At 38.0% G+C, this 72089-nt stretch overlaps 2 protein-coding genes across 3 annotated transcripts; one reads left to right on the top strand and one right to left on the bottom strand.

Annotated features, from left to right (window-relative positions):
* Positions 1–48008: 48008 nt before the first annotated feature.
* On the bottom strand, positions 48009–48916 carry LOC133303457 (uncharacterized). The gene is made up of 2 exons (XM_061503369.1): positions 48542–48916; positions 48009–48440 (listed from the first exon to the last, which is right to left on the bottom strand). Exons 1-2 carry the CDS (start codon positions 48914–48916, stop codon positions 48009–48011), a joined length of 807 nt encoding a protein of 268 aa, XP_061359353.1.
* Positions 48917–55838: 6922 nt separating this feature from the next.
* LOC133303423 (chlorophyll a-b binding protein 6, chloroplastic) lies at positions 55839–57810 on the top strand. 2 transcript variants are annotated; one of them, XM_061503343.1, is made up of 5 exons: positions 55839–56131; positions 56280–56382; positions 56998–57156; positions 57253–57286; positions 57566–57810. In XM_061503343.1, exons 1-5 carry the CDS (start codon positions 55941–55943, stop codon positions 57700–57702), a joined length of 624 nt encoding a protein of 207 aa, XP_061359327.1. In that variant the 5' UTR covers positions 55839–55940; the 3' UTR covers positions 57703–57810. The 2 variants fall into 2 exon arrangements, with proteins under 2 accessions (XP_061359327.1, XP_061359322.1); XM_061503338.1 differs by having other exon boundaries at positions 55842–56131; positions 56998–57286.
* The last annotated feature ends 14279 nt before the right edge of the window (positions 57811–72089 follow it).

Here is a 72089-nt window from a genome sequence, read left to right as displayed (position 1 = left end):
TTTCCTTGACTTTGTAGGGGCCTTCCCAGTTCGCGGCGAGCTTTCCATCTCTGGCATTCTTGTTGCCGATGTCCGCTCTCCTTAGCACCAAGTCGCTGCTTTGAAATGACCGTAGTTTGACCTTCTTATTGAATCTAGCAGTTACTAGGCGCATTTCCATCATATTCTTGTATCTGGCAATCTCGTTGCATTCATCTAGTAGGTTGAGTTCCACAAGGAGTGCCTCCTTGTTTTGACCTTCCGTTCCTTGTAACCTTTGCACCCTCCTCCAGGATGGTTCACCGATTTCCACCGGAATCATGGCCTCGCATCCATATGTCAGCTTGAAGGGGGTTTCTTCTGTGGCAGATTGGGCGCTCGTCCTGTAACCCCACAAGATGAGGTGTAATTGTTGCACCTAATTTCCTTTGGCTTCGAAGAGCCTTTTCTTGAGCCCGTTGATGGTCACCTTGTTGGCAGACTCGGCTTGTCCGTTAGTCTGAGGGTGTTCAACTGATGCAAACCGATGTGTGATTTTTAAGTCGGTAATTAACTCTTGGAACTTTTTATCAGCAAACTGTGTTTCGTTATCCGTGATGATCTCGGCAGGAAGTCCAAATCGGCTGATCAGGTTTCTTTCAAAGAATCTCCGTATCTTTGCCGAGGTAATGGTGGTGAGGGGTTCAGCCTCGATCCACTTGGTGAAGTAGTCAACAGCCACTATCAACCACTTGAGTTTTCCTTCAGCTGCAGTAAAAGGTCCCAGTAGGTCCATTCCCCATTTGAAGAATGGCCATGGTGCCGTGATAGTTTGTGTAACACCCCGTGTATACTCGGAATATTAACATTACATCGTATTAAGCGGTGCTTAATTAAAAATGCGGAATATTCTTTTTCTTTTCAATTATGACGTCATCATCAATTACCAACTCGATTACTTAATCAATTTCATAAAATATCGCCTGTATGTAAATCGCAATAAGACATCTACTGAAATACCTCAATATATAGATAAAGTGTGTATCTAAATCACAGCATTACATCAAGTAATCCGGACAATATCCTGATACATTATTACAACTCCAAAAGACTCAAGACATAATCAAGACATAACAATACTATGTGTCATGGACAATCCCCATGCTCACCAAATAAACATAGTAAGCAGCCAGTCTCAACGTAAAACTCCATAAACATAACTGAAGCTATAAGTATAAACAGCATGCAAATCCAGCATCCAATCATGGCAGCATAAAATAACAACAATCTAACTCAGCTCCGGCCTCCTGCCGCCTGAGGTCTCAACATTACCTGACCCTGAAATAAGCATTCCCCAAACGTGGGGTGAGATCTCTAAACAAGAAATCTCAGTAAGACAATGGGTCCTCAAGGATCTTCCACCCCAAGCTCACTTACATGTGCAATATAAGTTCTAAAAGCATTTATATCATTATCAGTTCCAAAACTATGTAGTGCAACAGATATCTATGGCATGTGTGTAATCACTATCTACTGGCCAGAGAAATGTAGGAATACGTCTATTCCCTACATGTAGTACAAGGAACACCGCTTGCACCTCACCCACAGCCTCACCCTCTTGTATGTTCCACATACTCAGGCTTACCGTATAGGTGGAACACCTCCATGCATATCAACAAGGCACTAACATACAATAACTCAACAACATTTCCAAAACATCAAAAGCATGTAACACAACATGCATATACCATATCCCCATGGGACATGGTGGAACCACAACATGGCTAAACCGAGGACACGAAAGCTTACCTGTACCCGTATGCCCCTCCGACTCGAACTCGGTATCACAAGGGTTCACACCACAAATAGAATCCAATGCACTCACAGATCTGGTTCAATGACCATCATAGTATCAATATACATATTCTAAAATTCCAAGGCAATCGAATATTATTTCTTTTCCAATTCGAACCTGGAGATCCTTTCTAAGACATATCATTTAACTTATTTAATTTAAGATAATTATTGTCTTATAAATATATATAACTAACGATTCCATATAACAATATATATATATATATATATATATATATATATATATATTAGTCTTATGCATATATTGTTATATTAGTTTTAAAAGGTCACGCTGCTTTTAAAAGGTCACGTAGTCTTATATATATATATATTGTTATATATATATATATATATATATATATATATATATAACTACGTGACCTTTTAAAGAAAACAACGCCTCTGACTCCCTGGGTTCATATAAACGCACGACTCCCTGGAGAACGAAAGCTAAAAGACATTGCTTTAATATGTATATATGTGTAACGAAACCACATCAAAAGCAAATTTGATATATATATATATATATATATAAAAAGCACTTCGACCAGCGTGAAAGCCCTACATTGGGTAAACAGTGACCAAATTCAAAGTGTTGAAATTTCATATGGAGTCACGCAAATCGATGCACCCAAATCATAAAAAGACAAAACAAAAAACCATCTACAGTGGAAGAGCGCACAATATACGAATGTTTTCTTAAAATTAACATGGGTTCTGAATCAATAGTAACATATAACAAATATTATACTCAAAATTATGGATTTACAAAGAGATAATTAAGTTTACCTTGGTTCTTTTTAGAACAGAAAAATGAAAACTTGAGAGGTTTATAAAGCACCCAAATCTTCAACAAAGGGTTCTCCTTCAACACAACTAAAGCTTTAATGGATGGGTGGTGTTTCAATGGAAGAGAGGAAGAAAAAAAATAGAAACTTTAGAGAAGAAGGCTATGACTCTAAGAAACTCTAAAGAGAAGCCACACTCAGCCGCTGAGTTTCTTTCTAAAAACACACCTAGGGTTTTGTGCCCAACTATTGTATTTATAGGCCACTTAAGGGTTAAAATACACAGTAGTAGCTTTAATTGCTACGCTTAGCATTTTAATCCCAAACTCTGGATTCATAACCTACTCAATTTTACAAGAATTTTCATATTTTTATTATATTTTTCTGAGCACCTTTCCCATACGCGTTTTTCATAGCCAGTATCAGTTTCTGGCATCATTTCTCATTATTTTGACTTGAAAGTCGTTTTACAAGTCCTATATATTATTGTAGTAATTATCATGCACTTACATTAATTTTCCGGGATACTTTTTCGGTACGCATTTATACCGACTAGCAGAACCGGTATTTGCACTTTTCTTCTGAAAAGCGACTTTCAGCATTCTTAATCACTTACCATAATTATTAAAGCTTCTTAATAATTATTAGGGTCAATTATGGAATCATTTCCTATTTTCACATAATTAATTAATTAAATACCTTAATTAACGATGCAGGTTCTTACATTCACCCCACCTTTTTAGGATTTTGACCTCAAAATCAGAAACATACCTGGTCGAAACTCGGGGTACTGCCGGAGAAGCTCGTCCTCACGCTCCCAAGTACACTCCTCAGGAGTTCTTCCGGTCCATTGCACCTTGACCATTGGAATGATCTTGCTCCTCAGCTGCTTCTCGCCACGATCGAGAATTCTGAGTGGTCCGACGGGAGTTTTCAGGTTCTCCCGAACCTCCACATCATCTGGTTGCACCACGTGCGAAGGATCTGCTATGTACTTCCGAAGCTGAGACACGTGAAACACGTCGTGGATGTTAGCCAGGTTCGGAGGCAAGGCAAGCCGGTAGGCAACAGGTCCTACTCTACCAAGGATCTGGTATGGCCCAATATATCGCGGGCTCAGTTTCCTCACTCCGAGTGCCCGACCAACACCGGTGACAGGTTAAAGTCTCACAAACACGTGCTCACCCTCACTGAACTCTAGCGGACGATGCTTGACATCATAGTAGCTCTTCTGGCGATTCTGTGCCTGCTTCAACTTTTCACGGATCATCTGGATCTGCAAGGTGGTATCTTGGACAAAGTCTAAGCCAAAAAGCTCCTTGTCCCCAACCTCAGACCAACAAGTAGGAGTCCGACACCTCCTACCATACAGTGCTTCGTAGGGCGCCATGCCCAGGCTAGCATGAAAGCTGTTGTTGTAAGAAAACTCAACCAACGGAAGGTACCTATCCCATGCCGAGCCCTGCTCCAACGTGCAAGCTCGCAACATGTCCTCCAAGGTCTGGATGGTCCTCTCAGTCTGTCCATCAGTCTGAGGGTGATAGGCGGTACTCAATCTCAACTGCGTACCAAAAGCCTCCTGCAGCGCCTCCCAGAACCGAGATGTGAACTTCGGGTCCCTATCACTAATGATACTCTCGGGCACCCCGTGAAGCCTCACAATCTCGCGAACATAAAGCTTGGCCAACTGCTCTGTAGTGAAGCTCACCTTCACTGGAAGAAAATGGGCAGACTTCGTCAGTCTGTCCACAATGACCCAAATAGAGTCACAACCCGCCTGAGTCTTCGGCAATCCCACCACGAAGTCCATGGAAATACCTTCCCACTTCCACTGTGGTACTTCAAGAGGTTGAAGTTCACCAGACGGTCTCTGATGCTCAATCTTCACCTTCTGGAAAACCAAACACTTGGACATAAAGATAGCAACATCTTTCTTCATGCCCGGCCACCAGAAGTTCTTCTTCAAGTCTTGATACATCTTAGTAGCACCCGGGTGGATAGAAAACTGACCCTTATGGCCTTCTGCCATAACCTCCTCTGTCAACGGACCTCGAGGAACTACAATCCTCTGCTGAAACAAAAGCAATCCATCATCATTCCAAGACACACCGTCTTGGTTCTTCACATAATCCAGACACTCTCTCTGAACTTGTGCCTCTTTAATTTTTTCTAGCAGCTCGTTCACAACATCTGTTGCTTCCAACTCGAGAAGTACACTCTCACACGGAGCGGTCACTGCCAAGTTTCGGAACTTCTTAACCACATCGAAGTTACCAAGTAACAAACTGGATGAACTACTGGATTTCCGACTCAAAGCATCAGCTACCACATTGGCCTTGCCAGGATGATACCTTAGCTCGAAGTCGTAGTCCTTTATGAACTCCATCCATCTCCTCTGCCTCATGTTCAACTCCTTCTGGTCGAACAGGTACTTCAAACTCTTGTGGTCACTGAACACCACAAACCTCAAACCAAAAAGATAATGCCTCCAAATCTTGAAAGCAAACACAATAGCAGCCAACTCCAAGTCATGAGTAGGGTAGTTCTCCTCATGAGGTTTCAACTGCCTCGAAGCATAGGCAATCACTTTGCCCAACTGCATCAACACACAACCTAGCCCCTTCCCGGAGGCGTCGGTGTAAAGCTCAATCTCAAGCGCAGGATCAGGAAGGACCAGTACAGGAGCAGTAGTCAGTCTCTCCTTCAACTCCTGAAAACAGACCTCACACTCGTGAGTCCACACAAATGGAGTCTCCTTCCGAGTAAGGCGAGTCAATGGCAAAACCATGGTGGAGAATCCCTTGATGAACCTCCGATAGTAACCTGCCAAACCCAGAAAGCTCCTCACTTCCGTAACTGTCTTGGGTCTCTCCCAATCCAGTACGGCCTCAATCTTGTTCGGATCCACTGCAACTCCCTCAGCAGAAATAACATGCCCAAGAAACTTCACAGACTTGAGCCAAAACTCACACTTTGAAGGCTTTGCATACAGCTTCTTCTCCTTCAGCACTTGCAGAACAGTTCTCAAATGCTCCACATGCTCCTCCTCCGTCTTGGAGTAAATCAAAATATCGTCAATGAAGACGATCACAAACTGATCCAGGTACGGCTGGAAAATCCGGTTCATGTAATCCATGAACACAGCAGGTGCATTGGTGAGTCCAAACGGGATCACCAAATACTCAAAGTGACCGTATCTCGAACGAAACGCGGTCTTAGGGACATCCTCCGGCTTCACCCGAATCTGATGGTATCCGGACCGGAGATCAATCTTGGAATACACACAAGCACCCCTGAGCTGATCCAACAGATCATCAATCCGAGGAAGGGGATACTTGTTCTTGATCGTCACCTTGTTCAGTTGCCTGTAGTCGGTACACAATCGCATTGTCCCGTCCTTCTTCTTCACAAAGATGACAGGTGCTCCCCAAGGAGACACACTCGGTCGGATGAAATCTTTCGCTGAAAGATCCTCAATATGCTTCTTCAGCTCTGCCAACTCCGGTGGCGACATCCGGTATGGAGCTAAAGAGATCGGCCCCACACCAGGCAACAGATCTATGGAGAACTCTATCTCCCTCTGTGGCGGAAACTCAGGAATATCCTCAGGAAACACCTCGAGGAATTCCCTCACCACAGGAATGCCGGTGATGTCCTCCTGTGTACCACTCACCAAACCTCCCAACATGACATAACCAAATGCCCCGGCTCTCAAGGCTCTCCTAGCCTGCAGCAACGAAATGTACGGCGAGGAACTGGCTGTGGAATCACACGGAGACAACACAACACGCTTGGCACAACAGTCAATCATCACACAATTTCTGGACAGCCAATCCATGCCCAGAATAACCTCCAAGTTGGCCATCGGCAATCCTATCAGATCCACTGAGAACTCACGGCCATCCCACTGAAACGCCACATCGCGATGAACAGTGGTAGCATCACATCTTTCTCCGGTGGCGGTAGTCACCCGCATCGGTGGAGAAAGCACATCACTGGGCAACTCAAGCCCCACAACAATCAGGGTAGCAACAAAAGAATGCGTAGCCCCAGAGTCAAACAACACATCAACAGCTGATGAACCAATCGTAACAGTACCTCTGACAAGGTTCGGAGCTCGGTCCGACTGCTGACGATCCAGGGTATAAACTCGCCCCGTGGAATGTGGCACATCTGATGCCACGGTAGGTGGAAGGGGAATCATTCGTAGTGGAACTGCCTGAACTGCAGCAGCTCTCGCTGTCGACAACGGAAACTCTCTGGAATAGTGGCCCTCCTTGCCACACTGGAAACATATCAACTTGCCGGTAGAACACGGCCCAAAATGAGTCTTCTCGCATCCCGAACACCTGGGAGCAGGAGATCTCGCTGCACTCCCCTGAGCAGAAGTCCTCTTGAACTGACTCGGCGCCTGCCGAGCTGCCAACTGTTTACCCTTTCCCTTGTTCCCAAACTTCCTGTCTTGCCAAGAAGTGGAACTACCAGCTGCAACCTTCGTCGCCTCAGCAACCTTGGCCTTCTTGGCCTTACTCGAGCTGTAGTAATCTTCAATATCACGACACTGCTGAACCAGTGTCCCAAAATCCCTAGAAGCAGAACCAGCTAGGTAACCAGCAATATCCTCACTAAGTCCCCTGCGAAACTTAGCAGCCAGAAATGTAGGAGTAGGCCTCGCCATCCTGAAGTGTGCAAACTTCACCAACTGGTTGAACTTGGCCAGGTACTCGTCCACAGACAACGAGCCCTGAACCAATCTGTCAAACTCTCCCTGCTGCCTCTCCTAAGCGTCATATGGAAAGTACTGACCCAAGAAGAAATCCTCAAACATAGGCCAAGTCATCACATGACCCTGCATCTCGTAGACATGAGAAAGGTTTGTCCACCACTCATGGGCATCGCCCTCCAGCATGTAAGTAGCGAACATCAACTTCTGCGGATCTGTGCACTGCATGACCCGAAATATCTTGTCCAACGCCTGCAACCAACGTGCCGCAGCAACAGGATCAAAGGATCCATCAAAGGCAGGTGGCTTATGCTTACGGAAAGCATTCAGCCGGCGATCGATCTCATCACGATCCTCAACAAAAACAGGGACGGTCTGCATGGCCCCCGTAAGATGATTGCCATCTCCCATCTGACTCTGAGAGTCATCCTGCAGACTGGGTGGAGGTGGTGGTGGTGGCGGCGGTGGAGGTGGTGGCGGTGGAGCATGACCAACATCAGGGCCATTCCTTATCTCCTCCAACATGACTCTAAACATCGTCATGTTCGCCAGACGGTTGGCCTCCAACACGTCCTCAGTGGCCTTCCTGTTCGCCTCTCTGACGGCGTCCAGCATGGCCTGGTTTGCTATTCTCATGGCCTCCTGGTCAGCTAGTCGGGCCGCCTGCATCTCAGCTAATGCAGCCAGGACAGGATCGGGCCGATCCTCCGAAGTCTCGCGGTTTCTCCCGGGTCTTACCATGACTCTGCACAAGTTACACAAATTATGAGTTGATCAGGCCCACGCAATGTGGTCACATATGCATTATCATAATAATACTCGACGGAGCAAACACACAAAACAGACACAACCAAACATCCTAATCATTGCAATACATACAGGCTTTTCCCTTGAACCGTTGCTCTGATACCATAAAATGTAACAGCCCTAAACCCTGTAGCATGATATTGTCCGCTTTGCCCTCGGGCTCACGGTTTTGTTTCTTGGGACACCCCACAAAAGGCCTCACACTAGAAGAGGTACCCACACCCTTATAAGGCATGCTTCGTTCCCCTCTCCAACCGATGTGGGACATTACATCTTTTATGGTATCAGAGCCTGGCCCTGGACCGGTGTGTACAGCGGGGACGCTGTATTCCCAGTGGGGGAGGATGTAATGTCCCACATCGGTTGGAGAGGGGAACGAAGCATGCCTTATAAGGGTGTGGATACCTCTTCTAGTGTGAGGCCTTTTGTGGGGTGTCCCAAGAAACAAAACCGTGAGCCCGAGGGCAAAGCGGACAATATCATGCTACAGGGTTTAGGGCTGTTACAGTTTGCAGCTCTTCAGGGGGTACGCGAAGGATTAACGCGTGCTTCTGACATTGTTCGCACCTTTTGACGTGGTCCTTCGCATCTGCCTCCATGGTGGGCCAGTAGTATCCTGCCCTTAATGCCTTCCTGGCTACAGCTTTTCCTCCCATGTGATGTCCGTTTATGCCCTCATGGATCTCGGCCAGCACGTATTCGACTTCATTCTTATTTAGGCATTTCAGCACGGGTTTGTAGAAGCCCTTTTTGTAGAGTTTCCCTTCTACTATGGTAAAATAGGCCGAGTTCCTCACGAGTTTTCTGGCTTCTTGTGTTTCATCTGGCATGACTCTTTTTTCCAGGTAGGCCACGATTGGCCTTCTCCAATCCTCGGTCTCGGTTATCACCATGACGCATGTCGGCTCCAGGATGCTCTGTTGTATTACAATACGATGGTTTACTGAGCCTTTTGAGCTGGCGAGTTTAGATAGGATGTCGGCCCTATTATTCTTGTTCCGAGGTATGTACTGGATTACCACCTCGTCAAACTCGACTAATAGCTCCTTGACCAGTTGGAGGTACTTCATCATAAGAGGACCCTTGGCTTGGTATTTTCCCTCAACCTGTGAAGTAACTAGCTGTGAGTCACTCATGATTTTTATCTTCCTTGCTCCGTGCTCTTTTGCTTGCACGATCCCGGTAATGAACGCCTCGTATTCAGCTTGGTTTTTGAGGTCGAAAATGCTAGGTGAAGTAAATGTTCAATGGACACTCCTTCAGGGCTTTCAACGATCACCCCGGCTCCGCTCCCCTTAGAGTTTGAGGATCCGTCGACATAAATTGTCCAGAGATCTTTATTCCCCTCTCCCTTTTTCATTAGATGGGGTTAGCTCCAGGATGAAGTCGGCCAACCCTTGCGACTTGATTGCCTGCCGAGGTTCATATGATATATCGAACTCGGAGAGCTCGACGGCCCAGTTGATCATCCTTCCTGCTAGATCCGGCTTGTGAAGTACTTGCCTGATGGGCTGGTTTGTTCGCACAATGACTCGGTGACCTTGGAAATAAGGTCGGAGCCTCCTTGCCGTGATAAGCAGGGCGAATGCAACTTTTTCGAGCTTCTGGTAACGAAGTTCTGGTCCTTGCAATGTCCGACTTACAAAATAGATCGGCTGTTGTGATTTGTCGGTCTCTCGTACTAAAGCGGCACTGATGGCCTCTTCGCCCACAGACAGGTATAAGATCAAGGTTTCTACGGGCTCCGGTTTGGACAACACGGGAGGGGTGGCTAGGAAATTCTTTATATTTTCGAATGCCTTCTTGCATTCTTCCCCCCATCCGAACTCTACCTCTTTTTTAAGTACTTGAAAAATGGCAAGGCTTTCTCTGCCGATTTGGGCAGAAATCTAGTTAAGGCCGCAAGGCGACCTGTGAGCTGTTGGATTTCTTTCTTGCTTTCTGGCTACTTCATTTCGAGGACGGCCTTGCATTTGTCGGGGTTGACTTCTATCCCTCGGTTAGTAAGCATGAAGCCTAGGAATTTTCCAGCTGGTACCCCAAAGGCACATTTCGCCGGGTTCAGCCTGATCTTGTGAGCTCTTAGTTGCTCAAAAGTTTCTCTGAGGTCGGCGATATGTTCCGATATGTGCATTGACTTGACGATCATGTCGTCGATGTACACCTCCAGGTTTCTTCCAATTTGCGCATGAAAAACGCGGTTCATCATCCTTTGATAGGTCGCCCCAGCATTTTTGAGGCCAAAGGGCATGACGCTGTAGCAAAAGTTTCCTTTTTCTGAGATGTAGGCGGTTTTCTCGTGGTCGTTTGGGTCTAACGGGATTTGATTGTACCCAAAGTACGCGTCCATGAATGAAAATAGCTGAATCCTGATGAATTATCAACTAACTGGTCAATGCTTGGCATTGGGTACGAGTCCTTTGGGCAGACCTTATTGAGGTCGGTGTAATCCACACAGATCCTCCACTTCCCGCTTGGTTTCTTCACCATCACCACGTTGGATAACCACGTGGTGTACTGTATCTCCTTCATGAATCCGGCTTCTAACAGCTCGTCGACGTGCTCACTTAAAGCTTGACGCTGGTCAGATCCTATCTTCCTCTTCTTTTGGGACACTGGCTGTGATCTGGGGTACATGGAAAGCTTATGGAAACAAAAATTTGGGCATATTCCTGGGATCTCCGAGGCTTTACATGCGAATACGTCAGAGTTTTCCTTTAAGAAGGAAACCAACTCCTTTTTGAAATCGACTTCCAGGTTTTTTCCCACCTTGGTGTGCCCTTTACTATCCTCCCCAACATTGACATCTTCCAATTCCCCTTGGGGTTCTGGACGAGGTGTTTGGAGCTCCTCCCTCAAGTTGAGTTCGATCAAGTTTACCTCACTTCCGCATGCCTTTAGCGATTGGTCCTTAGCTCCTCCGCTTTTAAGCCGAGGAGGGGATGATGGACCTCCGTGATGGACCCGTAGGGTCTCGTAGTAGCACTCCCTGGTTTCTTTCTGATCGCCTCTTATGGTGATAATCTCGTTATTCACCCCTGGCATTTTCAATGCCTGATGCTTGGTGGAGATCAACATATCCCAATCATGGATTGTAGGCCTGCCAATGATCACGTTGTAGGACGACGAAGTATCCACCACGACGAACCGAACCCTTCCAGCTCAGAACGAGTCCTTCGTGCCTAAGGTCAACTTTAAATCAATATAGCCTTTTGGAGGGGACGAAGCTCCGTTAAACCCGACCAGCTCGGTCACGCACCGTTTCAAGTCCTTTTTGTCTAGGTTCATCCTTTGGAACGCGTCCCAGAGAATTATGTCTGCTGAGCTTCCATGATCGATAAAGATTCTTTTAACCCGGCAGTTGACTAGCACTCCAGTGATTACCAGGCCATCGGTGTGTCCAGGTACGACCATTGCCAGTTCCTCCTGGGCGAAGAACAATCTTGGGGGAGCAGGATTACAGGCTTTCCCTTTAAGGTCGGCCTGTCTCTTACCGACATGACCTCCTTCAGGTACTTTCTTCTTGCATTAGCCGTGTCTCCTCCTCCACCCAGAGCTCCGCTTATCACATTGCATTCAAATTCAGCTTCCGGGAAAGCGTCATCTTTATCTTCGACCTCTTTTCCTTTGGTAGGGAGGTCTTGTCTTTGATCCTTTCTATCCTCTCTCTTCGGGCTTCGACTTCGGCTCCGGCTTCTTTGCCTTTGCTTATTATTCTTCTTGCCCTGGGTTCGGATGATATATTGCTTCAACTTCCCTTCTCTGACGTGCTTTTCAATTGCATCTCGGAGGTCCCAGCAGTCATCCGTAATGTGACCGTTTTGATCATGGAAGGCGCAGTATTTGTTTCTGTCTAACCCGAACTTGGCTTTGAGGGGTCAAGGTCTCTCGACATTGCGCATCTCGGTCTGAGCCACCTCTTTCCATATCCTGGATCTGGACATGTTCAAAGGTGTATAATCGTCATACTTCCTCCTTGGTGATCGATCTTCCGACCTCTTTTCACGAGTGTCCTTTGCTTTTTTGGATCCCTTCTGGTCCCGGTCTTTGTTGTTTTTCTTACTCGGGCTCCGACGTGTCGGGCTTCGTCCTCGAGATTCAACGTAGACCTTTTGCATGTCTTCCACGTCAATGTATTTATCCGACCTTTGCCGGAACTCTTCCATATCGTTCACTGGGTTCTTATAGATGGACCTCACAAGTGGGGAGTCTCCATCTAATCCCGAAATGATTAAGTGGAGGTGCACTGCTTCAGTTAAGCCCCGAACCTTGAGGGCGGCATCCTTGAACCTGTCGAGGTATTTCCTCAGCGATTCATTCTCCTTCTGCCGGATTCAGTCGGAAAGTCCTGGCTAGGTCCTGAAACGAGTCGATTGAGTTCCTCGAGAGCCTGGTTATCCAGGTCATCGCCTGACCAGTTAATGTCGTCGCGAAGATTCTGTTCTTAATAGGTCCAGTGATCCCGTTGAACAACATCTTGGTCTTGAAAGCCTCTAAATGAGCTTTTGGATCCTGACTTCCGTCGTACGGAGGTATCCTGGTGCTCTTGAGTCTCGGCGGTATGGCCAAGTTCATGAGCCTCTCAGTGAATGGGCTATCATTAGCCTCTTCATCATCCATATAATTCTCGTCCTGGTTGTCGCTCTGACCTCCACCATTCCGGTTGTTGCCGAGGTTAGGGTTCTGCACATTCTGTGCATTTCCTTCGACTGTAGCCGCGTTCTGCTGTTGCGGCCTACCATCACCAGCATGGCCGTTCCTACTAGGTCGACCTTCAGTGTTTTGATGCCGGAGGTCTTCGGCATTCTGATGTTGGACGGCTTCGGCGTTCTGATGCTGAGGTCCGCCGTTTACGACCTGCCCGGCTCCCCTAGGTCGGCCTTCCGCGTTCAGGTTTCTCAGCTCGGCCTCGAATGTCGCCATCCTTTAGGCATCCATTCGTTGCTGAGTCAGGAATCTGTTTCCGATCTCTTGCAACCTTTGAAGGATTGCACCCATGGCCATCATGGTCACGTTCGGTGGCTCGTTGTGTGGTGGGCGGACTGTAGCCGCTGTCGCGTTGGGCTGGGGTCTGGGAGTCTGATTCTGATGGCCGATCCCTTCGAACTGCACGTCTACCAGCACGGGTGCTGCAGTCGCCTGGAGCTGCTCCGTCGCGGACTGGTGTGGCGGTATTTGGACGTTGCTGGACGTCGAACGAGTGTTCGTCATCGTGGAATGGAAGTCGAAATTTATCGATCCCCACAGACAGCGCCAATGTAAAGTCCTGGATAGACCGTATTGCTATACCGTATGGTATGCGCTCAGAGATAGTGTATATCAAGTGTATACTAGGCTTAGAGCCGAGATCCCAATCACTGCGCACAAGCAATAGGCTTATAGCCAAGGGGTGAGTGTGTGCACAGTGAGGGCAATATTCGTAAATAGGTCAAAAGTGTTTACCTGGGGTGTTTAGACTCTTATTTATAGGTTTACCTTCCTGGGCTTGGGCCCTTTGAGCTCCCCTAGTTGCAATAGGATTCAACTCCCTTTCTGTTTGGATGACATCTTTATCCTGTGCCCTTTTGGATGTTTAGAGTTGTTGAGATGCTGATGACTCTATCTCTTGCTAGATACCCTAGCAGGTAGTTGGGATATGATATTCATATCCATAACATGATGTAATAGGAGAATAGGAGAATTTGCAGGGGCATTAATATCTTCTGCATTTAGAAAATGCAAGGAAATACTCTAGAACAGCTAACGGCGTTTTGGGTAATTGTGATCGAATAAAGGTCATATGGACTAGAATTGTGTTATTCTTGAATGACTATTTCACTACAAGAGCATCACGATTAGTATGGGATATTTGACCTGATGGTCAATATTTTTAAACTCGAATCGGTTATTTACTTAGTTAAGGTATTAGGTTTATAGGTTAAATTAAAATTATATAAAAGAATATAATAAATATAATAATAACAATATTATGGCTAAGAAATGGTGTTGCCTTGGTGGTAAATTTAATGTGTATTTAACTTCCATTGAAGGGTTTGATTCGGGATCCGATTCCAGGTTGAATGGATAGGATCAGCCGATCCGGTTCGAGTTTAAGAATAATATTAATAATGTCTATGAAGGAGACATCCGTGAGTGGTGGCAATCGCTATGTATAATTAGGAAATTTGAAACCAACGAATGTGGTGTATGTGTACACTAACAGAGTAAGGGAAAATATGATTTATCTTACAATATATAAGATGCATAATTTCCAAGAGATTGTGGAGACAGTTATCTGGGTCCGAAAGAGAGTATATAGAATACTATATGGATCATGGATGCCCTCTCTTTTTTATTCCCCCTTATCTGATTCATGTATGCACTGAGTTTTGTCGGCTCCACTAGGTTGATAATTCTGGAGAAAAAGGTCCCGCCAAGCTATGATTCCTCAATAACAACTAATGTTTTATTGCAAGCGCACCTTGTGTTGTTGATGGATTGTGTTCCACCATGGAGTTTTTCAAAATCATATACGGTCCCTTGAGTTTAGCATACTTAATCTGTTTACATTTGTCAAACATGTTAAAACAATGCCAAAATTTATCATTAGCATCATGTCTCCCGGATTTAATTTTAATCCACTACATTATTAATTATATAAAACAATGACCATATGAGAAATCAAATGTTTTAGTACAACATATAAAAAAGTTCACAAAAGGCATTTTTCATCCGTTATAAAACTTTCCTTCGAGGTTTAATATTTATTAAAAAATGTTTTTATATTTGTTGTAGAATTTTTTTTATGTCATATTTACATAGAAATGAGTGGGTCCTTAAATTTTTTCTTCATCTCTTTTCACATTATAACTGGATCTACTCACTTCTATATAAATATAGCATAAAAAAGATTTTCTGCGATAAAAATAAAAATAATCAACCCAATTTTTATTTGATTTTAGTCTCTAGTCTTTTTGAAATTTAGGTAATTCATCTCAACAACGGTTTCCATTGAAAGTGTAAAAAAAATACTTGCTTACGTGGCATCTTATTTGCACATCAGTGGACAATTGATGTATACCACATTTTACTTTCTTTTTTATTATTGGATGGGACCAATATTGTAGAACGTTATGTGCACTCGGTTTGTTAAGTTCATAATGGTATTAAGCGCAGTTAATTAATTATCAAATAAATGCGGAAGCTAATTATATTAATTTTATAATTGATATCATAAATAGATGTATAAACTTTTTCCTTTTTCGTTGTACATTGCCATTTATCTAATTAAATCTAATAACCATTTACAACATGTCATTTAGCTACTAATCATTTTAAGTCATCCACTACGTATGTTTCTAGGCGTCACATCCTAGTCCATATTTTACTTGTTGTCCAATTATCAAAGTTACATTCATACTTAACTTAGCTTATAATATTCAGAAAACCTTTAACTAAGTTATTTAATTTCATACATCTTTCTCAATTTATTTTATGGTTAATTCCTTATAAATTATAACAAGTGTTTCCTAGGTAACCTTTCGGTACATGTCCATATGCTCCACAAATTACATACAATATCAAATAGACCTTTATTTATATATCATACAAAACCTAAGTCATTTCAAGACTTTAAATAATAATTCCATAAATCATAGTTCATATGTCGCAACATCAAATGACTAAAATAATACAATTGCTCACAAGCTATATGCTTATACGCATCTTCCAACAAGAGTAAACAAACAATATATACATGATGGTATAGACAATTCCTATGCTCACATCAAATATAAAAATACATAAAATAATAATTAATGTTCATGTCTCATGTGAATATCAAATACAACAATGCATGTCTCGTGTCATGCTAGAATCTCTACGCATGCTTCTTGCCTTGAGAAACATCAATATCAATAGTCTTAGTACCTGAAAAATGTTCCCTAAACGGAGTGAGATTTTGACAAATCTCAGTAAAATGAGGTTCTCAAAGGATCACTCCGCCCTAAGTTCACTTACAAATATAATAAGTACAACAAAATAATAAAATGCATAATGCTGGATATATAGCATATAACATGTGCAATATCCACCGGCCTGAGACAAGTATGTATTACGCACGTCTGCAACATAATAAAAATATATAAGAATTCCCCCCATACCCTACACCCAAGGATGCCGCCTGCATGTAGGACACACTATCACATCCGCATATATATATATATATATATATATATATATATATATATATCAACACATTATGCCACAAATCATTTCCAAAGATATAAGATATATCAGTGCATAAATTATTTTCCAAAAACATACCATGCACATAAACTAACCTCCCATAGAGTTTGGTAGAACAAACAGGGATTCACCCTAAGAACCGAAAGCTCACATTTATCGACAATATACTCCAATGAACTCTCAGCATCCAAAGGACCACAATCATAGACCCTCACAAAATCACAATATATTTAAGGGCATAAAAATGATTGATTAACATATTCTAGTTTATCAAATATAATGACACATTATCTCTCTTCTGTTACTAATACATAAGGCTTTTTCCAAAACCATAAGTATTGGTTACTTAAGTTATGACTTAAACATATTTTACAAAGGTCCAAACTGGTCTCCTTAGGGTCCTAAATTATATAACTTCACATATTTGAAATATATTATTAAAGATTTAATTGAGGATTAGAGGGCTTATTTAGTGAAAATTCTGAAATTCGGGTGAAAATACACTCAAAGGGCAAAATGGTAATTTGACAAATACAGTAACCCTAAAATTATGAAATGGTATAATTAGACATTATTTGGTGAAAATAATATTGGATTTGGATTCAAAACAAAATTTGGAGTGTATAGGTAATTTTCAAGAAAATTGATGAATAATAATTTTTACCAGATGAAATATCATTGCATAATTTTACCAGGAAACTCAAATGAGATTATTGTCTTAGGATTGAATTATGTAATAATATCTAAGTCTTTGAATTCTAAGAGAAGTTTCAAGAAGGATAATTATGTAAATTGAATATTAGATATTTTATAACTTTACGAAAAAGTCAAATTTGGTGGCTTAACATAGAAAATATCTTCTAAGTCTTGAAATTAGATATTTAGGCTTGTCTTCCTTTTCCTTCTCCATGTCTTGGCCGAAACCTCCATGGTAGGTGAGTGTAACATCCTGAGCGCTGACAAGGGTAGGGAGTGATCGGCAGTGCGCAAGGGCACAAACAAGGAGCTACTTCTGGCAGGCTTCCAGCGGCGGGGTACATGAATGAACCGAATCAACACCCGAAAGAGAGGGATTCCAGAGACTGTGTTGGTATGGGATTGTACAATTGAGGATAGCTTATAAGAATTAATTGGTACTACCTATACTAATAAGATACATCCACTTTTCGGTAGCCCGGAACGGAAGAGCTCCATAATTAAGCGTGCATAACTTGCAGTAATTCTGGAATAGGTGGCCTCCTAGGAAGTTTTCGTGGGAAGTGTGCGAGGTAAGACAAAACACGCTGAAAAGTCTTGTGTTAGTGTGTGGTGTAACACCCCGTGTGCACCCGGTGTATTATCATCAAAATGGTATTACGCGCAATGTAAAAACCTGCACCGTTAATTTAGAAATTTAATTAATTAATTATGAGATTAATGAGATAATTCCATAATTGACCCTAATAATTATGAGAAGGCTTAAATAATTAGAATAAGTGATTAATAATGTGGAAAGCCACTTTTCTGACGAAAAATGCAGATACCGGTTCTGTCTCACGGTATAAATATGTACCGATGAAGTATCCCGAATTTTTTTGAAAAGTGTGTATATATTACTAGAATAATATCCAGGACTTGTACAACAAGTTTCAAGTCAAAATAATGAGATTTGGTGTCAGAACTGATACTGTAACACCCCGTATATATCCGGTATGTTATCATATCATCGTATTAAGCTGCAGTTAATTAAAAATGCGGAATATATTTTTCTTTTCAATTATGATGTCATTAATCATTACCAACTTGCTTACATAATCAAGTAATAAAACATTGTCTGTATGTAAATTGCAAAAGACAGCTAACTGAAATACCTCATTAATTAAACAACATAAATATGTCTCTAGTCACGAAACTACAACACGTAGACCGGACAACCCTAATAGTTTATACAACACAGTTAAACTAAAACATAACAGAAACCAAAGTGGCATGGACAAACCCCATGCTCACCCAAGTAAGGCACAATGTCAAACAACAGTCTCAACAGCAACAACAAAATAAAAGAAAGCTAAAAACATAACATCAGCAGATCTATCCAGCATCCAACCATGTCAGCATATAAACAGTAATATCATCAACTAAGCTCTGGCATTCTGCCACTTACCTGATCCTGAAATAAGCGCCCCAAATGTGGGGTGAGATCTCTAAACAAGAAATCTTAGTAAGACAATGGGTCCTCAAGGATCTTCCACCCCAAGCTCACTTACATGTGCAATATAAGTTCAAAAAGCATTAACTCAATATAAGTTCCAAAACTATGCAGTGCAACAGATATTCATGCCATGTGTGTATAACTACTCTACTGGCCAGAGAAATGCAAGAATACGTCTATTACCCACACGTAGTACATGGAACACCGCTTGCACCTCACCCACAACCTCACCATCTTGTATGTACCACATACTCAGGCTTACCGTATAGGTGGAACACCACATGCATATCATAAAGGCACTCGCATATAACAGCCCAACAGCTTTTCACAAATCAGTATATCATGAAAACAACATCATGCATATAACCATCCCCCCATGGGATATGGTGGAACCAACAATGGCTAAACCAAGGACACAAAAGCTTACATTGCAAGCTAACAATCCAAGCCAAGAGTCCACGCTAGCTCAAGGTAACCAAACAGCACAATCACAGTCTGTTTAAACCAGAATTATCATAAATCCTCATGCTCTATAATTTCATGTCAAAAGGAATACGTTTTCTTTCTCATTTCCGCTTACTGCAGGCTTTTCTCAAAGCCTTAAGCATTAAACTGCGTTTACTATTTTTAAAACTTTAATTGCAGCTCTTTACCAAAAATTCTAAGATTTTAAAATGTTAAACTAGACATATCCAGCTTTACAACGACATATTATATGCCTCAATCGTAGTTGTATAACTCCGATTAAGTTTTACGCAAAGTGACTGTTGTAACCGGAATTTCCAGCAATCAAAATGCGATTTCAAAATGACACAGTGATCAAACCACTAATCCAATGGCTACGAAATTTTACATAGTTTTATCTCTATGTGTTAGCTTCATATAGGTCCAAACGGGACTCGATTTGGAGCTCTGTAGCTCAAGATATTGAATTTTTACCGAAACAGGTTCGTTGCTCTCCCAATATCCGGATATCCATATGCGGATATGCATATCTGGATATGCATATCCGGATATTTCGCGACAAAATGCAATTTTCCATTTTCGCGAAGATATGCCTTCAAGGTTCCATTTTTAACACTTAAACACGTTAAAGCATGCATCTTTAAGTCCATTTAGGTTCATATACCAGTTGGTTACTTAAACAACTCATTAAACATGCCAAGACACCTCTTTTAAACAATAAAAACTCATGATCAAAGGTTCAACAACATACCCAAGCTTCAGACTTAGAAAAGAAAGGCTCTTGGAGCTCACTTGAAACTCCCAAAGGTTCTAACTTTGAAGTGTACGAAAATGGCACACCACCAAGCTTCTTCCTTACCAAAAATGGCTTCTTGAAGCCTCCAATGGCAAGAACAAAGGCTAACACCAAAGGATACACCAACTCAGCCCCTCAAACCAGACTCAAACAGTCACCCATGCTCAGAATACAAAGCTTTTCACTCACCCAAGTCTCAACCACACTCAACAAGGTATTTAGATGAAGAAAGTAGAAGGAAATGGCTTCAAACTCACGCAAAAGAAGCACCAAGGCAATGGAACAGTGTTTAGAGCAAATGGTCAGCCTCCATTCGCGTAGGAGTCATAAGGTGTCTAGGGTTTTGTGCCCAACTTATGTATATATAGCCACTTAAGTCATAAACGCACAGTATTAGCAATAATAGCTACGCTTAGCATTTTAATCCCAAACTCGGAATTCTGAACCTACTCAATTTCACAAGATTTATCATATTTTATTATATTTTTCAGAGCACCTTTTCGGTACGCGCTTTTCCATAGCCAGTACCAGTTCTAGCACCAGTTCTCATTATATTAACTTGAAACTTGTTTTATAAGTCTATATATTATTCTAGGAATTATCATGCACTTATTATAATTTTTTGGGATACTTCATCGGTACACATTTATACAGAGTAGCAGAACCGGTATCTGTACTTTTCGTGAGAAAAGCGACTTTCAGCATTATTACTCACTTACCATAATTATTTAAGCCTCATAATAATTGTTAGGGTCAATTATGGAATTATTTCCTACTTACTCATAATAAATTAATTAATTTCCTTAATTAACGGTGCGGGTTCTTACATTCACCCCACATTTTTAGGATTTTGTCCTCAAAATCAGAAACGTACATGTCTCGAAGCGCAGGACACTGCCGGAGAAGCTCATCCTCTCGCTCTCAGAATTACCCTTCCGGAATTCGTCCTGTTCATCGTATTGTGACCACCGTAATGATCTTGCTCCTCAGCTGCTTCTCGCCACGATCGAGAAATCTTGAGTGGTCCGACGGGAGTTCTCAAGTTCTCCCGAACCTCCACATCGTCCCATTGCACCACGTGCGAAGGATTCGCTACAACCTTGCGAAGTTGAGACACGTGAAACGCCTCTTGGGTGCTGTCCAAGTTCGGAGGCAAGGAACCCGGTAGGCAACAGGTCCTACTCTACCACGTAACTGGTATGGCCCAAAGAATCGCGGGCTCCGTTTCCTCACTCTGAGTGCCCAAACAACACCGGCGACAGTCAAAGTTTCACAAATACGTGCTCACCCTTACTAAACTCCAGTGGACGATGCTTGACATTGTAGTACTCTTCTGGCGATTCTGCGCTTGCCTCAGCTTCTCTCTGATCATCTGAATCTGCTGGGTGGTAAATTGGACAAAGTCCAAGCCAAACAACTCTTTATCTCCAACCTCAGACCAACAGGTAGGAGTTCTACACCTCCTACCAAACAGCGCCTCACAGGGTTCCATACCCAGGCTAGCAAGGAAAAACACAATTTCACAAAACTCAATCGATGCCAGGTACCTATCCCATGCTGAGCCATGCCCCAAAGTGCAAACTCTCAGCATGTCCTCCAAGATCTGGATGGTCCGCTCAGTCTGTCCAACAGTATGAGGGTGATGGGCTGTACACAGTCTCAACTGAGTTCCAAAAGCTCTCCGCAGTGCCTCCCAGAACCGAGATGTGAACTCCGGGTCCCTATCGCAGAAGATAATCTCGGGCATCCTGTAAAGCTTCACGATCTCCCGAACACACAGTTAGGCCAACTGCTCTGAAGAAAAGCTCACCTTTACCAGAAAAAAGTGGGCAGACTTTGACAATCTGTCCACGATGACCCAAAAGAGTCACAGCCAGCCTGAGTCTTGAAGTCCATGAAAATGCTCTCTGTAAGAACCTGCACCGTTAATTAAGTAAATTAATTAATTAAATATGAGAATTAGGAAATAATTCCATAATTGACCCTAATAATTATTATGAGGCTCTAATAATTATAGTAAGTGAATAATAATGCTGAAAGTCGCTTTTCGGACGAAAAGCACAGATACCGGTTCCGCTAGTCGGTATAATTGCGTACCGATAAAGTATCCCGGAAAATTATAACAAGTGCATGATAATTCCTAGAATAATATATAGGACTTGTAAAACGAGTTTCAAGTTAAAATAATGAGAACTGGTGCCAGAAACTAATACTGGCTATGAAAAGCGTGTACCAGAAAGGTGCTCCAAAAAATATAAGAAAAATATGAAAATTCTTGTAAAATTGAGTAGGTTAAGAATCCTAAGTTTGGGATTAAAATGCTAAGCGTAGCAATTAAAGTTAATACTGGGTGTTAAATGCTTAAGTGACTATATATAGGCTTATTGAGGCACAAAACCCTAGACACTCAGATTTCCTACGTGAGTTATTGAGGGTGCCTGACCAGAATACTGTTCCATTGGTCTTCTCCCCCATTTATTGAGCCAAGTTTTCACCTTTGCTCCATTTCTTCATCTCTAAACACCATTACCTTGGGTGGGTTGGTCTTGTGAGGTTGTGAGTGACTCCTTTGCTGAGTTGTAGCCCCTGGTTGAGGGTGAGGAGGTGCTGTTTGAGAGTTGGCTTGTGGGAGCTTGGGGTTGGTATTTTGAGTTTCAAAGTGCCACCTTTGTGAAGAAAAGAGTCTTCTTGTTGTGCATTTACGTGGCCCTTGGTTGCTGCACAGTGGAGTGGTGTAAGGAGCTCATTTTCCCTGCCATTTTCTGTTTTGAGAAGCTTGGTATGCATACTCAACCTTTGATCATGAGTTTTTGGTTAAAAATGGAACCTTGATGCATGTAATGAGCTTAAGATGATAACCTAACGTTGGGTAATGCTTAACACACTTAGAAATGCATGTTTAAGCTTCTGTAATTGGTAAAAGTTGGACCTTTGGTTTGGATTTTCGCAAAATGCAGAATCTGGGTTCTGTCGCGAAATATCCAGATATTTTGTTGTGAATATCCGGATATGGGTATCCAGATATTGATATCCGGATATGGGGATCTTAATATCCGGATATGGATATCCGGATATTAGAAGAGAGATATCCAGATATTGATATCTGGATATGCCCCCGACAAATATCCGGATATTCTGAGATTGCGAAGAACAGTAGCTGCATTGTTCATACAGTAGGCTATTGGGGGTTTGTGAACCCTAGATTGATGAAGTTGAACTTCTGTTTTAATTGAACTAAGTTAGAATCAAGTGATTAAGGGCTTGTGGCTTTGTGTGAGCCTTAAGACATAAACCGTAAAAGGAAAACGCAGTCTTTATGTTTATGCGTATGAGCTGTGTTTATTGATATAATTATTGGTCCAAACAGGTTGTGATTGTACTGTTTGTGGACGTTGAGCTGTGAGGACTCTTAGCTGGGATAACTAGCTTGCAAGGTAAGCTTTGTCCTCGGTTTAGCCATGTTGTGGTTCCACCATGTCCCATGGGGGTATGGTTATATGCATGTTGTGTTACATGCTTTTGATGTTTTGGAAATGTTGTTGAGTTGTTATATGCTAGTGCCTTTATGACATGCATGTGGTGTTCCACCTATACGGTAAGCTTGAGTATGTAGTACATACGATATGGTGAGGCTGTGGCTGAGGTGCAAGCGGTGTTCCTTGTACTATCTGTAGGTAATAGGAGTATTCCTGCATTTCTCTGGCCAGTAGAATAGTATTGACACACATGTCATGAATATCTGTTGCACTGCATAGTTTTGGAACTTATACGAATATACTGCTTTTAGAACTTATATTGCACATGTAAGTGAGCTTGGGGTGGAAGATCCTTTTGGACCCCTTGTCTTACTGAGATTTCTGGTTTAGAGATCTCACCCCACGTATGGGAAAATGCTTATTTCAGGTTCAGGTAATGCGGGGGTAGAGACCTCTACTGGCAGGAGGCCAGAGCTTAGCTGATAGATGTTACATGTTTATGCTGCTTATGCTGATATGCTGTTATGATTGGATGTTGGATCTTATTTACTGTCTTACGCTTTTAGCTTCAGTTTATGGATTCCTCTGTTGAGACTCTGTGGTTATGCTGTTGATTTGGTGAGCATGGGGATTGTCCATGCCACATAGACTTGATTATGTCTTGTTTTATGTTGGAGTTGTATTAATGTATCAGGATTATTGTCCGGACTACGTGTAGTGGATCCGTGACATAGATACTCACTTTATCTATATTATGAGGTATTTCAGTTAGATGTCTTTTTGCAATTTACATACAGGCGATATTTTATGAAATTGATTAAGTAATCAACTTGGTTAAGTATAATGACGTCATAATTGAAAAGAAAAAGATATTCCGCATTTTTAAGTAAGCGCAGCTTAATACGATGATATGTTAACAAACCGGGTATACACGGGGTGTTACACTCTCTCATTTCCATTTCGAAATCTCAAGAGGTTGAAGCTTACCAGACGGCTTCTGGTGTTCTATCTTCACCTTCTGGCAAATCAAACACTTGGACACATACACAGCTATGTCCTTCTTCATTCTTGGCCACCAGAAATTTCTCTTCAAGTTTTGGTACATCTTAGTCGCATCAGGGTGGACAGTGAACTGGCCCTTATAGGTCTCTGCCATAACCTCTTCGGTCAAAGGACCTCGAGGAACCAACAATCCTCTTCTGAAACAACAGAAGTCCATCCTCATTCCAAGACACACCGTCCTGGTTCTTCACGTAGTCCAGGCACTCTCTCTGTACTTGCGCCTCTTGGATCTTCTCCGTGGGCTCATTCTTGACTCTCACAGTCTCCACCTCGAGAAGTGCACCCCCAACAAGGAGGTCACAGACAAAACTCGAAGTTTCACAATGACATCAAAAACGTCATTCAATTCTCTGGGATCACAAGTCACTCTCTCAATAGAGGTGACCTAACCCCACAACTCAAGAATCCACACAAAACTCGAGTGAGTTTGGTCTGATTCCATGACTCTAACATCGACAAGTCCCACAATTTGATAAATCATTATTTTCAAAATAATTTCATATTCCTTTCACCATGAGAATTCATAATCAAGTTCATTTCAACTCATACATGTTAGTTAGCATGCTAATTCACAGAGTAACGTACCTTAGTTCACGTACACCTGCAAAATTTTAAATCTTAATAACATAATAGTTCGAATACTATAAACACAGTATACCTCAATCTCCATGGCATCTGCAAAATCGAAACTCAATTAAAGGTGAAATGACATTGATACATTACAGCAATCTATCGTACTCATTTCATGCTTAACACTATCCATGATGTTAATATGCGAACAAGTTATGAAGTATATCCATAATCAACATAACAACCTAGAGTCATGGAGACCACTTAAGTCACCAGTACTACTTGTACATGCGCAAGCCTCGCATATACAAGATCACGCGTGGCCTTTCCCACAAATTTCAAGTGTTATACACTCAGTTTCTCTGAAGAGAATTTCACATTCTCACACAGAGCACCATCACGCTTAAGTAATGGCGTAAGGCATCTTGCCTCAAAAACAACATGACCAGTGCTTCCCAAGGGGACATGCTCGGTCGGATTAAGTCTTTCACCGAAAGACCCTCAGAACGCTACTTCAACTCAACCAACTCTGGTGGCGACATCCGGTATGGAGCTAATAACAAGCCCCACACCAGGCAGCGATTCAATAGAGAACTCTATCTCCCTCTGAGCGGAAACTCAGGAAACTCCTTCGGAAATACTCCGAGGAATTCCCTCACCACAGGAATGCCAGTGATATCCTTCTGTGTCCCACTCACCAAACATCCCAATGTGACATAACCAATGTCCCTACTCACAAGGCTCTCCTAGCCCGTAGCAAAAAAAAGGCGAGGAACTGGCTGTGGAATCACACGGAGACATCACCACTCGCTGGGCACAACAATCAATCATAACACAGTACTTGGACAACCAATCCATGCCAAGGATGATCTCCAAAATAGCCATCGGCAATCCCACTGAAACACGACATCTCGATGTACAGTGGTAGCATCACACTTTTCTCCGGTGGCGGTAGTCACCCGCAACTGTGGAGAAAGCACAACAATGGGCAACTCATGCCCCAAAGCAATCGGGGTTGCAATAAAAGAATGTGTAGCCCCGGAATCAAACAAAACATCAACAGATGAAACACCAAAAGCCACAATACCTCTGACAAGGTTCCGAGCTCTATCCGACTGTTGGCGATCCAACGTGTACACACGTCCAGTAGCAGGTGGCACTGCAGGTGCCGAAGTAGATGCCAAGGGAACCATCTGCAAAGGAACTTCCTGAACAACTGCAGCTCTCGCCGTCGACGACAGACAGTCTCTAGAAAAGTGGCCCTCCTGGCCACAGCAAAAGCAGATCAACTGACCGGTAGCACAACGTCCTGCATGCTCCTTTCCGCACCCCGAACATCTCGGAGTAGAAGGAGGCCTCGCAAAACTTTCCTGCTGTGTAGAAGTCGTCCTCTTGAACTGACCAGGCGCCTGCCTAGTCGCAAACTGTTTTCCTTTTCCTTTTGGACCGAACTTTCTGTCTCGCCAGGAAGTGGAAGTGGAACTACCAGTCCCCTTCGTCTCCTCAATCTTGACCTTCTTAGCCTTACTCGAGTTGCAGAAATTCTCGATGTCCCGGCACTGCTGCACCAGTGTCCCAAAGTCTCTCGAAGCAGAACCAGCGAGGTAACCAGCAATATCCTCACTAAGTCCCCTGCGGAACTTAGCTGCCAAGAAGATCGGAGTAGGCACTGCCATCCGAAAATGTGCAAACTTCACAAGCTCATTAAACTTGGCCAGGTACTCGTCAACCGACAACGATCCCTGCACCAACCTGTCGAACTCCCCCTGCTTCCTCTCTTGAGTATCATAAGGGAAGTACCGACCCAAAAAATAGTCCTCGAAGAAGGGCCATGTCATCACATGACCCTGCATCTTAAAAGCATGAGAGATGTTCGTCCACCACTCGACCTGTTGAACTCCCCCTGCGGGTCTGTGCACTGCATGACCTAGAAGATCTTGTCTAACGCCTGTAGCCATCTCGCTGCAGCAATAGGATCATAAGACCCATCAAAGGAAGGTGGATTATGCTTTCGGAAAGCATTCAGCCGACAGTCGATCACGTCACGGTCCTTAGCAGGCTCAAAGTAGGGTTCCAACACCCCGGTGACATGAGTAGCACTACAAACTTGATTCAGGCTCTCATCCTGAACACTAGGTGGAGGCGGCGGCGGGGCGGTGGAGGTGGTGGCGGAGGGAACTGACCAACAGCAGGACCAGCCTTCAACTCCTCCAACATAACCCACATCATGGTCATGTTCGCCAGCCGATTCGCCTCAAGAGCATCCTCCGTAGCCTTCTGGTTCGCCTCTCTAGCAGCGTCCATCATTTCCACGTTGGCCAATCTAGTGGCCTCCTGCATCTCAGCCAATGCAGTCAGGATTGGGTTGGGTTGACCCTCAACAGTCTCGCGGGTTCTCCTGGGTATTACCATGACTCTGCACAAGTTACACAAATCATGAGTTGATCAGGCCCATGTAGTGTGATCACATATGCATCATCATAATAACACTCAACAGAGCAAACACACAAGACAAACACAACCAAACATCCTAGTTATTGCAATACATACAGGCTTTTCCCTCGAACCATTGCTCTGATACCACTTGTTTTGTCCGGCCGCTTCAAGAATCAATGACTATCCCCACATACTAACACGAGACTTTTTAGTGTTTTTTTCCTCACTCGCACACTTCCTGGGAAAACTTCCCAGGAGGTCACCCATCCCAGAATTGCTCCAAGTCAAGCATGCTTAACTATGGAGCTCTTCCGTTCCGGGCTACCGAAAAGAAGATGCATCTTGTTAGTATAGGTAGTACCAATTAATTCTTATAAGCTATCACAAACTGTGCAGTCTCACACCTGCACAGTCTTTGGAATCCCTCTCTTTCGGGTGTCGATTCGATCCATTCAAGCATGTAACCCCCCGCTGGAAGCCTGTCAGGAGCCGCTCCTTGTTCGTGCCTCTTTGCACTGGCGATCACTCCCCGCCCTCGTCAGCGCTCGAGATGTAACATGCCCACCAGCTTCCGCCTGGTTCGTCCTCGAACCACACCGTACTGGAAGAGAGGCCCTGCTCTGATACCATAAAATGTAACACCCCGTATATGTCCGGTATGTTATCATATCATCGTATTAAGCTGCTCTTAATTAAAAATGCAGAATATCTTCTTCTTTTCAATTATGATGTCATTAATCATTACCAACTTGCTTACTTAATCATTTAATAAAACATTGCCTGTATGTAAATTGCAAAAGACAGCTAACTGAAATACCTCATTAATTAAACAACATAAATATGTCTCTAGTCACGAAACTATAACACGTAGACCGGACAACCCTGATAGTTTATACAACTCAGTTAAACTAAAACATAACAGAAACCAAATTGGCATGGACAAACCCCATGCTCACCCAAGTAAGGCACAATGCCCAACCACAGTCTCAACAACAGCAACAAAATAAAAGCAAGCTAAAAACATAACATCAGCAGATATATCCAGCATCCAACCATGTCAGCATATAAACAGTAATATCATCAACTAAGCTCTGGCCTCCTACCGCCAGAGGCATCAGCCCTCAAGTTACCTGATCCTGAAATAAGCGCCCCAAGCGTGGGGTGAGATCTCTAAACAAGAAATCTCAGTAAGACAATAGGTCCTCAAGGATTTTCCATCCCAAGCTCACTTACATGTGCAGTATAAGTTCAAAAAGCATTAACTTAATATAAGTTCCTAAACTATGCAGTGCAACAGATATTCATGCCATGTGTGTATAACTACTCTACTAGCCAGAGAAATGCAAGAATACGTCTATTACCCACACGTAGTACAAGGAACACCGCTTGCACCTCACCCACAACCTCACCATCTTGTATGTACCACATACTCAGGCTTACTGTATAGGTGGAACACCACATGCATATCATAAAGGCACTCGCATATAACAACCCAACAATATTTCACAAATCAGTATATCATGAAAACAACATCATGCATATAACCATCCCCCCATGGGACATGGTGGAACCAACAATAGCTAAACCGAGGACACGAAAGCTTACATTGCAAGCTAACAATCCAAGCCAAGAGTCCACGCTTGCTCAAGGTCACCAAACAGCACAATCACAGTCTGTTTATACCATAATTATCATCAATCCTCATGCTCTATAATTTCATTTCAAAAGGAATACGTTTTCTTTCTCATTTCCGCTTACTGCAGGATTTTCTAAGATTTTAATATGTTAAACTAGACATCTCTAGTTTTACAACGACATATTATACGCCTCAATCGGAGTTGTATAACTCCGATTAAGTTTTACGCAAAGTGACTACTGTAACCGAAATTTCCAACAATCAAAACTCGATTTCAAAACGACACAGTGATCAAACCACTCATCCAATGGCTACGAAATTTTATAGAGTTGTATCCCTATGTGTTAGCTTCACATAGGTCCAAACGGAACTCGATTTGGAGCTCTATAGCTCAAGATATTGAATTTTTACCAAAACAGGTTCGTTGTTGTCCCAATAATCCGGATATCCATATTCGGATATGCATATCTGGATATTTCGCTACAGAATGCAGTTTTGCATTTTCGCGAAGATATCCCTTCAAGGTTCCATTTTTAACACTCAAACACGTTAAAGCATGCATCTTTAAGTCCATTTAGGTTCATATACCAGTTGGTTACTTAAACAACTCATTAAACATGCGAAGACACCTGTTTTAAAAAATAAAAACTCATGATCAAAGGTTCAACAACATACCCAAGCTTCAAACTCAGAAAAGAAAGGCTCTTGGAGCTCACTTGAAACTCCCAAAGGTTCTGACTTTGAAGTGTACGAAAATGGCACACCACCAAGCTTATTCCTCACCAAAAATGGCTTCTTGAAGCCTCCAATGGCAAGAACAAAGGCTAACACCAAAGGATACACCAACTCAGCCCCTCAAAATAGACTCAAACAGTCACCCAAGCTCAGAATACAAAGCTTTTCACTCACTTAAGTCTCAACCACACTCAACAAGGTGTTTATATGAAGAAAGTAGAAGGAAATGTCTTCAAACTCACACAAAAGAAGCACCAAGGCAATGGAACAGTGTTTAGAGCAAATGGTCAGCCTCCATTTGCGTAGGAGTCATAAGTTGTCTAGGGTTTTGTGCCCAACTTATGTATATATAGCCACTTAAGTCATAAACGCACAGTATTAGCAATAATAGTTACGCTTAGCATTTTAATCCCAAACTCAGAATTCTGAACCTACTCAATTTTACAAGATTTATCATATTTTTATTATATTTTTTGGAGCACATTTCTGGTACGCGCTTTTCCATAGCCAGTACCAGTTCTGGCACTAGTTCTCATTATATTAACTTGAAACTTGTTTAACAAGTTCTATATATTATTCTAGGAATTATTATGCACTTATTATGATTTTCTGGGATACTTCATCAGTACGCAATTTATACCGAGTAGCAGAATCGGTATCTGTACTTTTCGTCAGAAAAATGACTTTCAGCATTATTACTCACTTACCATAATTATTTAAGCCTCATAATAATTATTAGGGTCAATTATAGATATATTTCCTACTTACTCATGATAAATTAATTAATTTCCTTAATTAACGGTGCAGGTTCTTACAGATACCGGCTACGTAAAAGCGCGTACCGATAAAGTGCTGCGAAAAATAAAATAAAAATATGAAAAATCTTAGAAAAATGGCTAGGTTTAGAATCCAAAGTTTGGGATTAAAATGCTAAGCGTAGCTATTAGTGTTTATACTGTGCGATTAAAACTTGAGTGGACTATATAAGGATGTGGCACAAGTTTCTAGGACAGAAACTTAGCATCTCTACGTGAGAATTTCTGAAGTTTTGTAGTAGCCACCCTTGCCACCCTCTTCCTCTCCACTTTGTGAGCCAAGAGGTCACCTTTCCTCTTGGTTTCTTCACCAAATCTCTTAGTGTGAGTGTGCATTGGACTTGAGAGAGTGTAAGGTGCTTCTTTTTCTGAGTATGGTCTCTGTTTGGTGAGGTTCTTGAGGCTGACTTCTTGGTGGGAGTTATGGGAGCCATTGTGATGGCATTTTGAGCTTCAAGAAGCTACCATTGTTGATAAAAGACCAAGCTTGCAAGGCAAATTCGTAGCCTTGTGGAGTCAGTATTGTGTGACTCATTGGTGAGCTCCAAGAGCACCTTTTTTCGGAGTTTGAGCCTTTGGATAAGCTTCACCACCTTTGATCATGAGTTTTATTGGGTAAAAGTGGAGTCTTGGCATATAAAATGAGTTAAATAGGTAACCAACATGAACATAAACCTAAAAGTGTATAAAAATGCATGCTTGAACGTTGAAATGGATTAAAAGTTGAACCTTGGGAGTGATATCTAGCGAAATGCAGAAACTGCATTCTGTCGCAAAATATCCAGATATGATATCCGGATATGGGGTTGGACATATTCGGATATGAGTATCCGGATATGGCCCCAACAAATATCCGGATATTCTGGGAATTTCGAGAGTTTGACTGTTCTGTTCGGACATAATGGTATTTTTGGGTTTGTGGACCCATGATTGGTTAAGTCGAATCTCTATAATAATTAACTAAGTCAGAATCAAAGTGATTAAGGGCTTATGGCTTTGTGAGAAGCCTAAAGACATTAAACGAAGAACAAAACATTGTTGTTATGTCTTGAACTACTAAATGATGAATGTTGATATGATTGCTGGTCTTAAACAGATTGTGATTTTACTGTTTGTGGACTTTGAGCTAGTGGGGACTTTGGCTTGGATTGATTGCTTAAGAGGTAAGCTTTCGTGTCCTCAGTTTTGCCATTGTTGGTTCCCCCATACCTCATGCAGGGATGGTTTATATGCATGATGTGTTTTCATGTATTGATATTTGAAATGCTATTGAGCTGTTAAGTGCAAATGCCTTATGATATGTATGTGTTGTTCCACCTAGACGGTAAGCCTGAGTATGTGGCATCATACAATATGGTGATTATGTGGGTGGGTGCAAGTGGCGTCTTGCACTGATTGTAGGTTGCAGACGTATATAATTCCTGCATGTTCTCTGGCCAGTAGAATATTTAACACACATGACATGATTATCTGCTGCATTGCACTGATTTTGGAACTTATGTTATATTGTTGTTTTTGAACTTATATTGCACATGCAAGTGAGCTTGGGGTGGAGAGATCCTTGAGGAACCCTTGTCTTACTGAGATTTCTGTTTAGAGATCTCACCCCACGTTTGGGGCACATTTTCAGGTTCAGATAACTCAGGGGTTGATACCTCGGGCGGCAAGAGGCCGGAGCTGAGTTGAGATTTATGCTTTTATGATGATATGCTTGGATGCTGACATGTTCTATATTTATTATCATGTTAGTGGATTTGAGACTCTGTTGGGCTTTGTTGCCTTATTTGGTGAGCATGGGGGTTGTCCATGCCACATTGATTTGACTACGTTGATTTAGACTCGAGTTGTATAATGTATCAGGATCATGGTCCGGACTACGTGTTGTAGTTCCGTGATTAGATACACATTCATTTATATTATGAGGTTATTCAGTGTATATAGTTTTTATTGCAATTTACATACATACAATGTTTTGAAAAAATATTAATTAATCAACTTGGCTAATAATCATGACATCATAATTGAAAAAAAAAAGTTATTTCCGCATTTTAATTAAGCAGCGCTTAATACGATGATATGATAACAAACTGGATATACACGGGGTGTTACATGCAACATATTTAATCGAATAAATGTAGAAGCTAAACTCATTAAAGCGTGGACAAACTTTTTCAACTCATTATTAATTGAAATCATCACTTGCATGCAAGTTAATTACATATTATACATGATTCGTTCCATTTTCTTACTTATAATTTACATATAAGTTTACTTACCTATTTCATAATCTAAATCTTACAAGAGAACATCATGAAGTTTAATGCCTTCTCTTTACCATTAGTTGATCCATTATATCTACTTCATTCTCCGTACATACGAATGCCAAATTAAGGCTTTACCACTCTTTTTAACATGCATCATTTATCTAAATAAATTCTTTTAACCTTTCCATTTCTATTTGACTTAACCATTATTAAGCTGTTAATTATGGTCACTCACTCAACTTACCACAAACACGTAGGGATTTATTATGACCACTCCCCTAAGGTCTCCTTAGTCTTGTTTTATTACATAATCTTCATAGGATATAAGTTACACCGTTAAAATCTTGAAACAGAATTGCAAATGCAATTGCCCAGGGGAGTATTCGAATACTTCCCAAAAAGTATTCGAATACTTATTCGATTACTTCCTGGACAGAGGCCATATCAGCCCTGTTGTGCTGCAACACAATGGGGTTTTTAACCCCTTACCACTTCCATACAATTCACCTATGGGACTTTCATTTATATATATACCTGACCTAAGTCATTTAAAGAATTTAATTACTAATTCCATGAAACAGAGTTCATATGACATAATATCAAATGGCTCAAGCAATATAATTATTTAAAAGACATAAACCTATACATATCTTCCAACAAGAGCAAACAAACTCAACGAGAATATAGTGATATAGACAACCCCTATGCTCACATCAAATAAAGCATAAATAAATACTGTCAATATTAAGCATGCCTCCGCTACAAAATATTTCGTAAACATAATGCATGCATATCATGCTAACAACTCGACTCCGGCCTTTTGCCTCGAGATGCACTAACATCAACAATCTCAGTACCTGAAACATGTGCCCCATAATGGGTGAGATTTCTATTCTAATAGAAATCTCAGTGAGACAAGGGGTCCTTAAGGACTATTCCGCCCTAAGCTCACTTATAAGTATATAATAAGTTCAAAACACTAAATACAATGCATGGTCATGTTAAAGCAATATAATCGAGATAATATATCTAAATTCTCATAAAATCATGTACCACAATTCATATCTCATGTGATGTATGCAAGTGCGGTTTAACTGGCCAGGGAATAGGATAGGGTTTATGCACGTCTGCTACCTACCAAACATGAGGGATGCTGCCTCATGCCTTACACACCACGGTTGCTTCCTGATCATACAAGTACTAACATCACATACATACATTACATCAACAGGTATATCCACTTATTTGAGGCATATATCAATGCATATATCATTTTCATAAAAGATACCATGCATATAAACCACCCTCTCATGGAGGTCGATGGAATAAGCAACAGATCAATCCGAGGACCAGAAGCTTACATGTCACAACCAAGTCCTCTAATAATAACTCGGTGTCCGAGAGGTCACCACGCGGTATCCAACAATATCACAACCTATTGTAACAAGTACATCTCATCAATAAATATATACAAACACATAATGTTTAGAGGGACTCTATTTCTTTTTTGTTTCTTACGCTTAATGCTTCTTTCAAAGCCAAAAGTGTGGTATACTTAAATTATGACTTAATCCAAATTTTACCAATGACCACCTTGACCTCCTTAAGGTTCAAAGGAATGGGTTCCATTACCCGGTTTGGCATTAAACTACCTTTACCATTTTTAAAACCAGTGTTGCATGTAACAGCCCGTTGTACACCGGTATTGTTAACATTGATTATGATATTACATGCAGCTACAATCACATCAGTTCTTTTAAAAATGCGAGTAAACTTTTTTCTTTTCATTACGTAAGCATTAAGAAATAATAAAAACGTAATGATAAAAGTTTTGATCATAACTGAAACTTAAACGAGAAATAATTAAAGTAATTTCCTAACTATCATATATTGCTTATCTTCAGTTACTAAGGGGTTCCCATAAACCCAATTAGCATAATTCTCACTTTTACGGTTTTTACGTAATTGAACATGGTTCAGCCTTTTGGACACTGCAAAAAATACGCATGCTACGAACATCTCAACGTTTAGTATGTTATTCTAGACCCAATTAACTTTCTAACAAGGTATCACAAGCTCCATAAAGTTCTCATTTGCTTCGGTTATCGCCGTTTGAAGTTGGACAAGTAAAGCTGCCAGCCAACCCCAAACAGGACACAAAACATACCTCACCATTTCTGCGATTCTAAACAAACCACTCCACCAATTGCTCTCAAATGTTTATACAGTAAACTAGACACCTTAAGCTTAAATTAACATATCATGGGCCTAATTTGACCAAGAATTTAAGGAGACATAAATTTCTCAAAATTGCCACCCGATAGCCCCTAAGTGCAGGGCATTCTGGACAGTCCTCACTCAAACGACTTTACAAGTCTGCTCACAGCTCCAATGGCTACCAAATTTGAGACAACATAGTTGACTTCGCAAGCTTCAAAATGATGTATGGCACGTTCCTATTGGACCTCTATGTAGGGAGATATGCTCTCTCAAAGTTGACCCAAAAACTACCATTTTATTTAAATTTCGACGGCATCTTCTTTGTTTATTCAACATATCTCACTTTATCAAAAGTTTGTTATTATCATCAAATGGTACCTAATACATATGGGTGGCACTCAAGGACCAACAACGCCTTGGTGCTCTTACAACCCATTACAATTTGTATCAATTTCCTCAAGTTACAATTCAATACTTGCAGTGTCAAAACTTAAACTTATTTCAATCACATTATTCCATTTGCATGATTTCTTCACATTAAATATAAATCATATCCTAGAATAGGCCTATTGCCCTTTCATCACATACATGCTTTAAATGTTACACAAGGTGCATAATAATAATATTACAATTCTCCAAATACTTAACATAAATACAAATAAATCCTTCAATATACAACATGAGAAATCCTCAAAATAAAACATGATAAATCATCAACTAGACTTAGGAAAAATATGGCATGAACAAATATGAAAATATGCATAATCCTAAACCCATATACAATATTCATGCCCTAAGTCTAGCCTATGCCGAAAGTGGCCTCAAAATGCAAAACAATCTCTATGTCCAAGTGCTCATCTCATGGGCCTCTTACCCACAACTCCAACCCCACTGCAACTACCTGAAATAAAGCCCCAAGCATGGAGTAACCCAGAGGTTCTGGAGATTACTCCGCCCAATGGCTCACTTAGATGTAAATCAATAATGAACCACAACAATCAAAACGGGATAAAGCAAGGGATTTAGTGAAGTAGGGATGCATAGGGAGTAAAAATACAATGAAGCTGGAATGGTCGAAGCCAAAACCACGCAACATCCGGCCTATTAGCCTCGGCATATAGCCTACAAGTTCTCATCCAGGGAAGTGTTCCCAGAACATCAACCAAGGCTCCCACCACCAATACACCCGAGACATTCCTAGAGTGCTCCTCTACGGATAACGACTCCATGACCCTAGGTCAACCCTCCCGGTAACCTATCCAGTGGAAGACCGTAACGCCCGAAGGCAACTATCTACTGGCCAGAGACACGGTTCATTATATGTACCCAATATACATACACATATGCATGAACATGTTATAACACATCATCAACATACACCTCTAACCACTACCCCCAAGGGCATGGTGGAGCTTAAATGAGGATTAATCCCAGTACTAAAGGATTACCTTGATGAAGCTCTCTCTAGGTAACTCCAATGCAAGATACAACCGAGCTTGGTCCAATCAGAAATGCCTACACACAGGTCATTCCCATTTCAATTAGAACCATACAACATCGTACACTTGGTTATTCAAGCATTCATGAATTTTTACAAAAACACTTACCATAATCCTTTTGGTCAAGGACCAAAGGCAATCCACCAAGCTCATCGTTCAAAGTTCACATCCGTGGGAGGCAACCTACAATGGTCACACAAGGATCATCAATACAATGGTGGAACCAAGTCGAAACACAAAGTCCCACACACACACACACATGGTTCGACCATTTGGCCCCAAAATACTAGACCATGTCGTTAATTTTATTAAAAGGTTCCAATAGCTTCCTAAGCTTACCACAACATCAATTCAAGTCCTTAATTCCATTCAATTACCATCCAACACCATTTCCCCCAATTTTTCTCTTTTAGGCCAATTTCAACACTTAGACATATCCAATGGTTCCACTTCCAATCCACATGCATCAAACCAATATACAACCTATTTAAACATAGTTCACAACCACACAACACCAATTACATGGTTTTTTACATCATCCATCCTTATCTCTCCTTGAATGGTCGAATTGTTTGTGTCCATATACCTAGGGTATTCAATCCAATTTCACACTTTCACACATCATACAATCCTATAATTAACTCATACAATTACTCCATAACTCAATTACATAATCCCATAACATTTCCATTTCACAAAGTCATGCATACCAATCATAAAATTGCCTAAGTTACCAAACTTTTCACCAATAATTTTTATGAGTTTAATCATCATAAAACATCATTCTAAGACACTTTTTTCTAATACACATTTTTAATTTGAGGTCCCCAACAACATCAATCCATACATGCAAGCCCTAGGTTCATGAAAATCAATCCATCAAATTAACCAATGAAAAGTGTGGAAACTTACCCACAATCAAGTCCTAGGACTCCTCCACACAATACCCAAGCAATGGAGGATCAAACAACTCCAAGAACATCAACTCTCCTCACCAAAACCGTGGCCATGGGTCACCTTTTTCTCTCAATCTAGTGAGTTTCATGGGTTGGGAGTACCATGGTTGGGTTTATAATGCAATTTACTTGAAGATTGGTGTGGAACTTTGTGGATTTTAATGGATGGAAATAGAAGAACAAAGCTTCACAAAATCCTCCCCTTTTCTTGATGAAGCCGCGGTTTGAGAAAGAGTGTGTGTGGAGAAGATGATGAATAATGCATGTGCACATGTGTCTTAAGCTCGCTTAAGTGGGTTGGGTCTCACCGCCACCTTACGCGATTCAAATTAATTCAAATCTCCCGCTTAATCCATTAAACGTCTATTAATTCATAGACTATTTAGAAACTCCAATTTTTAACATTCACCAAAGTCCTTTAATTTTCCTAGATCAGATGAATCCGGAGTTTTCTGGTCATTCGGTGAAATCACAGTTTTAAGCTGTTATGTGCACTGTGGGCATGCTTCCCCAAAAACCCTAATTTCAATCAACTTTCATCAAAAATCATAATTCCTAGTCCTATGTACCATTTATAACTTATTTCCAAACCTAGAGCTCAAAATTCATTCGGCACGCTTTATGGTGCAACTGTACCGCTGTATTTTTACCCGATAAAAACATTATTCATCAAATTTCCAGAAACTTGCCTAACCACTCAATTTTTCATTCTTAATCCATTTCCAGGGTTAATTTTTCCATTTGAGACCTTCTACTCACATTTTACTTCCTAGGGTTACGTGTTTGGCAATTACCTGTTTTACCCTTCTAGAACTCAAGACTCTAAGTTGTACCTATGGTACAGTGATGAAATGTTAACTATTGATGGATGTTCATGCTTGGTTCTTGAAAGAATGAAGAACCCTAGAGAGGAGAGTAATTTTCGGCCATGATGGGTGTTGGTGGCTGACTTAGGTTAGTAAGGAATGAGGAAGAGTGTGTTTTTAAAAGAAAGTTAGGGTTTTTAGAGTAGTGCCACTCATTACACTTAGAACACTCGGTATTAGTTCTATTACTTCCATTCATTATTTTTCTACCAAATTTCATATTATTAACCTACCCATTTTTCTAGGAATTATTATATTTTTACATTAATTTTTTGAGATACTTTGTCAGTACGCACTTTCTATTGTTAAATAAGCGATATTAGTTCTGACATCACTGCTTATTATTTTTACCCCAAACTTGATATCCTTAACCTAGATATTTTTCTATGAATATTTATATTTATATTATTATTTTTTTGGAATACTTCACTGGAACAAATTTATATCGCGAAGCAAAATCAGTATATGCACTTTTCATCTGAAAATTGACTAAAACATTATTCTACCTTCTAGATAATTATTTTACCATAATTATGCATAATCTTTTTTAATCCATGCTCCAGCATAGATAATGTTATTTAATTAATTATTTAGCGATGCAGGTTCATACATGTGGGGATAGTCCTTGATCCTTGGAGTGACCGGGGGTTACAAGTGGTATCAGAGCAGGCTTTTATTCCAGTACGGTGTGGTTCGAGGACGAACCAGGAGGAAGCTGGTGGGCATGTAACATCCCAGGCGCTAACAAGGGCAGAAAGTGATCGCCAGTGCGCAAGGGCACAGAGAAGGAGCGGCTCCTAGCAGGCTTTCAGCGGCGGGGTACATGAATGAATCGAATCAACACCCGAAAGAAAGGGATTCCAGAGACTGTGTCAGTATGGGAAGGTATAATTTAGGATATCTTATAAGAATTAATTGGTACTACCTATACTAACAAGATACATCTACTTTTCGGTAGCCCAGAACGGAAGAACTCCATAGTTAAGAGTACTTGACTTGCAGTAATTCTTGGATGGGTGACCTCTTGGAAAGTTTTCTCGGGAAGTGTGCGAGTGCAGACAAAGCACGCTGAAAAATTTCGTGTTAGTGTGTTGGGATAGTCATTGATCCTTGGAGTGACTGGGCATTAAAGTGAGCTTGGATTTGTATCTTTTTATTTTAACATCAAATCAAGAAAGTTTGAACAAGAAAAATGCTTAGAATCCTTTGGTGATCAAAACCCCTAAAAGAAATCCTTGAGAAAGTGAGTGTGTGAAAAGAAAACTCACCTTGAAGGTGGCGGTTTTCATGGTGTCATGAAGCTTGGAGAAATATTTTAATCCATTGGAAGCTTGAAATTCATTCCTTCGGCCATTGTGAAGACTTTTGTGGTGAGAAAACCTTACTTTGATGTTGTTTTGTGGTGATTTAATATCTAGGTTTTCATGAAACATGTAAGCTTGAATATTGATGTTCAAGTGATTTCTGGACTTAGATGTAGTTGGAAAGAATGATAAGGATTAAAAATAATCGGTGGAAATGTGTTCAAAATGTCATTTTGACAACCTTTGTGATTTTTGAAAATTTGAAGACATAATGGATGTGTATGTTGGTGAGTATGGTTAGAGAGGTTTTATGGCTATGTCTCTATGGAATTTATTGTTTGTATGGATAAATAAACGGTAGAAATCTAATAAAAATTTAAGGTGAAAGATTGATGATTTGTGAAGGAAGTTGTTGATGGATGGTAAAATTGAATTGGTGGTTGTTTGAATCATAAATGATGAGGTTTAAGAAGAGTTTTAAGCTTGTGAATTATTGAAAATTACCTTGGCCCTCCTTATGTACACATTCAGCCATATTGAGAAAATTAGGGGGAAATGTTATAAATTGTGTTGTGGCTTGATGAAAGGTGCGTGAATGTGTTGGTGATTTGGTTGATAAGGTTATTGAAGTGATATAATTGGTTTGTTGAAATTAAAGCACCATGGGAGGCATTTTTGTCTTGTTGGCTATGAGATATATGTGTGTCGGGGTTATTGTTTTGTAATTTGCTCGTTTTTATCAAGCATGTGTGTTGATCATAGGTGTATGATCATTATAGGTTGCCTACCTCGGATCCAATTGTAGAGGATTGAACTTGGAACGTTTTACAGGTAAATTTCTGTGTGTCTTGGGGTTAGTCTCTTTATGTGCTCCACCATGTCCTTTTGGAATGGTTGGAATTTGTGACATGTGATAATATTTAATAAAGTATGTTCATGCATATGATATGTTGTGTGAAATATGCATGTTATTTCTGAAGCCTGATTGCCTGTGAAGCCTGATTGCTTGTTCTTTGATCAGTTGAAATTAGGGGGACTTCCGCTGGATAGGACTCTTTGTGGGGATTCCAATTAGTGTAAAACCTCGTAGTGTTCCGGTTGTTAACATACATGATATTATAGCATACACAGCGGAAGACGTTATTTTCTTAAATATGAAATCGTCTTATAAAAATATGAGTTAACTTTTTCCAAAATATGTTCTAAAAACATTTCCAAAATCGTTCACATGAGATATTGCATAAGCATAATTCTAAAACATACATATACTAACTAATCCCTTTAGCCATTATTAGTGGCCATTGACTAACTGGATATGAAAACAAGTGTTATTTCTGCTAGAGTCTCACAAACAGCATAACAGCTATTTAACGAATATTTGGGAGAAAAGAATCTCACTCAATAACATAATCCTGATAGACACAGTTTATATAATCAATCATCTCACAAGTCCACATGGACTGTGATCCCCTCAATGGGTCAATACATAAGGCTCCATGCCCAAAACTCAAAACATCATATACATCCTATGCATGGCATCAACATATACATCTAAATAAATCCATAACAAATCCATAATTCTCCCATAAGCTCATCAAATACTAGTTATGATCATTATTACAAAATTAAACATAGTCTCAAATTAATATAACTCTAGCATGTTAAAACACTATATATGCTATCAAATAAAATATCCAACTGGCATTTAACTAGCCACGTGCCTAGTCCTTGCCCATGGAGGGGTCACCATTATGATAGGTACCTGAAATGATGTCCCCAAGAAGGGATGAGATAACAACAATCTCAGTCAGCTCAAGGTTTATAGAGAATCCTCTATTCCCTAGAGCCTACTTCTTGCATGACAAGTCAGATATAAAGCATATATATAATCATACAGCATAAACATAGCATCATATCTCATCATAGTCAGCTATTCAAGGACTCAAACCAAAAATAGTCAACATCCTGACATGTCCAACATGCCTAGTGTGCAATAACTCCCAAAGTCCAATCATAGGCAGTCTACACACAAATATCTGTAAAGTATGAAATAACTCAAGGGAATGACCAAAGAAGCCTACATACCCAATCATTGGCCAGTCATAATATACATCATCAGTGCATCATAACATAATAAATCATATAATCTCTATATGAATGTGAATGAATGCACATATACAACATATCTCATACTTTCATACAATTCAACCATAATGTCTACCATCATGGTGGGGCCAGAAGTGAAGAGGAACATCCTAAATAATGAGCTTACCTCAGAAAACTATACTCAAGCCTACTCGCCAAGGCAAGTACGTATGCTCTAACGCAATGTCCTCACAAGAAAGTATCTCTAGGCACACCAAGAGAAGGAATCATACATATCCATTAATTGTATATTCATCAGTCAGGTAAATATACAAGACTTAGCTATTTATTGATTCCATTTCCTTTTTTGCATACTCATATGCCAATAATATGCCTATTAGGTATTAATGCTCTTAAGGATGTTCCCTTTACTTAGTCCATCAAGAGAAAACACATTTGTTCACTAGATAGTAACCCAGTCGAGCAAGTGCATGCATCAAGTAATAAGTGGGATTATTAGTGCCCAAGTTATCGTTCCCACGAGAATAGAAACTCTAAATAATACTTTGAACTATTCTAAAAAGGATTTGAAATAAAATAAAGTATAGTATTGAACTGTTAGGTCTTTCATTCCCTAATGCCTTAAGGACGTTCCCTTAAGGTGGTAGGTTCAGATTGACTCCAAACAACTCCTCGCGTCATTATATATTAAATCCTTCCTGATTTAAAGAAGAACGATAAAATCATTGGAGGTTTGGTTGTGTGGTCACAAGATATTAAATGCTGAAAGCTTAAAGATAACAATAATTAAGAGACAACAAGATGGATGATTAACAAAAACAATTTTAACACAAGGAACAGATCCACTGTTCCATTCTTAAATAGCTATGCTCTCAACTCAAGACTTAACCCTTCTGAATTGGTTCAGGTCTTTTCACTGCCAACTCTGATTTCTCAGCTCATGGACTAAATGGCTCACAAGTTTTCATATTCCTATGGCTCCCTTGACTCCAACAGTTACTATGTTCAGAACCTTCAGAGAACGAGGTGGTGCCTTATTCCTAAGGCAACCAGTAAGATTGTTTCCACAATCCTACCTTCCTCCTACGATTAAGCTGTCTGAAATCTCTTCCTTAAGGAAGTTCCTTTCTCAGTTTGCGTTCAATTTCCATTGATACCCAAAGAGTTAAAATTACTTGAATCACAGAAATACAAAAGATTCGGTACAAGGGTTTTACACATAGTTCTTTAAGAATTTCACAGCTTTTACATTCCAAAATAACTTAGCCCATGGCTGAAAACACAAACATAATTATTTCAATCTGAAATCTCAGACCCGAGATTCAGGTTGAAGATAACAAATGGTAAAGAAGAGAAATAACAAACATATATTAATAACAATTAGGTTTACAACACAGAGAAATAAAATGGAGAAGTATGAATATTGCTTCTGAGGAGTCTCAACTGGTGAAAAAGAATGGGAAAGAGCTGTTGTCACTTAGCTATTCTATAACTATATAAGTAAAATACAGAAACTTAAACTACAACTAGGTGATCTTCTTCTTAAGGAATTCGATCATTTCTTTGTGTGGGATTCTTCTATTTATAAGCTGAAGGAATGGATGGAAATCTTGTGATTCTTCTTCAGTTGTTCCTTGATTGAATGGAAAGGCGGTTGACTGGTGCTCTGACCAGTGAAGCAAGTTGTTTGATTAGATGGCTTAGGGTTGAGATTTTCCTTTTTATTTTGAGACCCTCATACTTGCTTTTTCTCTAAACCAATGAGCACTCTTCGTTCTCTACTGTACATATTTCTTCTTGCTTGATTGTTGTACTCCTTTATTCTTTTAGACGCTTCTTTTCAATGTTTCCTTTAAAGTAGTCAGAGAATAGGTTAGTGGAGCAGGTGTACAACTAAGTCAAATCGTTCCTCTTTTCTTGTATTATCAGCTGATTACATCATCATTTGTTCCCTTCTGATACTTCTGTCCTCAGAATATGGAATGTGTCTTTACAGCAAAAATTGGTTACCAGTTGACGGAATAAATGGAATTTTACCATCAAAATGGGCTTGAATGGGAACGATTTTTCAACCCATCAAATACCCCAAAACTAAACTGTTGGTTGTCCTCAAATAACTCAGAAGTAGTGACATAGCTGTCCAATTTCAAAGAAAAGTTCAACACTAAAAGTTTAGCAAATGAGAAACATAATTTATTCAAAAATAAACTCCTATCATAGGTTTTAGAGTAAGAAAGAATTCACTCAAAGGTAAGTGAAGGTTATTGATCTTCTGTCCTACTGATCACTCAAGGTTGGTGTTTCTCTGTATGCTCCCAGGTGTGATTCCTCAAACTTGCTTATTTGCTGCTTTCCTATAAGGTACTTGTGTTTTCCAATCAAAGGGGCTTTTTATGGATAAGTCAAAGGACTAGGGTGAAGAGGTGATGTATGGAAGTTCATTGATTAAGGAACGTTTGTATCTGTTCTTCTGCTGAGAGTCTTTTTGGATATTTTCACTGGGAACGTTCTTTCTTTGTTTTACTGCCTTTCTTTCCTTTCTTTGTTGGAAGCTTTCTTTTGGTAGTAGTTTTCTATATTTTCTCAAACGTCGTTCCCCTTTTTGTTGTGACTTTTGTCTCTTATCTTTGGCAACTTATCTTATTTCATTCCTTGATCCTTTTTATCTGGCCGTGTGGCTTTTGATGGGGTGTATGTGAATGTACTGATGGAGGTGTTTAGTATGAACTATGGTGGGGTGACTATTTGATTGATGGCCTTTATCCTTTTAGGGTTCACATGTATCTCTACAGTACTAACAGTATCAAGGAAATTTCAGAGGTTTCAGTGTAGTCGCACCTTGGGAACGTTCTCATAGGAGTGTGTTTGGCTTTCTATTCCTCACTCGTTGGTTCACATAGATCAACATCCTTCACAAATCTAAGGGTTAAATTCAATTTTCTTTTCATTTATTTTCAGAATTCTAGTCAAGAGTAAAAAAAATGTTAACTCATTTGCCTTCTACCTCATGCTTTTACTTTTCATTATCAGGCAGCAGAATTACTACAACTGAGTTGTTCTTCTTAAAATAGTTGAATTTTAAACATTCAAAAAGATTTTTACTAGAATAGAAAAGTTTTTACACTGTGGGAAAAAAAACTAAAGCTAAAGCTATGATAAAGATAACAAAATGCAATTAAAAGGAGGGTTTTCCTCCTTTCACTGTTGACGCCTCTTCTCTAGGCTCTTCTTCTTCTCTTCTTCATCCTTCTCAATTTTCTCCTGTGTTAGTGGTCTCTCCTTTAATTTTTCTTTTACCCTTTTTAGTTCAACTTCGGGAAACTTCTCTCAGAAGATCATTGACCACAAAGGTGAGATGCTCAATGGTGTTTCTCATCATCACCCTACCATTATGGATATGCACCAGTTGGCCTTCAACATCTTCCACCTTGTCTTCTAGCTGAGTAACCCTCTCCTCCAGGAAGGTTCCAAAGACTTTAAAAGTTTGTTTGGTTTCTGCACATGCCACAACATCTTTGTTCAGGAGACGACTAAGTTGCAACTCAACTCTAGTGTTGTGCATGGCATGGGCATGCCTTAATGCTTCAGCTGCATCTCTGACCTCGTTCCTTACAGCTTGTAGAGTTATTGCAGAGGGTGCAACATTACTGTTCCTCATGGCTGTAGTGATAGAGTTGATGAACTGCTCCCTTTCTACCTTTTAGCTTCTTCATTTTCTGAATAATTTTGGGTTGGGGAATGGAAGATGATGGTTCATCAGCAAGTGACTTGTTGCAACTTTTTGAGGTGTTGTGGTAGAGGGGATTATGGCTAACTGTTCCTCCATCAGTAGAGGAACGTCAAGTCCTTCTTCTTCAACTAGGGCTCTAGCTAAAGCTTTGTTCCTTGAGGTGTCAGGACAAATAAAAGAAGAGGAAAGAGGTCATCCCAAGTTGATTTGTCTGGGGATAACCACATTTTTCTTCTTTGGGGGACTCTGAGCAATCCCCTTGCCTTTATCAGTGCTTTTCTGTGGCTGAGCTGCTTCATGTTCTTGCTCAGCCATTTGTTTTTCAGCAACCTGTTGTTTTTAACTGCTTTTGATTCTTTCTGCCCTACTTCCTCTTGTTTCTTGGAGGAGGGTTGTTGTGATTTTACTGGTGGTGGTGATGATGATCTAAGAGGTGATGCCTGTAAAGAAGGAACGTTAGAGAAACCAAAAATTTCAGGACTACCTGGGGACGTCGCCTTGGTAGCAGCCTAGGATTTTGAGGCTTCGTTCCTCTCCATTCTTTTAGCAATAGGGACATCATCCTCACTATCTTCTTCCTTATCAAAGAGGGTGATGGGCATTTCAGAGGTAGTTCCCTCTGAACTTTTTGTACTGCTGAAGGTTCTCTTCAGCCTCTGACTAGATCGTTCCCCCTTTCTGTGAGGAACTTTTCGAGAAAACTTGGAAGTAGATTTCTTCTCTGGCTTGCTTTCAGTAGCAGCAGGAGTCTTCTTCTTTACTTTTGGTAGAGTGAGAATGGGTTTGGATGGTTTTGTGGCTGAGATGGTAGAGATAGGCTTTTTGGTCTTGGTTTTTTTTTTATAGGTTTGGGGGTAGGAGCTTCTTTTTCTTCCTCTTCTTCTTCCTCATTGATCATAGAGACCCCATATCTAATATTACTCTCATAAGGTTTGTGGGGTTTCTTTGAGGTATGTTATCCTCAAAGTGTTCCAAGTCTTATGGTCAAGGACTGACCCAATTGATGGTTCCTCATCTGGAGGAATTGGAACACCAGCTCTTAGATAGAGCATGGAAATTAAATTGGGAAGGCAGTTGGTTGGTTTTCTAAACTCTTTTTTCAGACTCTCATAAATGAGGAGTGGTGCATTGAAGGAAATGTTCCTCATGATGCAATACACCTGCACTTGCAGCGCCCACTTCACAGTAGCATCATGGGTTGAAGGAGTCATCAGATTAGTGATGGCAAAAAGAGGCCAGAATCTGGCCTCATCTAGCAGGCTACTCTTATAGAGAGATCCCTTGGCGTACGTTGGTTTCTCCAAGGCTATTAACTTCAGTACCACCAGTTTGAATTTGAGGTCATCTTTCTTCTTCATGTAGTCTGAGTAGGGGCTGTAGCTCACTATTGGTAGGGAAAACACCTTGATAGTCTCAGGGGAGAATAAAACTTTCTTCCCCTAAACCACCACCTCATCTTTCTAGTCATTCTCTAGAATTCTCTTTGCATGATATAAAAACTCAACAACCAATGAAGGGTAGAAACTCCGTTCTTCTATTGCAAACTTGCACCACCTAAGGTTTACAAGTGTTGCAAGTATGAAGTTGGCATGATGGTTTCTTTCTTACTCAGCTGAATGTACCTCTCTGGGTAAAGGGTTACATTAGGTTCTGTAATTTTTGGCTCTTAGGAGTAGTCAGAAATAGGTGTTATGGTAAGCTTAGCTCTAGTCATGGTTGTGGTTGGAGAAGGATTAGGGCAAAGCAAAGAAGAAATTGGGAGAAAATGAGACTTAAGTTTTCTGAGCTTCAAGGGGAGTGATAGAGTATAACAGCGAAGGAGGAAGATATAGTTAGATAGGCATGCAAAAAAGAGAGAGAAACCAATTTAAGAATGTGGAAGGTTATGGAGGGAAGTTGAAGAAGTAGTGGGGGAGGAACGTTACAAAATGGATGACCAAAAAATAAAGGATGTGAATTCTGGTGATAGGTTGAGGAGATTGAACAGTTTTATGGTAAGATCGTGGGATAGAGAGGGAAGAGGAGCAATTATCTTAATGGCTGAGTGAACAGTTACTTTTCTCTGTGCATGTTTCCAAAATTTGTAATGACTACAAGTTGGTAACAGCTGCATGATATATTAGGTGACTCAGCAGAGACAGGTGTCTCTAATGACTTAGCATCCTTATCCCATAAGTTTGGGGAACGTTCCTATTTGAAGCAACTTGAAAACAATACATGTACAACATAAACACATATATACAATTTTAACTTAACCAAAAAGGAAAGATAAAACACACAATTTTTTTTTCGAAGAATGGGTTTTGTGGTTAGTTAACCAACCTAAAACTACGTTCCTGTCACGGAACAGATTATATTCTCAGAGAATTTGGGTGAACATCAGATGTTCCCCCTTGTTTTCCCTTTGTGTGGCCAAGTTAACCACCCAAAAATTTGTTCTTGTCAGGGAACAAAGGTAAAAAGCCAGGTTACCTCTCAGTCAGCGCTTAATTTAATGTCTTTAGCTAGACCCAATGTTCATTTTTTTATGTGGAATCAGAGAGAGGGATACTTTCCTCTTTATCATTGAAGGTGTCATCAGAATACAATTTCAGCATCTGCCCATTAACTTTGAAGGAACGACCGTGTTCAAATCCTTGAGTTTCAAAGGCCCCATTTCCTGAGTCTTGAATAATCTGATATGGACCAGTCCATCTTGATTTGAGCTTCCCAGGAAATAGTTTGAGCCTTGAATTGAATAATAAGACTTTCTGACAAACCTTAAATTCTTTATTCCTGATTCTTCTGTCATGCCACTTTTTCATTCTTTCTTTATACAGCTTGTGATTCTCATATGTATTTCCTCTGAATTCTTCCAATTCTTCCAGCTGAAGCAACCTCTTTTCTCCTATTGTCTTCTCATCTATGTTTAATGAATATATTCCCCAATATGCTTTGTGGCTTTGCCAAAGATCAATCTATATGGGGAACATCCAAATGGTGTTCTATAGGTTGTTCTGTAAGCCCACAATGCTTCATCTGATTTGAGAGCCCAGTCTTTTTGAGAAGGATTGACAACCTTCTCTAGAAGTCTCTTAACCTCTTGGTTAGATACTTCAATAAGCCCGCCGGTTTGAGGATGATATGGAGTTGAAACTTTGTGTCTTTCTCTATATTTTTCCAACAACCTCTCAAATTGGTGATTGATAAAGTGCTTCCCACCATCATTGATAATGCAGCGAGGTGTTCCGTACCTTGTCAAAATATTTTTCTTTAAGAATCTCACCACAACTTTAGCATCATTAGTGGGTAAAGCAACAGCTTCCACCCACTTGATCACATAATCAACAATCTTTAAAATAAATTTGTTCCCATAAGAAGGAGGAAATGGACCCATAAAATCAATGCCCCAGACATCAAACAATTTAACTTCTAGAATAGGATTAAGAGGCATTTCATTATGTTTGGTTATGTTTCCTTCCCTTTGATATCTATCACATTCTTTAGCATATTGAAGGGCATCTTTAAAAAGAAAGGGATAATATAAACCTAATTGAATTACTTTGGATGTAGTTCTGATTCCTCTTAGATGGCCTCCATATGGTGAGGAATGGCAGTGGAAGAGGATTTGGGCTTGTTCTTCTTCTGGAACGCACCTTCTTATCATTTGATCTGCACGTCTTTTGAACAATAGAGGTTCATCACATAAATAGTTCATGCAATCATGAAAGAATTTTTTCTTTTGCATTTTATTTTCCTCATAAGGTTCTATTCCTGCTGACAATAATCACCAAGGAACGTTTTTATCGTAGATGACAATAATTGTTCATCAGGGAAAGATGATCTGCAATCTGGTTCTCACAAGTTTCTATTCCTTGATAGGCAGACCCGCTTAAGTTTGTTCCAATCTGGAAAGATGATCTGTAATCTGGTTTTCACAACCTTTTTTTTACTTGACTTCCAGATTGAATTCTTGTAGATCCATCTAATTAAACGAGGTTTTGCTTCTTTCTTAGGAAACAAGTATCTGAGAGCTGCATGGTCAGTATGGACAGTAACTTTGGAATCAATAAAATATAGTCTGAACTTTTCGCATACATTTACTACAGCCAGTAGCTCCTTTTCAATGACTATATAGTTCACTTGAGCTTCATTCAAGGTTTTGCTGGCATAGTATATGCTACGAAATAGTTTATCCTAGAGCATATCTCCCTCCACAGAGGTCCAAGAGGGATGTGACATACATCATTTTGAAGTTTGAGATGTCAGATATGTTGTGTCAAAATTTGGTACCATTTAGAGTTGTGTAGCTCCTTGTAGTTGAGAAAAGAACACAAACTTTCCAAAGAGGTCCAGTGCAGGGGCTGTTCGAGTCTGTGACTTTCACGAATTATTTCTCCCTCAATTCTTACTCAAATTAGGCTCATGATATATCAAATTAAATCTCAAGGTGTCAGTATTCTGTATAAAAATTTGAGAGAAACTAGCTGATTGTTTTGTCCATAATCGCAAAAATGGTGAGGGACATTTGGTGCTCTGTTTTAGGTTGGCTGACAACTTTGCTTGTCCAACTTCAAACGGTTACAATCGGAGCTAGAGAACTCCAATTGAGGCGTGTGATACCTCGTTGGAAATATAATTGAGTGTAGTTTAACATACAAAAAGGTGAGAAATTAATGATGAGTAGGTTGCGCACAGTGACCAAAAAATAGAAGCATGTTCAGTTATAGAAAAATCATAAAAGTGAGATTTATGCTATGTGGGTTTACGGGAACCCCTTAGTAACTTAAAATAAGTAATGTATGATAGTTAGGCATGTATTTTTTTTAATTCTGCGTTTAGAATTCAGTTAATGTCATAGCTTATGCTATTACATTTTATTATTATTTTCAAATGCTTACGTAATGAAAAGGAAAAAAGTTTACTCGCATTTTTAAATGAACTGTTGTGATTCTAACTGCGCTTAATATCATAATCAATGTTAACAAGGAAGGAGTTGAGAGAGTTTCCATGGGTGACATAGGATGAATGTACAGTTATGACACCACATTAATTACGATTCTAATTGGCATACTTGCCATAGATAAAATGAAGAGTAAATACTCTTTTTGGTCCTCAGCAAATTTCACGATGCCCGCTTTAGTCCCTAGAATATAAAAAGGCTCATCATGGTCCCTAAGAAATTCAAAATGGACCCATTTTAGTCCTTTTAGGGACTAATATGGGTCTTTTTTGAATTTGTGAGGGACCACGATTTCAACTAAATGGATCCATTTTGAATTTCTTAGGGACCACGATGGGCCTTTTTATTTGCTAGGGACTAAAGCGCGCATCGTAAAATTTGCTGAGGACCAAAAATGGTATTTACTCTAAAATGAATAGGACATTTAAATTGTAGAATATTATGTAAAATAGTAATGAAAGTGTATAAGAAATTATGATCCAGTGGTGTATATATATACTACTAATAGTAGTGTGCTTGTGAAATAATCTGATATTTTATATGGATTGTGGGGAATATAGTATGATGTGATATAGTATATATACATATGGATATAGTCTCTTGGTAATGGGGACGGGACTTCCCCTAGAGCAATACCCTGTGTGGGTTTCCAGAAACGGCTCTTGCCAAAGGGGTGTGTGTGTGCACAATGATAGCATGACAATAAGAAAGAAAGCATAACATACTTGTAGGCTTTACCTCTTATTTATAGAATTTACCTGTGGGTATTAGATTCTGAACCTTCAGTGCTTCTCCTAACGGCCCAAGCCCATATATTATGCTGTCGTATTAGGATTGATATCTTTGATGAATATCCTTCCTTAACTATATCTGATTTATATTTGGATTGCCCCTTATTGGGCTTAGCAATAAATGGGTCCCGTATATGGGCCCATAATAGCACTAATCCATTGCTAACCTGCAGATGAATCGTAACACAAAGGGTGAATCATTTGCATGATTGCCATCAAGTATAATTAAGTAGCAATATACCTAATATCAGAAAAAAAAATTAAAAATTAAAAAAAACTAATTAATGATATGTTTGATTATAAATAATTTTTAGAAAAATTTTCCAACAATTGTTTTAATATTTGCTTTTCTTAAAATCCGTAGAAAGAGAGTCCATTGTTGCAAAATAATTCATTTTTATATTATTTTTGTTTAACATTTTTACATTATGTTTCTCTTGAATAATAAAAAAATTAACTCTTTTTTTTTATAACAAAAAAAAATTAACTCTTTAAGAAGGCAACCAATGCGCAAATTAGTTGGCAAACTATCTGTTGGTACACTTAGAATTATCTGATGAGGCTCACTTCTCTGACACCCCCTCCTCCAAGGATTATGATGTCATTTCAGACTAGGATATGATCTTTGCTAGACGTGCGCAGACTCTCTAGGAGCTTTTGGGCCTGTTTGGAGCACCTGATAAAGAAGATAGGATAACTTATCATATCTTACTTTTATCTCTTGTTTGGTGGGTCAATAGGATATAATTAGCTTATCCTATTGTCTTATTTTATCCTATCAAATATATGATTTCTTATCCTATGGGGGAGCTGGGTTAGGATTCAATAGGATAGGATACCAATATTGAATACCCAATATATCCCCACGCTACCTAATATATTTGTATTTATTGCATTATATTTTATTTTTTCTTTCTCCTTTCTCTTTCTACATAATCTTATCAGATTGCTAATCAGGTGCTCATCAAACACAGGACATGATATAGGCTTATCAGCCCTATATCATATCCTACCCTTATCAGTTCCATATCATATCATACTCTTATCCTATCTTGTTCACCAAACAAAGCCTTTATGTCTAATTTTTCTATATTTTATTTTTCTCTAAATTTTTGTCTTTACTGCAATGTATCCAAAAAAAAAAATTACCCAAGTTAACTATATTTTTTCCCCTAAATAAAGTAGTATAACATAACATAAAACATATGAAAATATATATATTTTTTAACAAAAAATCTTTTTTTTAGTAAATATTAAAAAAAATTAGGAATATATGAGCGTGTGATTCTTTTTAATATAAATTAGCATCCATGATGTAGTCTAACAAGGACAAAAAAAAATTAATTATTGCATTTTAATTAAATAATTACGCATTTATTGCTGTTTGGAGAATAATTACAGATTTATTGCACAATGTGACGCACCTTTTGGGCGTCACATGTGACGCCCCAGTGAGACGTCTCTCATGAAGGAGAAGACGCCCCAATGAGGGCGTCTCATGTGCACATCTATAAATTCCCACATTTTACCATTTCACTCCTCACTCATTCACCTCTCTCTACCTCTCTCTAACCTCTCTCTAACCACTGTTCGTAGCGAAGCTCTGCCAACTTAGGTAAGGTCGTAATACCTCCTATGTATACGTTTAAATTACAGTGGTTGTTAGTAATACATGTTAGGATTGATCGTATATTAGAGACTTAGAACATTAGGATAGTCACTTAGAAATTTTGTGCCATGCTATGAATGTTGTAATGATACTTCCCTTTTTTTGTTACGTAGCTATTATTATTAATATGTAAATTATGCATTAGGGTTTAGTGTATTAATTAGTGATTTAGAAAATAGTGATAACGACTTCGTAAATTTTGTCTGTATGATGTTATTAATGCAGGAGTGTATTCATAATTTTGTAGTCAGTTAGGTGTGATGATTAGTACATATTTATGAAGTTATTAGTGACCTAGGGTTAAGTATTCTGTAAGTATTATATTATTTTTGTCCAATGTTTTTTTATTATTTAATTACAAATAAATGACTGTACTACGTATTAACATTATTTCATTAATTTCGATTCTAGTAAAATAAATGACGCATATGCTTACTTTTTTTGATAATAAATTATGGCATTGCTTAATTAATTTGTAAATAAAATGGGGCATTACATGTGATTAATTTAAATGTTGTTTTATATGATATAGTTGAGGGTAATGGCTGATTTATCATCTTCATCGGGTTCTGCATCGGATGTAGAGCCTACCGATCCCAGCATGTACATCATACCTGGGCCGTACAAGAGGGGACGTCCTTCGTAAGAGGACGCAGCGTGCTCATATTTCACAGCGAGTGTGGAACACGGAGCATGTCAGGAAAATAAAGACCAGGCGTGGGAAGCCAACGGGGGGCCCCCTACCGGCGCTATCCTAGAGGTTGTCGCAAACTACCTGACACAGGCTGGATTTATACATGTTTCTCGGATGCGACATATCCAGGTATGCAATTTACGTTGTTTTGTATTTATGTAAGGGAAAACTTCAAAAACCCCCATATAAGTTTCTTCAGAATCACTTACCCCTCTCCCAAAAAAATTTAATCATTTACACCCCTACTTAAAACATCATTTACACCCCTACTTAAAACTTTTTTATCACTTACCCCCCTAACTTGATTTTCCATCCAAGTTAAACTTAACAGAGTTAATTTTTTTTAAAAAATACCAAAACTATCCTTAAAAAAAGGAATTAACCTTTAATACTAACTAAACACCTTATGGCTAGCAAGAAATAACACACTGCAGCAAGGAATTTTTCGACAGTGCTTATTACAGGAATTTGGTTAACAAAAAGGATCTTTTTCACTCTGACCAGCAACTCTTCAATGGTGGTTCCACGAATCAAAAAGTTTTGGAGTATGCCACAAATCCATTACTCTTCAGACTAGATTTTGGTAATATGATGATCAAGATGGGCAACCTTAGCCTACTAACTGGCACACAGGGTCAGATCACAAATATATGCGGCACCATTAAAATATTAAGTTTTAAGTTTTTGTTGTGAAGTTTCTACGTTTAACTGCTGCATGTAGTTTGAGGAAATATTACAATAATTGTATGATGCCCCCTGTATGTTGTGGTGTTTTTTTTTTTTTTTTTTGAAATTTGTCTATTTGATTTGAAAATCGTGACATACTTCTTATATATATGGGATACATACCTTACAGTTTCAGGCTTTCAGTGTTCACCATTTGGTCATTGAGATTTTTAAAAAAACTTCAAAAAAATTCCCCCGTAAGGTGTTTAGTTAGTATTAAGGGTTAATTCCTTTTTTTGTTTTAAGGATAGTTTTGGTATTTTTTTATAAAATTAACTCCGTTAACTTTAACTTGGATGGAAAATGAAGTTAGGGGGGTAAGTGATAAAAAAAAATTAAGCAGGGGTGTAAATGATTAAAATTTTTGGGGAGGGGGTAAGTGATTCTGAAGAAACTTATAGGGAGGTTTTTGAAGTTTTCCCTTTATGTAATTATTCAATATCATTCGTTAACACGCTGATTATTGCATAATTTATCACAGATCGATGCCCCTTTAATTAGTGCTCTGGTCGAGAGGTGGAGACCAGAGACACATACTTTCCCTCAGAATAGTTACCAACTGGAGACGCATGAGCGGCAGACAAAGATGGAAGACGGGGAGAATTTAAAACAACTGACCTTACCGGTAACGGAACATTCTCGGTTGCGGCGATGTCGACATACAACTCCAGAAAATCTGTCCTTCACTGGTTGACAAATTCTTCCATTGTCATCTCCAGGTCTTCATCGTCAACCACTTGCAAACTAATGTATTTATCACATTGCCATAACCTTGTCGTGATCTGAGTGATACATTTGTTGTCTTAAAGACTTAACTTCTGCCGAATTCTCTGATGCAGTTCGCCAATGGTTGCGTTGCGTTGGATACGTGTCGGCCTTTTTTCACCTTCAAACATGATACCTCGTCGACCTTCTACCTTCCTACCATTGTAATATAACACAACACGAACAGAATCAGGACGTGAACTCATTCTTAAATAGAATAAGAAATAAAATTCAAATACTAAATTAAAGGGAATAGATATGAAGAGTGAGAGAAGAGGTGTGAAGAGTGTATGGAGAGGTGAGAGATTATATAAGCTGAGAGACGCCCCATTGGGGGGTCACATGTGACGCCCAAATGTGGCGTCACATTATGCAGTAGATGTGTATTTATTCCCCAAACTATCATAATTACGTAATTATTTAATTAAAATGCAATAAATAAATTTTTTTTCCGTCTAACAAGTGCTCTTGTAATCCAAAAAATAAACGGGTTACAAAACTAAAAAATAAAATAAAATTACCATCCACGAAAATGATTGTACCGGTTGATTTTTTTTTAGATCTGATGACATGCAACAACGACCACCACACACACAAACTTCACAGATATCGTTAAGTTGTTCCATATCAACGATCAAACAGGATGAACAAATATAAACGTGGACCAATAACAATTCACAAGCTAGCATCATTACCCAATGGCAATCCACTTTTGGATTCGCCTATATCCACACCACACACTATAATCTTGTATATCCCCAATCCAACTGTCATTCTCTTAACACATAACCATCCATTCTTGTTCTCCAAAAAAAGAAAAAACCATCCATTCTCATAGTTCTTCAGAACACAGACATTCAAACTCTGAGAATGGCTTCCAACACATTGATGAGTTCTGCTCTCTCAGCCTTCCCATCTCTTCTTTCTTCCTCAAAATCAAGATTTGCCTCGGCGGTTCCACTTTCGTGCTTTGGTTCCAATTCCGCTGGTCGCTTCACCATGACTGCTGACTGGATGCCAGGCGAGCCTAGACCCCCTTATCTTGATGGTTCAGCTCCTGGGTATGCATCAATTTCCCATTTTGTTTAGTACAACAAATAAAAAAAAATCTCTCAAGCGTTGTGCACATACATGTTGATGATTTGAATTCTTTGTGGGTTTTTGTTTTGATGATGATTTGTGCATACATGTTGTGCTTTTGCGTTTCAGTGACTTTGGATTCGACCCTCTTCGTCTTGGTGAAGTACCAGAGAATCTTGAGAGATTCAAAGAGTCAGAACTCATTCACTGCAGATGGGCCATGCTTGCTGTTGTAAGTGTCACCTTGTATGATATTAGAAGAAATTTGCATTTTAGTCCTTTCCAAATTGTTTAGCCTCCATCACCCCCACATTTACATGGTTCATCCTCTTTGTTCGGTGACATTCACAATCTATTTCTACATGGCTCAGTCACTAGATGATGAGTAGTTTTTAGCATTCTCAGTTTGAAATCCTTTGCAAATTTGTTTCACTTTTGAAACAATCTCAATTTGATAAAAAAATAAAAATAAAAAAGAGTAAATAACCTTTTGCGTCCCTCACAAAAAATATGATACGGGTTCCAATTTAGTCCCTTTAAAAAAAAATTAGTCAGTTAGTTCGTAACAAATTCAAAGTAGACCTATTTTAGTCCTTTTCAGGAACTAATATGGGTCTTTTTTGAAATTGTGAAGGACCACGATTTTAACTAAATGGGTTCACTTTGAATTTGTTAGGTGCAAAAAAAAAAAAGATATTTACTCAAAAAATTTTTTTTTTTTTTTTTTTTAATGTTTTCACTTGGTTCATGTTACCACTTGAACCAATTATTATGGATGAATTTTTTGCATTTCAGATATTCTCTTTTCTTGACCCTAATAAAAGTGGTAAAATTCTTAATTTTGCAGCCTGGGATGTTGGTACCAGAGGCATTGGGCTTAGGCAATTGGGTACAAGCTCAAGAGTGGGCAGCAGTTCCAGGGGGCCAAGCAACCTACCTAGGCAACCCAGTTCCATGGGGCACCCTCCCCACCGTTCTGGTAATTGAATTCCTTGCTATTGCCTTCGTGGAGCATCAAAGGAGCATGGAGAAAGACCCAGAGAAGAAGAAATATCCTGGTGGTGCTTTTGATCCTTTGGGATACTCTAAGGACCCTAAAAAGTTCCACGAATACAAAGTCAAAGAAATTAAGAATGGTAAGCACTTCTGAGCTATAAGATATGTATTATTGGGTAATGAGTAATGATGTTTGTTGCATTGTATTAACTGTACTCGTTTTTTCATTTGAACGGTTTTTGAATATTTATGTCAAACATTTTACATTTTGCAGCACTTACCAGCTTATAGTTATTTGTTCATTAAAATGCATCTACTGATATAAATTTAGAACTAGTGATTTAATATATCAGCCCAGACGATGACATCGATTTTTTGTATAGAAAACTGACTAGATTTGTTATTTGTTCAATGTTTAGGACGTCTTGCTCTGTTGGCTTTTGTGGGGTTCTGTGTTCAACAATCAGCTTATCCCGGCACTGGACCCTTGGAGAATTTGGCTACACACTTGGCTGATCCATGGCACAACAACATTGGAAATGTCCTTATTCCCTAATCGCTTTTGCCTTGAAAAGTACAATCTTCTTGTATAATGAATCAGATCTCGTTATGTTGGTTTCTCTTTGCTGTAATTAAACTTTGAATTAACATGTTTCAAAACTCATAGTTTGGCAACTCGTGGGTATGTAAGAAAAGCCTAAAGCGAACTCAAGTCAAGTTGGTTATTTGCACTACATTCATATCTGCAACATCAATGTTATAATTCGGGTGCGCTCGATGAACCCAAAATCCAAACAAAAGCAACAAAAAATTGAAGGAATAGAAATAATAAATAAAAATAATAATATATAAAATAAAATATAGTAAATAAATATAAAGATAGCAAACATTAGTAGTATTGATGATTATTAGATTACTGTTGAGTGAGTTTCAGTGTAGAATCTAACGAATGAAAATAGAGGGACTTAAAACATTCCTATGATAATTTGTAATTGCGTAGATATCAAAATGTTATGTAAAATTAAAAATAAAACAAAAATAGTGAGGTCTTTTTGAAGTTTTATGATAAACTTGTGCTTATATAATCGATTACAATGTCTAGTCAACGGATAAATAGAGGCCCAATAATTTTTGTTTTAAAAAGGGTCTAAAAGCCAAAAAAATGTATCTTGTTCTTTTTTTTTTGAAAAAATTGGGAGATAAAATGTTGTTGAGGTGGCACAAACTCGAAAAATTAAAAAAAAATGGAATTTTTTTTGACCAAATCCCCTTCAATAAGAAGTATTCCGTAGATATCAAAAGATTATATGGAATCAAAAAAGAAATTCGTTATAATTAGACACTCCAGTCAAAAGTTATGATATTTTAAAATTTTACAATCAAATTGTTGACTATTTTGTATCATTTGTCGTCACTTGGTGAGTTGCGCCCAAATGGGGCGCAACCCAGCATTAGATGTGTCGAATTATAGCGTGAACAGTAATGCCAATTTTGAGTGCAACTGATTGTTATAAATCTATAAATGATTCTAAAATACTACGTTTTCATAATAAATAATATTTAATTTTTGTTTTGCCTAGAAACTACTCTAGCGGATTTTCATCTATGGAGGTGTTTGGTATGGAGAATCTGATAAAATTCTTGGAAAAGTGGTGTAGGTCAAATATATTTACCATGTTTGGTATATGTTTAATTTACCAAATACTAGTATATTATTTTGCCAGTCAAAATGGTTTTGTACTACACTCTGCAAAAAAAAATGCACTTTAAAACAATATTTTTTTAATCTGAGTAATGGGCAGACCCCCTTTCCAATTTGAAGACCAAAATGTCCTGAATAAACTTTTCGAAAATGGATTGCTAAAACGTATTTGCTGACTTTGATTAAAAATTTGAACATAATAGGTAATTTTGTAATTTCAGTATACATTTTCATCAATATTTCACCATCAACCAAATATAGTATTAATAAAAATAATCCAATTTTCTCGAAAAAATTAATGTCTATCAAATACTTTTTTGTAACTTACCCAGGCCAAAAAAATTCCATCATATTTTGGGATATTTTTTTTTCCGATTCTAACAAATTTCTCCCATACCAAATATGTATACTATTTTGCAGTTAGCTCATTCATTAGGGGCCGTTTGGTACGTGGCTTTTCTTAGGATTTCTGGGAAAATATTTTTTTCTAAATTTTAAATTTTCAAGTATTATCGTAAACTGAATGTAAAAATCGTATTTTTGAAAATCGAGGATCCCGGAAAAAAAAAAAAATTCTGTACCAAACGCCCCGTTAAAGTCATCTAATGACACGATTTGTTAAGTGTTGAGGTGGCATTTTTTGAAGCTTCTCCAAACCATCTAATGCCACGTGACGTCAAGTACTTCCGAAGAAGCTAATTTAAGTTGAAAATATTGTCCGTACTTCTTTTACCAAATATATTAAAAAATAATATTTTAATGGATTTAATATTTCTGTAGTAAATACATATAATATATCTACATTCACATTCAAAATAATATCGTTTTGAATTAAAAAATTAAAAAATTATAATGATAAAGACTATTATAACTTTGAAAAAAAAATTCAAAATAATTTAATTCATAAAATGATGCCATTTTGGGCTCAATGCAGAAAATTTATCCGCACCGGAAAAAATGAGTCCTACTTTTATATTTCCCTTATCTTTATATTTATTTCTATCCATATCCCATATTTATTTATTTTTTTTGAGCAAAGAATATGTACTGAAAATGATCTCATCAAGTTTTCTAATACCAATATGTGTCAAGGCAGGCATAGCTTATTCCAAATAAACATAAAACTTCGGGAACAGTGACCAAATTGGTCACTTTTTTATCAATGTGTCAGGCGAATAATATTATTTTCAAATATGCCACATGTCAAAAATTGCTACAGCAGGCAGCTAGCGAACATGGTTTGCTGATATTGCATGTTTCTAGTGGCCACCTAATTCTGTACTGGGTATAGCGAACTAAGGGGCAATTAATGCTACCTGCTATGCCATATGACAGACTCAGAGGAGTTGGTTGAATGGGTCAGCGAACTAGGTAGGAAGCAAATGTCAACTGTCAGCATCTTACCTAATTCGTTGCTTTGCCTAGTGAACTAGGTACAAAAAAATTGCCATCTGTCCGCATCTCACTTCATTATCTCATGCAAAGCTGCTAAAGTCATCTAACTTCAAATATGGACGTAGTTTTTTTCCACATAAATCTAAAATTTTACTAGAGAACGAACTTTTAAAACTCAATCAATGGGAATGCTATAAAAAGCTCGAGCTTATATAACATAAATTTTTTTTCCTTAAAGAATTATGAGGACCATTATGTTTCAGTTAGATGGTTAAGGGGGTCGTTAAGGGAGCCATAACAAATAGATGGTTAGTCAACTTTTGTTCTTTTTCACAGAACTTTCCTTCCCTATCATATCACTTGATCTTTTATATTTTAGCAACACTTCAAGAATAGATGTCAAAGAGCTTGTTTATGAAGTTGCCTCGTTACAACAACAGGTTGTTGATGAAGTTGCTTCCTTGCAGCATAGGTTCAATGATAGCTGGAACCAGTTTTTCGCTATTTGCTGCTCAAGTGCAACAAATCCATGAAACTGTATTTAGGATTTTAGGTTGAAGACATGCAAAAGGGAATCAATCAGACACCGACTTTTTTAGCCTTAAACTTGTTGATAATTTAAGTGTGAGTGTTACAGTCCCACGTTTATTAGAAATGGATTAATTAAGTAGTGGAAAATGTAACATCCATTCTCGAGCCGATTTGTTACACAACTTTATGGTCATAAAGCTTACTTGCTTAATTAATTAGCGGAAGACTTTACTTATTTTAATTCACTATAGTTTACCAGACTAAGTGATGTAAATTTTTTTCTTTTAAAAGTCTATTACATAATTACCTTTCTATCTTATTAATTCCTATTTTTTTGATGACTTGATTATTAATTAGCAACTATAAGCAGTCGTTTAATATCTTCCCAAATATAATAACTTGTATTATTCCTGACAGAAAAATGGACAACATAACAACTGTAAATTGAATCTTTCCAGGGACTACAATCCCTCAATATACACACACCTAATAAACAGCAAGTCCAAAACATATCAAATTTACATACAGTCATAATCCACAACTATAGATACATCACATCAAAAGATGGCTTTATACCATAACTATAAAATCCTACGTCACAATTATATACATCTGCATATAGGCTAGTACAGCCTCAAAAGACTATCTGATATCTATGCCTCATCGAAATATCATACAACCAAACTAGAGTAACACACACACACACACACACATATATATATATATATATATATATATATATATATAGCAGACTCCTAAAGTAAGCTGATAACTTATATGCTCTGATCTACTCATCAACCACAGGCTTCTTGCCCTTAGAACGATCACCAACAGCTGCGGTACCTGAAAAATGTTCCCATAACGCGGGGTGAGAATAAATCTCAATAAACTTGGGGTTTAAAGAGCAGTCACCACCCAAGAGTCCACTTCCTGCAAGAAAATATCAAGTACCAAGCATAGAATACACCATATAATCCATATTAACAATTTCATATCGTATTTCTTTTCTGATAATTCTTACTTGTTCTTATATCGTAATTTCTTCTGAATATTAAATCTGTTCATATCTTATGTGCCCATTAGGTTTTCATCTTGCTCTCGTAATATCATCTTACAACATATCTTATCATATCTACTAACACACTTATAATGATTAGAAAACTAAAGTTTCCTCGGCCATACCTTATGCATATCGTGATCATATCCTTACACGTTTCCATTGTTCGTAAAACATAACTTATACTTCCAGGACGGTATCCCACAGAAGATCTTATCAGATTAACTTATCATAACATATCGTATCATATCATAAATAATATCATATGCATGCACTATATGAATGCAACTATGTAAAGTATCAATATTAACAATGAAAGAAAGGGCCTTGAAGGCCGTAGGCATGTGAGGATGAAAACAAAAATTTTCGAAGCGGAATTACACATACCAATTCAAGATACATGCTTTAGGACAGAATGTTACCTTGTTTGTAATTCAAAACTCGAAGATGATTAATGTTAGGCTTGAAGGTTCAAACCCTCTAATGTTGATCCACACCACCCTTTGTCAAGATGCAAGAACCGTTCTTGAAAACCACCAATCGAACACCAAAAGGAAGCAAGCTAAGCGTCCCAATAGGAGAGGAAGGATGCAAGGTTTCAAGGTGTTTAGATGAGTGAATTTTCAGCAAGAAAATACACAAAAAGTGGCGCATGAATTAGTAGAGAAGGAGGGGCAGTTTTTTCTTAAAAACCCTTAGAAAATAATAACCAAAAGGAAAGAACTTAAGGAGAGGAGAGAGCAATAGGTTTAAATAATATTTTTCTCCACAAAATCTGATCATGGAGCGCCCCTTTGGTGGAGGAGAGAGTGGAGTTGTTGCAAATCAAATCTAGCCAACAAACTCCTATCCTATCCTCATAAGACTAAGTCAACTACTTGTCAAAAATCTGGCCAAATAACCATCACATGGTCAGCCATATGGTGCGCCCCATTCAGCCCAAATGCAGTCCAAAAATATTGAGTAGTTGCAATTCAAATTGAATCAACTAACTGAAATATTTCCACAACAAACCAAATCAGAATGGAGCTAAATTTGTTGGCCAAATGACCATCATTAGACCACCCAAATCAGCGCCCAGATCAGCCTTGATGCTGTCCAAAGATCTCCTCTTGATACTTGGGATTTGATCTTGACAAGATACTATCAAGATCTCATCTCATCCTTTTGTTATGAAACAACCTTTCATAGCCAATTCAAATTTAAACATTTAAATTCAAATATTCAAATATTTAAATTCAAAATTTAAATTCAAAATTTAAATTTTAAATTTAAACATTAGATAATTAATTTAACTAATTAAATTAATTAATAATGTCTTGGACCATCCAAGCCTATTACTACAATTCATGCGCCCCTTTCCCTCTTAGGTGGGCATCCAAACTTCTTCTTGGGCTAACAACCATTATTAGGCCCAAAACCTTTAATGCTATAATGTCAAGACAATAAGGTATTAGTGTGTGACCCATTAGGCCCAACATAGCCACTGACATAAATGGGCTTGGGCCCAACAAGACCATAACCTATTTAATGACAACACAGAGCACTAGCAATGCTTTGTTGCCCCATAGCTAGTTAGGTTAATGACATGATCATCCTATTAAATGTATTTGGTTACTGTATGTATTTCCTTTCGTCTCGGTTACCTTCCCTTTAAACCTAGGGTGAGGAAATGTATCAACCCTTGCGGTTTAGGGTAAGCTTTAATTCGAAATAGGGAATCTTCAATTTACTGACTCTAAAGGAAGATCATCTCATTATCTCTTTTACTATGCATAGATTCCCGAGTCCCGTAAATGTCATCCTGATTTCTCCGGTTTACAGATAACCTAATCTCTCACAGAGATTTGACGAATTCCTTCAGCTTATCACCTTATGCTTGTGTTCTTTCAGGACATGCCCAAAGGTATACCTATGTATCTCCATATTTCAGCAAGACGAGGTATACAATCAAAACATGCTTTCTAGAACACAGTCTAGGTGAAAACTTCTGGTCTAAGGAAAGACATACCCAAATAATAAGAGGCTGCTCTAATGATACTATTTGTGAGATTTTCTCATAGAGTCTCTTTGTGGGTCTGTTCAGTGCGAGCTATACCCTTATAGGTTCACCCACGACTTTAGCTAAGACATCTCCATATCTTTAGCTCATGAGGTCTTTACCTTGTATCTGAATACAAGTAGATAAGTTGTGCTAGTCTTACTCGAGATTTCTGAGCCCCATTCTCAGTGTCTCTAGACTAGGAACATAAAATTAGGAATAAACATCTGATATCCTTGAATCCTCATGATCTTGATCTCATCACAGATACTCAAGAGATACCTATTCTATTCCAAGGGGTTTATCTAGTTCCTCATATAATATATTAACAATGATATCGAGACAAAATATGAAACAGGATAAAGAGTGCTTATGATTTATTTGCGACAATATAAAAGGTACACATATGTCCTAATCTAATCAAAAGATTGTCTTTAGGACATCCATATACTAACAAACAACAGTTATATCCTTACGGAAACCATAAACGCCACTGATAATGGCAGAACAACATAGACAGTTTATTACCAATATAAAAGGTACACATATGTCCTAATCTAATCAAAAGATTGTCTCTGGGACATCTATATACTAACAAACAACAGTTATATACTAACACACCTCTTGCTTGTCACTGGTACCAATATTAACGTACCGTTAATGACAGTTTATTATATTATTTTCAATAACCAACATTCTTTCCGTTATTAACTTAGTGATTCCAACAATTCTTTATTAATACAATCCATACCATACATACTCCCCTTTTAAAATACAAGTCATATTAGACCCTTAAACTAATTATTTAAACCACAACTTGTTATAAATATTTTTACCATACTTAAGGCTTAACAAGTCCAACTATTTTTTTTTATAACATAGACAACCATGTCATATGTTCACAGTATACATAATTCTTAACTGTCGAACATATAATCACTAAATTCATCATTAAGATGAAATATCAATAATCACACTCCAAACATACTTGTATCATATTCAATCACACTAGGCATTTGCTACTAATTATTCATTTCCATTAAACAAAACATATTTACCTTTTTATCATATATGGTCGAAACTTATCTTAACATAAAAATTAACTTTTCTAATTTTTATGCTTAATTTCCATAATCTTAATTCATACAAACACATCCCATAGTTTTTATTTACTTAACATATAAAGGAAATACCATACACATACCTTTTATGAATCAACTAATATTTCTTCTAATATCATAAATTTTCATACTTTTCTTAATAATTTCTATTCATATAAACTTATAATATTTAGCGAAAAAACATAATCATAACAAAATTCTAAAACTTCACAAGTACATATATAACATTTAATAATTTCATTTAGTCACATACTTAGTACCAAAACATAATGACACAACCAAACTTTCGTATATCATCACAATTCCATATCTTTCTTTTTAGTCTTTTCATGTGTAGATTCTCTTAATTTTAGCCCACACCTTATCAAACTCTCCATTTCCACACAATCATCAAGAGACCTATTAAACAACTTAAATTATAACTTGGAATTTAGTAACCAAGTTAAAGTTCACAATATTATCTAATCTTTACATCACTCATTTAGTTCTTAAAACATAAGTATCATTTACTTCTTTGTACCACTACTTACTCAAATAAAAGAATAGTGTTATCTTCATTATAAACATTTCTTGAAATTTCTTCAACTAAGAATGTGATCACTATCTTTCAATATATTTTAATCATATAAAAATACAAATCAACATGTATTATTTCACTCATCCTATAAAGATTTCACACTTTACTTCCTAAATTTACCACTTCCTTTTATTTAAATAATATCAAATACTTACTTATCATTCAAAGTTTCTTTTTGACATTGTATCAAACACTTAGATTGCACCATAAATCATACAAAAATCTGCACTTTATATATATATATATATATATATATATATATATATATATATATATATATATATATATATATATATATATATATTCACTTTATTTTTTGTTTCAAACATACCAACTTACCTAGACTTCAACAATCAATTATCAATCATGATTCATAAAATTCATCATCATATATATATGTACGGTAACATCAAAACAGCCCCCTCCAAACAACCATACAACCCACTTGAAATTCTAATCTACACATCCATGAATGTAATTTACTAAAACTACTTGCCAAGTTAACAAAGAATAACTCTCAAACTTCAACTATGTAAAAATATATTTTTTCCTTCCTTATTTAAAACAGAATGTGGCTGTGAGAGGAATAAAGAAGACCCTTCAAGCTTCTTTACAATAAAAACATGATAGAAATGAAATCCTTACCAAACAAACTCCAAGTTTCATGAAGGTTATATATAAAAATTATCATAAAAATCTTACCTTTGTGTGTGCCTTCACATCTTTTACTTAAACTCCTGTCAAGAGCTTCTGATTGCGTTTCTTTTCTTTCCGAAACAGAGAGATACTTTTATATATAGAGCATGCTTAGCTTTTAGCTTATATTTTAACTTTCCTCCTTTTCTATTTGTTATTCAAAAGTAGTTGTTTTTTACTTTTGAATATTTTAACTTCTCCTCTTATGGCTTCCTACATACACTAACGTGGGAGTGGTTCAATGTAAAGCTTTTTCCACTTTGCTTCTATTTCTACATCCGTACAAAAGAGTCCTTTTATTCAAAAAGTTATGACACACCTTTAGTTTTGCTTTTGATCTAATTGGTTTCTTTTTCTTTTAATTGACCAAGTCAACTTTTCTTAATGTAATTTTTGTCTCCTAGTATCATTACATCAGCGCACAAAAGGCTTTAGTATCAAACAAGTTTATCAACTTTTCCTTATTAGTCCATTTCTTCAATACTTGATATAAAAAAACATTAAATAATTACTTTATTTCCTCCTAGTTACGTAGAAGAATGACCAAAACAAAATGATATATTACATATTCTCATAATCAGCGCCTATCCACTTGGATTTGATCAACAAACCTTTATTAATTTGGTTATACTTAGAAATCCAGTATTTAATTTTTTTACTAATAATATTTATTAACATAAAAGCTATATATATTCTTTAATTATACATATCAATCCAAGCATCAATTAATTAATTTAAAGATAGTTAGGTCTACTAATTTTCCTAATTAATTATCCAAACTTAATCAAATTTAGGCCTAATTATCAAATAAATCTAAACTTACTTCATAAATTATTCATATTCTTATTTGTATCAAATAATTATTTTTGAGTCTTATTAACATATTTAACATAACCTAACACATCTTATTAATTATAATCTTAATCATATAATTTTATCTTTCCTAGTTTAAATAAATAAATATTAAATCTAATTAAACACCTATTTAATTTATTTTTTCGTATTTTACTAATGAGGGTTTTTATAGAAAACCTATACACTTAGCCCTATTTGAATGTTGTTTTTAAAAATAGTTTATTGATTTTCAAAACAAAAAACTCATTTGATAAGATTTATTTTTTTTAAAAAAGTTTTAAAAATTGTAACTCTTTTTTTGTTTTTAAAATCAAATTTAGAGAACATGAGTTGGCTTTGTGTTATGTCTTGACTTTTAACTTAGAAAAAAAAAACAGAAAACACATATTTCTATAGAAAAAAATGTTTGTCCTTTTAAATGACACAACTTATATCATTTCATTCTCACAAAGAGGTGAGACCCACACCTTTATATTTTTTTGTCCATTCTCTCTCCTCCTTTATCTATCTCTTTCTCTTACTTAAAATGACACAACTTTACATTCTTTAAAATGATACACACTTTTTCCATTTCTATAACTATTCTACAAAATAGTTTTAAGAACAAAAAAATAGAACACAATCAAATATATCCTTAATATCTTAAAGTTTTGGATTGACACATGGTTTCAAATCCACTTATTTTAATGAATTGTCGCTTATTACATCAATGGAGGTCTTCCCTACAATGGTTCACGTAGTCACTTAACTACGATATCAAAGCCAATAGTTTGTGTTGTAAATATTTGTAAGTATTTGTATTTCCTAGTTTAGTGTTTTGTTATTATTGTTTGAGGATTTGGTTTTATATCCATCTATCCATTATAGTCTCTATATATATTGTTACCCTTTATAAATCATAACATGATAAATAATGATACTTGGTCTTTCTCTTTGCAGTCATCGTCTTTAGTGCAGATTATTTAGGCACTTTTAGTGCGCCCAATTGTTGTGCCTCCACTGGTAGTCTATTTTCAAATGATCTAGTCATGTAACTACCACCAGGTGCACTAGAATTTTTTTTCTGATGACCTTTGTGACTAAGAAGACAACCATTCATCTCAGAATTCTCCAACCTACGGCTCTCTATCAATACAAGTGGACATCCCTCATCAAAATAGGGTAGTTGAAAGGAAAAAGCATCATTTACTTGAAGTCACTGGAGCATTATATAACAACCCACATTAAGAAATCTTGAAATAATAAAAGAAGAACAAGTGTGATTACTAGGCTATACTAGCTTTTGAATAAGTAAGTTTTTTACGTGAATTTTGTTGAGTAAATGAATGAATTGACATGCTAAAATTTGTAAAGATATAATTCATGTCAAGTAAGGTAAATTAGACCCGAATGAGAATATTAATAAAGTCTAGGGGTCAAAATATAAATATGTGAAAGTATAGGGACTAATTTGCAAATAAGCAAAATAATTGATGCACCCAAGCTGTCTCGCTTGGATTGAGCTTTTTCATTATTTATTTCTTTATTTAGGGAATTTTAATAATTGTTAGTTATTTTCTTTTTGTTATTTTAGATTATGTTTGAGTGTGCGTTGATTGTGCGTTATCTCCTTTGATTGCACATGATTATAGTTATTTACTTTTTTTGTTATTTTATTTTTGCCTATTTAAGGGTTGGAGAACCCTATTGTTAGGTGTTTTTTTTTGGTTAAAGAAAATTAAGAAAATAGAATAGTATTTTCTCGCAATCCTGCTATTTGTTTTTACTTCTGTTTGGCCAATTGGTTATTGCTTTGGCATTAATAATGGTCTAACCTTAAGTTTGATTGAAATTCTTTATGGAACTTTGATGACTAGAAGTGGTCTTAGATTAATCCAATTATGTCTAGATTAATTTATAAAAATAAGTCAAAGCTTGGTAAATTAAAAGTCAAGGGTATGCTAAATTGCATGAAAAATCAAAGTATCTAATCAAAGTTGACTAGTTTGATAACGTAGTCTTATTTTATACTAAACGGTTGATTGAATGTATCCATCAATGTCATGATACATATGAAATTGTATGTTTTAAGATGGACCAATCATATTAATTTAAAAAGAATGACTAGGTCAAAGTGAAAGAAAATTAGTAAACTAATTACCTAAGTTAACTTTGTTGAAGTTCCTACATTTATATGATTATTTCTTCTTCATGTGTATGCAGCGCATTTCTCCAGGTTCAGTTTTGAGGGCTGAATATGTATAGAAAAGTAACCAACAGGATTGTAGATGTATAATAATTCTAATTATATGACTTTTAAATTAGAGGGTTATAATGAGGACCTTATGGTCATAAATAGAATGAGGATAAAATTCTAAAATTTTTGATACCTATATTGAGGGTATTTTGCACAGATGAATTTTTATCTGTTAATTTTGACTGCTGAGGTAGTAATAGTTAGTAGAATAGCTCCAAGTTAGAAAATTATAGTTAGAGAGCTAATCTAATGATATAAACATCATGAATGAGATTAGGATATGATTTGATGAAGATTGATACCCATATTGGGGTATTTTTGAAAAGTCACTTCTGCCGGGTATTTTGTCCTGCTGTAGCAGCAGCCGGTAGAATCCCAAAACGGGAAAAAGATAAGAAAATAAAAATAAAGACCAATATATGCCCAACAAGTCATAATTAGACCAAAAATGTTAAAGTTAAGAAGATTATGAAATCCGGGTACAGTTAAGAACACCGGTAAAGACTATCGTGCAATTAAACAACTGTTAGTGGATCTGTGATCTACTAATCAAATTTTTAAGTTATGAACATGATAATTAGACAAAACTAATGTTGACTACTTAAAGTTAGAGTCTTGGGATTTTCCGGGAAAAAACAATTTGACGACGGATCAGTTAAAAATTACACCGGGTCTCACTAAAAGACGAATGGTCACTTAGTGACATGGCACCCCTAATTAGGGCACCTTTCCCCCCATTTTTCTGATCAGATTTGCAGCCCTCATTTCTCCTTCTCTCTCTAAATTTCAAACTTCAAACTTTGCTCTCGCTTCTCTCTAAGATTTCATCTCCAAAACCTCACCAGATCTCCTTCACCAAACTTGTTCCCCTCACTCCCCTCTTCACAATCATACCATCTTCATGGTGTGGATCAAATTTTCGAGTTCCTCATCCCCAAACACAGCCATGTTTTTAAAGGTTTTGAGAGCCATGAAGTTGTGTTCTTGAGTTCTCTTGAAGAAGAACACTTGCTTGCTTGGTTCCTTTGATTTCTAGTGTAAGTATCTTGAATCTTTTTCTTGAAATATCCCACCTTTGAGTTGTGTTCTTGAGTTCTAACTTTGAGCCTTTCTTAAAGGTGTGTTCTTTGTGGAAAAGATATATCCTTGCTTGAGAAAAGTGGAAGCTTGAAGCCTTGGAGCTAACTTGAAGAAGTAAGCATGATTACTTGGAGAAATGTTGACCAAAATGCTTTCCCATCCACCTATATGATTCAGCCATCATGAGTTTTCTGTGGGGTTGATGTTTTAATTTGATAAAAATGGGTTCTTGAAGTTCTAAAGTGTTGATAATCATAAGTGGAACCAAGGGAAAGGTTAAAAATGCAACCTTTAATCTTTAGAACACTAGTTATGACTAAGGAATGGATTTGAACCCTAATAATATCCCTTAATCAAATCTATCCTAAATAGTATGATTAGGGTTTTATGTTTAAAAAATTAATTCAATGATGGATTAGTGGACTAATTAAGTGTAGGACTTAATTAACTAATGAAATGACTAAGAAATAGGCTTAAAAATACTAATATAAACACCTAAACAATTCATCCATGTAGGTTTAAATTAGGGTCACTATGTTAAAATTAATATTAAGACTTAATTAGGATATTAATTTAGTGGTTAAGTGAAGTGGACTTTGCATAATACACTAATTAATGATTAAACTCTAAAATTAGACTTAAGTAGGGTTTAGGTGCACTAATCAAGCAATTAGTGAACTTTAAATATCATGACATAATGTGACTAAGGGGATTTCATAAAGTGACTTAATAATAGAAAAATCCAAAAATTAAAGTGAATTAGGATTTATAATCAAAAGTAATTAAGGTTTGTTAAGTAAACACATTTAGAGCTAAATAACCAGTTTTTAGGCGAAATTGAAGAGAGCATATCTCCCTCCACAGAGGTCATATAGGGCTATGCCTTATAACAACAAAATTTGGTATCAATTGAAGATGTATTCCATTCTGTATGTTTGTTTAAGTGAGGACTGCACGGGGAGGCCATGTGTAGGGGCTGTACATGGCTGCAACTTCCACTAATTGTTTATCCCTGTGTTCTTACTCAAACTAGTCTCATAATATGTCTAATTAAAGATAAATGTGTCTAGTTGTCTACATAAAAATTGGAGAGCAATTGGTTTAGTAGAGTTTCCAGAATCGCAGAAATGGTAAAGGATGTTTAGGGCTCTGTTCGGAGTTGGCAAACAACTTTGCTTGTCCAACTCCAAATGGTGATAACCAGAGCTAGGAAACTCCAAATGAGGCATGTGATACCTTGTTGGAAATTTAATTGAGTATACATTAACATAATAAAAGATGAGAATTTTATAACAAGTGAGTTGCGCTCAGTGACTAGAAAACAGAAGCATGTACAGTTATGGAAAAACCGTAAAAGTGATATTTAAGCTAAGTGGGCTTATGAGAACCCTTAGTAACTTATAATAATCATATATATGGCTTGGATGTGTTGAAAATAATCTAAATTACCTAAGTGAGCCTCACATGTGTGATAGCGACTCGGCAAGTGCACCGGTCGTAAAGTAATAAAGTGTACCGGAGTACGAGATCGTTCCCACGAGGATCGGAATTTCAAGCACTAGTTCACTAATCGCGGTTTAGTTGGACAATCAAGAATAAGATGAAGAGAATTGTAATTAAGAATTTAAAATTAAAAGTAATAACATAAAAAT

The sequence above is a fragment of the Gastrolobium bilobum genome, unplaced genomic scaffold (assembly GCF_033153095.1).
Source record: "Gastrolobium bilobum isolate Gb01-03AN ecotype WA unplaced genomic scaffold, APGP_CSIRO_Gbil_v1 utg4147, whole genome shotgun sequence".
Taxonomy (NCBI): domain Eukaryota; kingdom Viridiplantae; phylum Streptophyta; class Magnoliopsida; order Fabales; family Fabaceae; genus Gastrolobium; species Gastrolobium bilobum.
Note: the sequence above shows the minus strand (reverse complement) of the source record. Positions and strands in the feature narration are given on the sequence as shown.

Bases quoted from the DNA above. Each gene is read 5' to 3' on its own strand.
- LOC133303457 (XM_061503369.1), bottom strand. From the start codon at position 48,916: ATGCCTCTTAATCCTATTCTAGAAGTTAAATTGTTTGATGTCTGGGGC. The intron at 48,441-48,541 runs GTTGTCAATCCT...TTCCCCATATAG, and splicing joins TTAAGAGACTTCTAGAGAAG to ATTGATCTTTGGCAAAGCCA.
- LOC133303423 (XM_061503338.1), top strand. From the start codon at position 55,941: ATGGCTTCCAACACATTGATGAGTTCTGCTCTCTCAGCCTTCCCATCT. The intron at 56,132-56,279 runs GTATGCATCAAT...TTTGCGTTTCAG, and splicing joins CTTGATGGTTCAGCTCCTGG to TGACTTTGGATTCGACCCTC. The intron at 57,287-57,565 runs GTAAGCACTTCT...TTCAATGTTTAG, and splicing joins AGTCAAAGAAATTAAGAATG to GACGTCTTGCTCTGTTGGCT.